General features: G+C 36.9%; 2 protein-coding genes across 2 annotated transcripts; one reads left to right on the forward strand and one right to left on the reverse strand.

Annotated features, from left to right (window-relative positions):
- Positions 1 to 16,256: 16,256 nt before the first annotated feature.
- LOC126721758 (uncharacterized) lies at positions 16,257 to 17,456 on the reverse strand. The gene is made up of 2 exons (XM_050424820.1): positions 16,800 to 17,456; positions 16,257 to 16,766 (listed from the first exon to the last, which is right to left on the reverse strand). The coding sequence occupies exons 1-2, from the start codon at positions 17,454 to 17,456 to the stop codon at positions 16,257 to 16,259; spliced, it is 1,167 nt and encodes a 388-aa protein (XP_050280777.1).
- A 16,241-nt stretch (positions 17,457 to 33,697) lies between these two features.
- LOC126721149 (disease resistance protein RPM1-like) lies at positions 33,698 to 40,960 on the forward strand. The gene is made up of 2 exons (XM_050424170.1): positions 33,698 to 36,525; positions 40,717 to 40,960. Exon 1 carries the CDS (start codon positions 33,891 to 33,893, stop codon positions 36,489 to 36,491), a length of 2,601 nt encoding a protein of 866 aa, XP_050280127.1. The 5' UTR covers positions 33,698 to 33,890; the 3' UTR covers positions 36,492 to 36,525; positions 40,717 to 40,960.
- Positions 40,961 to 72,089: the final 31,129 nt, after the last annotated feature.

Here is a 72,089-nt window from a genome sequence, read left to right on the forward strand (position 1 = left end):
ATCCTAAGTAGTAACAGCCAAGACATACCCTATACTTTATGCCAGATTAGTTAATTGCAACAGATTAGGCAAACTGATTAGAAAGCATAGTAAGAAGAAGAAAAAAAACAAAAACAAAATCAAAAACAAAACAAAAAAGAATCCTAACAATATATTTTGTTACTGTAAACTGATGGAAAAACCTAATAGAATTTTATAGGTTTGTCCTGTTCTGTTTAGTCCAAAACAAAAACTAATTGAATCCACATACTTTTAAAAAAAATGACAAAAATATGCAAAACAAAACCAATACAAACCCAAAAATGTAAATTAACCAAATCTAAACTAAAATATCAAATAAATACAAGGTAAGTCAGGCCATCCTAACCTGTTAATTTGATCTACCAACTCTTTTTACAAAACAGCCAAGTGTTTTTTATGGCAAAGATCGTTGTAGAGCTGTAACTAAAAACGAATTGAGACATACCCCATACTTTAGCCCAGATTAGTTAATTGCAAAGTGATCAAATGTATGGAAAAGAGTCTTCCCAAGAAGATTGTAAAGAGCCTTTCAAACTCTATGCGCTACTTGATAAAACTAGGAAATTTCTTAAAGCCAAAAAACTATGGTATTGAATTGCTTTAGTTAGTGTAGAAATTGACCAACAACCAAAAGCTCTTTTTGGCTTTATTCATGAACTAATCTATGATCCTCTTGAAACAAACCTTGCATATGACCTAACATGGTTTTTAGATTTCAGTCTACCCCAAAGATTAAGTTTTCTTGATTTTGAAGGATTTCAGTTGTGATTGGTGATGACTCTGTAAATGAGAGTTTCAATTTCAAATAGTGTTTTTATATATGGATTACTTTATGTTGTTAAATTTGAGTTTGGTATTGATTCAAAATTTGTAATGGTTCATTTATATAAAGCTGCCATGTTTTCTGAATTTTAGATAATTATAATTAATTACATGCCACACAATCATGTCTTATAGGATCTCAGTTTCTAGCGCCTCATTTATATTGGCTCTTATTAGGAATTTTGTATTTATAATGACACATTCCCCCATATGTTACTGCAGATCACTCATCCCTGACTTATAAGACTTTTGGCTACTATTCGATAAGAGCTACTAAATTAAATTGAAAGGATAGGAAAGCCTAATTTTCCCTTTGTAGCTATTATTTAATTTGTAACTCTTTGTCCTTTGTTGATGCTTGATTAAAAAAAATAGAACTAAAATAGTTTTAAAGATTATCAAATATGGACTCTTTGATTCCCAAAATAAATGCTAAAATTTATTTCTTTCCTTATACCATGATATGATAGCAGGAAAAAAAAAAAAAAAAAGAGGAAAATGCAAGAGAAGCACGCCTAAAAAGATGGCTGCATATTTTTGAGAAACGAACCAACATAAAATGGCATGAAAGAAAAATTAGTTTACAAAATAAACTTACCCAGGCTAGGAAATACAGGGGAATGGTCATTGCTAAAAAGACAAAAAAAGGAGGGATAGAATGGTGTTAATTCATGACTGCTCTTTATTGTATTCACCTGGTATAAGTACTAACGTTTATGCGTTAAGAGGTTCACTTCTCTTTCCGCCACTTTGTACTTATTAGTTCTTTATACATTCCTTTTTCTAAATTTGAAAATAAAACTTTCTATTCACATTTGATTATTAGATATTGATGTTGACATGGGCCATTCCTTTGGAGAAACTAGAATGAACATAAGTACAAATGATACTTTGGTAGAAGATGGGTCCAATTGTTGTGATGTTCTTCAAGGAATCCATGAATCAAAAAATGAGAGTGGTTGTGAAGAATTTCCAAGTAAATGACTTAAATTTACAAGGAAAAAAAAAAAAAAAAAAAACTTGACTTTCATTTTGTTCACATCATTAATTTTGTTCCCATATTTTAAAATTCATATAGGAAAATCTACTAAACCTTGGAATTTTGGTCCACCTTCTTATTTATGCATGTATTGTGGTTCAATTTTATGGTATCAAGAGAGAATAGTAAAATCTAGGAGGCCTAAGAATCCAAAATTCTCTCTCTGTTGTATGGAGGGTAAGGTTAAGTTGACTTTGCTTAAGAAAGTACCTCCTCTTATTGATGAGCAGTTACAACATTCATTTTGTTTGACAAAGGAGTTGAGAAAATTGTATCTAAGACTGCAAAAGAACTTGTAGAGATGCAAGCAAAGGAAATTTCAAATAGAAATGCCAATTATATTTCTTTATTGTTTGAGAGCTGAACTTTTATAAACCTTTACCAATGTTTTACACATACATATCATTATATACCATTTAAAAAAAAAAATTTACAAAGGTATGCTGCATGTTTTCCATAGCTTTTCCTCTTACATACTTTATCTTTATTAATATTTTCCTCTTATTGTCTCGGGCTTCATCATGTAAGAATTCTATAATTACTAATTACAATTTCAAAACAAAATTGTATATTTGGTTTGTGGTATTTAGCATTTTTTAGTTTTTCTTACGATTTTCATGAATGTTGTTACCTTGGGATGCTGTATTGTGAAATTTCTCCAACGTAGTCTTTCCTAACATAGTAATTTCATCCTATAAGATTTCAACCTCACAAACACTCGATAAAAAGGACTACCCATTATAATGTTGATATGATTGCTTGATTACCAATAGAATACAATTACAAAAGTGAATGGATAGAACTCAAAGTAAATTATTAATTAGAATGAAGACATGAATGTGAATGAGAATGTAGAAATTTACTTGAAATTCTGAGTTAAAGAAATTCTTATTGAATGCACGAAAATGTGTTAAAACACAAGAGCTGTTTAGACCCCCAAATTAAAAATTACGGCTCAATTGATTTTACTCTAACTTATATTAAGTGCAGAATAGAGTAAATAAGAGTGGATAAACAAATAAACTACTCTAAGCCACTATCAAAATAACACAACAGTAATATGACAACTAAAAGAGTAGGGAAGAATAATGCAAACACAAGATAACACACCGTTGTGTTATTGAAGAGGAAACCAAAGAACTCGGCGAAAAACCTCTCCGCCGCCCTCCAAGCGATAATCGATCCATTAGACAATCAGTTGGGATACATGGGTTAGAAAGAGACCCTCCAAGCCTAATCTACCTGATGCACCTATGCCCTCCAAGCTCCTACTCTAACAAGGCTTCTCGGAACCTTGTCTTGTCTAGCTCTCCGGATCCCGCAATATGACCGATTGCATCTGCCAAAACTTAGCTTCTTCCAATGCTTCCCAGCAGCACCAAAACCTCACTGAACACTCTGAAAGGGTGTGGTAAGTGTTTGGGCTATCACTCTCTCAATGGTATGGAAATGGAGAGGTAGGAGTTAAGGAAAATCCACAAGCAATTTGTGTAGAGAATTGTGGGTATAACAATCTCTAACTCTCAAGGTTTGCAGTTAGGGTTTTCTCTCTGAAGCACTCCTCAACATTTGTGGGTAATGTGGGTATAAATAGTGTAGGCACAGAAAGTGTGTATCAGAAATGACAATCTGGCAAAACAGAATGTTTCGCGGGTATCTCGCAGGTAGGCCTTACTTGCAAGACACTCACGAAACATAGCTGTCTTCATCCTGTCCTGACTCTTCACATTCCAATCATGTGTAGGGCACATGCATCACTTCGCGGGATGCTTACTCGCGAGCTACCCACGAAAACACTTCAGTCTTCAATTTGCCTTAAGTCTTCACACTCTCTCTCTCTCTCACACAACCCTTAAAAATAAAACCCACATAAAATACAGGGTACAAAAGATTGAATATAATTACAATCAAATTTGGCACAGAATAAAAGCCAGCAAAACATATAGTTGTAAATTACAACTTTACAACCTCCCCCTTTGGCTATTCCGTGACAAAACCCCTAAAATAGACTCTAGACTTAGACGTGAGTTTGGGAATAGTGGCAAAACTCACTCACACCTAATCTAGAAGCTGTGAAGCACTTGCACGTATATACCTGTAACCTGAAACACTCGCACACAAACAAAACTTTCATTAAGCTTATGACAAGTTGAGTACATGGTACGTACATAAGCAAGTAAAGTGCGATCAAGTTTGTAAACACTATAAAACATGTAAGCATATCTTGATCAAACAAGTTTTGTCATTAGAGAATGACTATAATGAACATTTAGCTAGTAAATGCTCATCCAAACATGCAATGCAATAAAGACCAATCACAATAATCAATTGCATGTCCAACACACAACCAATGCAAAATACACGAAGTATATGCATCTAGGATAGAAGATCCTACAAGGGTACAAGTGTGAGGTACTTCAAATATATTATCAACATCTAAAAGTACTAAAAAATTGCTACAAAGCATTGAGATAAGCATAAGTACTGAATATTAAACTGAAATTAAGAACAATGTACTTAAGCATTAAAAGAAAAGCAATAAAAACATTAACAAATAGTAGCTTCTAGCTTCTCCTCCCCCTATCACCACACCTCCCCTATCAACAACACCATCTCCCCCTTTTTGTCATGGAATAGCTTCTCTCCATGTTCTTCTAGCTTCCTTTGAATTTGATCCAACTGAGTCTGGAGAGATGTGAACTTTGTGTCGAAGCGAATGTGTTGGGAGTGTATAATGGTAGCTAGTCCGAATATTTTGGTATTAATCTCTTAGAGAGCAGTCATGATGTTGTCTAGCTGTTCATCATAGACATGGGAGGTAGAGCTTGAATTTCCCTAAGTAGAATGACTTTCTTGCTTAGTACTCTTCTTGGTGTGACTCATACTGCAATAGAGAGTGCGGATGTTAATTGGACTTGGTTTTGGGTATGGATGCTCATCTTCCGAGGGATGCACGCCTTTGAGCTTCAAAATCCTTCAGATAAGGCGGTAGAAAGGAAGACAGTTCCTTGAAGCAGTTTGTTCAACTGTTTTTGCCAAGATGTGAAAAATATGGGAACACACATCAATCTCCTCGTCAGTGATCAAATCATGCAAGAATAATGCTCGACCGAGATTCATGTACCCTGTGCTTGACAAAGGATAGAGGTTGCTAAACATGATCATTGTGAGAAGCTGTAATTCGGGAGATAGAGATGCCACATTGTCGAACTTCCAATTGGAAGAGAACTCCAAATTATCTCCCAAAGCTTCTCGAAGAACCTCTTCATCCAGATTTAGTTCATCATATACCGGTGGGTTAGTGAATATCGGCCGGTTGATGCGAAGGATTTCTGCCAGATAGACTGGTGTCACTGAGAAACTTTTTCCTCTAACCCAACATTTGAGCTCCTCTCCTTCTAAAATGGCATTAGCATATGAAAGTTCAAAAACGTGTACAAAACACCTTTGAACGTTTAGACCCCCAAAATACAACTTAACCAATACAAGCAATATGTCAAACAACTAGTGTGCGGAAACTTAACACATGCTATAATATGAAATTGGTTAAAAACTATCTAAGCCATAATAAAATAAAACCACAGCAGATAATATAAAGGCAAAGATAGAGAGGAAGGAAGATGCAAACACAAAGACAACACGCGATGTGTTATCGAAGAGGAAACCGAAGTCCTCGGCGAAAAACCTCTCCGCCGCCCTCCAAGCGGTAATCAATCCACTAGAAAATACAATTGGGATACAAGGACAGCAATAGACCCTCCAAGCCTAATCTACCCAGTGCACCTAAGCCCTCCAAGCTTCTTGCTCCAACGAGGTTGCACCGAACCTTTTTCTTTTCTAGCTTCCCGGATTCCGCTACTAGACCGTAGCATCAACCAATGAAGATTGGCTCCTTCCTAACTGCTTCCCAGAAATCCAAACAACTGTCTCACAGTGAAGATGATGGTGAGAACCAGGTTTGGTATAATGCCTCTCAAGGATTTGACAATGGAGAGAAAGAGAGTAGAGGAATTTGAAGAGACTCTAAGGTATAGATTGTGGGTGAAACAATCTGGTTTTTCTTTAGGGTTTCTCTCTCAAAATTCTCTCTGGATGCTCTCTTTCAATCGTGGGTAAAAGGGGTATTTATACTGGAGTGGGAGAGGAATGTGAAACGTCAGGTTTTACAAAACAGGGGTGGCTCGCGGCTTGACCTCGCGGCTTGACTAAGTCGCGAGATCCAGTCGCGAGTTAACCGTATGGCCAGTTGTCCTATTTTGTCCTGTAGTGCTCCAGCTAACATGACTGTTCATCTTCCAGCATGCTTGGCACGTGTGCAGCTTCTGGCGGCTTGCAGCCGCGAGTCACCCGCGAGTCCCAGCCGCGAGTCTCTGTTTTCTTGCACATTCTTGAGCAAACTTCACTCTATCTCACTCACTACCCTTACAACAAACCCACCTAAATACAGGGTTACTAAATGCTGAATTACAAGCAAATTTGACACGGAATAAAGCCAATTAGATGGTTGAATAAATTCAACCTTACAATCTCCCCTTTTGGCTATTCCGTGACAAAACCCTAAAACAGACTCTAGACTTAACATGTGAGTTGGGAACAGTTGAACAAAACTCACTCACACCTAACTCTAGAAGCTGTGAAGCACTTGAATCATATGAACATAATACTCCTGAAACACAATAATACACCATGATCATTGTAAGCAGAAAATTATAAATGCATATGAAACAGGCAATATGTGATCAAGCAAAGATGGAGTTAATAAACAAACCATGGCTTGATCAACCAAGTGAACACCACAAGGTAGTGATCACAGTGCTCATTCACACTTGGAATGAACACAAGGACATACAAGTTAACAAGCACAAGGCAAGACACTTGTATGCTCAACACTCAACCAATGCATAACACACAAGGCATATGCATCTAGGAACAATCCTACAAGGGCACAAGAGTGACAGTACATGAACCAAAATGCAGAACATTTAGATTAAAGTACTGATTTCAACATAGCATAAAGGCTGCACTAAGCAAGGTACATACCATAAAGCCTACAAACTATGCATAAAACAATAACCCTAAAAGCTTACAAAAGCACATGGGTACAAACACAAAAACATCCTGAATAACATCATCAAAATATATTAAAAATTAAACCAAGAGTATAAGTAAAGAGTTAGGAACAACTATACACCAAAACACAGTGTATCAAAACCATAAAAACACTAAAAGTACCCAACAAACATAAACCTAAAACCATAAGTTTAGAGGATAAGACTAAAAACAAAAGACAAAAGTATGTGTGTACTCCCCTTATCACTATGCACACTTCCCTTTGAACTTTTCTCCCCCTTACTGAATGCTCTCCCCCTTTTTGTCACGAATAGCTAAAGACTCTCGTCCAACTTTCGTTGAATCTCATCTAGCTGATTCTCCATAGTCTCGAGGCGCATTTTGACATGGTTGTTTGTGGAGTAGAGAAGTGCCACAAGCTCATCAACGCGTTTCTGAATATGCTCAAGTACACTGCCGACTCTATCAGTATGAGGAGCAGTCTGTGCTTGCGGAATACTAGCCGGTGAAGCTTCAGGAACAGCACGTGATGTAGATGTGGTATGTGCAGGTGTCTCTGAGTCAGGGGCAAATGGAGTAACCGGAGAGATGTGAGCACTTCTTGGTGATTTAGAGGAGTGACTTCTGCTAGCTTGAAGAGTGAACAAGGAAATGGGACGTTGACGAGTCAACATTTTTCCATCTGCAGGAGGAATAACGCCTGCACGAAGAATGAGCTTCATGATGAGACTACAAAATGGAATAATTCCTCGAGCTGCAGATCGACACGCAGTCTTCCTCAAGGTGTAGTAAATGTGAGCACATATATCAATGGGGGCTCCTGTAATAAGGTCACAAAGAAATAGAGCTCTCCCAAGATTGATGAATGTAGTGTTGGACAGTGGGTAGAGATTGGTGAACATGATCAACTTCAGTGTGGTCAGCTCAGGTGCAAACTTTGCGGTGCTGATGGATGTTCCTGCACTGGATACTTCATGATCATGTCCTAGGATTTGTAAAATTTCTCCAACTTCTGGATTTCGTTCATCATAAGGAGTTAAATTCACATTCTGAGGTCTGGTGATGCTGAGAAGATCTGCGATGGAGTCTGGGGTAACACTAAACTCTGTTCCTCTGACCCAGAAAATGAGTTGAGGTCCAAGATCAGTTGCATTGGAGAAGCATTATTTGACCAGCTCATCCATTGGATCATCAAAGTTCCCGAACAAGTTTGCCCAATCTCGTTTCTCAAAGATTCGAGGGATGAAAGTGGTCCCTAAAGTGTTGAACTCTACCACCCGTTCCACTATAGTGGTTGACTTGTCAAAAACATTTGAGTAGGCGTGTGAGTTAAGCGGAAGTCTGAACCTATCCTCATTGGGATCTTGAGATGCCTGAGATGATAGACGAGTCCTTTTAGCAACTGGTGTTGCTGGTTCGTTAGCAACAATGTCTTTACCCCTGGAAGATCGACGAGACATCTGCAAGAGAACAGGCCCACAGCAAAGAACCAAACAACAATACCACACAAGATAATTGTCAACAAGATTTAGTGTAAACAAAATTTCAATATATAAACACAAACTGAGGATAGTGCAGATCCAATCAAACTTCCAACAATACAAAGAAGCACAAAATAACAGGTGCAGCAAAATGGTGATAGTGCACCAAGACATAGATAGACAACACAACTGACAAAACTGTCAATGAGACAGGTTATCATGACCATGATATGCAAATAGATACAGCATTCGAACAATTAGAGCAGATAACATAAATCACTCCATCAGAGATATGAACAAGGGAAAAATTTTCAACATGAAGAAACCAATCAACCACACTAGAGCACATGGTTTAGAGACATACATTATGTTATCATAAAAACTCAGTAACCAATACCAAACACCAACATCAATACTTAAGCAAGTGAAATGAGTAAGTCAAATAGACACCAAACCCATTTAAGAAAAGATTTTCAGACTCAATAATAGGCAAAAATCAGAACAATGAAAAACACATTGTGACCGCTCAGCATGAAAACAGGAGAGAACAATATCAAACGCGACACTCCATACCCATTACACAAAGAGAGAAGTATTTCGAACATACTAACAGTCCAAACGGTAACAAAAATATGCAGGAAAAGGAAATGAGATTGAGAAAGCAAAACCCATACCTTTTCTTGATGATTTGGATAAGAAATGAAGCACCAATGAGGTTTGAAAATGGATTCACGAAGTGTATGGAAAGAAGATAGTTTAGAGAGAAGATGAACAGTTCCAAAAGTTCGAGGGAAAACTGAAAAGAGGTTTAAAAACTGCTCCTGTTTCTGCAAAACACGCGATTTTCGCGACTTGATTAAGTTGCCACACAGTCGCCAGCTTAAGCCGCCAAAGCACTCAAGAACAAAATTTGAAAAATTTTTCCAAGTGTTTTTCGCGACTGGAAAGTCTACCCGCGAGTGAGTCGCGAGCTGAGCCGCGAAAATCTCTGAGTGAACCTCGCGACTGGACCTTCCACTCGCGAACAAGTCGCCAAAAATGACTAGCGAAGATGCGACTGAGGCTCGCGACTTGACATACTCGCGACTGAGCCGCCAAAACAGGGCAAAACTGGATTTTTGAAGTTTTCAGATTTTTCAAACAAAATACTTTCCAAAAACACCTAAAACACTCAAAAATCTTTTTGTGCTTGAATTAACAAAGATTGAGCATGTGAAAACGCATTTCATCAAGTACAATCACACAAATGAATATGGCATTTATTGAACATAAACTTGTGTGTTGTGTGTAGATATCAACAATGAGATAGTCCTTCGTCTAATGTGAAGCTTCAATGATCGATTCAACCAAGGCATACACAATTAGCACTAGATCATGTGACCCGTCTCAATTATAGAAATATGTTTATATGACCTCCCACACAACTTGATAACATAACTTGGAGCTTTACATTTTACTCCACTTTTAGTCATAACATTTGATCTTTTTGATCTTTTTGAGGCAATCACCTCTCATTGTGAGAGTGATATTTGACATTTCACTTTAATGATCAAGCCTTTGGCTTTTTGAATAAACAATCACTTTAATATAAAGTCGCTTACCCTTTTTCCTAGTCAAATACTAGAATGTGCGACAGGCTTTTGCAGCTCAATATCTCTTTTCATTTGGAGATTTACATTTGGTGAGCTCTTTTTAGCAAAACAAAAATAAAAAGTGGGAAGATATATAGACACAAGTCTATGCATGTCTCAAGATCAGCATAACCATTCACTAATCATTCATGACAAGTTTGAAGATCTATTTACAACAATCACATAGATTTCAAGATTTTTCCCACAGTGATATAAGTGCATGAAAGCAAGCAATGCTCGAAAATGCACAAAGCCATTAGCACAAAGGTACAAGGCAAAACAAGTTTTGAGACAAAACTCAACAAAGTCAATCAAGCTTTTTGATTTTCTAACTTTTATGTGATTTTTGGATTTTTGACACAAGAAACAAAAAGATTGATAAAACAAAATTAAAAATATTTACAAGTAGACAAGCAAACAACTAACATAAAAAAAAAAAACAGCAAACAAATCAAACAAACATTGTCGCAAAGCATAGGAAGTATTAATGCATGGACATGTTGTAATGTTTATGCATGAGTACCCTTTTTCACCCACACGTCACTTGCATTTGGGGTGATTTCCTTATAGGATTGGGTACGGGAGTTAGGGCTTTCAAACCTTCGTGAGAAGCTTTCCAAGCAGTTGGTGAATGCACCAATCATCTTCATCACGTTCATCATTCCGGGATCTCCATTTTGATCTCTAGATTGATCACCTGCCCAAATTCTCCTATCATTTCTGGGTCCTCCTGACCTTTGAGGAGTTGCACTGTTCTTTGCTCTCAGCTTTTGGCAATTTGGTCGAGTATGCCCTTGAAGTCCGCAATAATGGCACACATAAGTTCCTCTAGGACCTCTTTGTGGTCATGGACGTGACTTGGCACGAGATTCAGACCTGCCCACAGACTGATTACGAGGATTCAGCATCCGTTGGTCCACCACATTCTTCTTCTCCTCCACCTCGAGCTTCACACCAGTAAGGTCAGCTACAACTGGATCTTTGGCCTTTACAAACTTCACCTCTTTAGTGACATTTCCAGATGAACTACTTCCTCCAGTATATCCCAATCCGGATTTGTCTGAAAAGCTCTTTTGAGATGATATAATATCATCTAGCTTCTTGGTGGTGACCCTCTCTATTTTAGCATTCGCTTGCACAACCTCATTCTCAAGAAATCTCACTTTTGTGTAAGCTTCGGACAACTCACCATTCAGTGTTTCTATCTCACATTTGGCCTCCCTATATCGAATTAGGAGACTTTTGTAGTCCTCCTCAGCCTTCTTCATTTTTCTCACAGCAGCCTTGGCCACCCTTGTGTACTCACCCGACTTCTCCAAGAGTGAGTTATAATTCTCTTGAAGATTTGCTGTGCTTTCATCTTCTTCAGCATCTGATTCTTCAACAATTCCTAGTGATTCATCATCACTATGTTCTCCAAGGTCTCGTACAAGCAGATTTAACTCATCCGAAGACTCAACATGAGCAATAGTCATAAAAGCTGAATAGTTCCCCTCTCCATCACAGCTCTCTTCAGATTCTGAGTCAGACGAATCCGAGTCACTCAAGGTCGTGGCATACACTTTGCCTTTCGATTTCAAATAATTCGGACATTCCTTCTTAAAGTGTCCATGCCCGTTACATTCGAAACAAGTGACACCTTGTGTGGGTTGGGATTCTTTTCCATCTTTCTTTTTGAAATCCCTCTTCTCCCTTCCAGAACTTTGGAATTTTCTTTTATCATCAAATTTACCATTATTTTTGAATTTCAAAAACTTTATGAAATTTTTGACAAGGTAGGCTACATCTTTGTCAACCACATCTTCTCCCGATGAGTCTTGATCTTCCACCTTCTCATTAATGGTCTTTAGAGCAAGAGATTTACTTTTCCGTTGATTGGGCAGCGACATCTCATAAGTCTGCAGAGACCCAACCAACTCCTGTACTTTGATGTCATCAAGATCCTTGCTCTCTTCAATTGCTGTCACTTTAGCACGAAAACTTTCCGACAATGATCGAAGGATCTTCCTTACAATCTTTGAGTCCTCCGTTTTCTCCCCCAAGTTGAACTTACTGACAACCACCTCATTTAGCTTCCCATAGAAAGAGTCAAAAGACTCATCCTCACTCATTTTAAGCTCCTCAAACCGAGTGGTCAGCATTTGTAACTTGGTGTCTTTCACTTTCTTCGTGCCTTCATAAGTTGTTTCCAGAATCTCCCATGCTTCTTTGGCAATGGTAATGTGAGAAATCCTGTGGAATTCATCTGGAGACACACCACAGAAAATAGCATTGAGTGTTTTACTGTTAGCATTAGATGCAGCAAGTGCTGCCTTATCCCATGTGGATTTGGCTGCCTCAGGTTTGGTCCAACCAATCTCAACAGCATCCCAAACGGACATCAATAGAACACAGAAAAGCTCTCATGCGAACCTTCCAAAAAGCATAATTACTACCATCAAAATATGGAGGTGCATTTAGGGATTGAGACCTATCCATCTCAAAAGGGGTCAAGGATCACACAATGGTAATGAAACCAATAGCAGTGTACCCGCTCTGATACCAATTGAAAGTTCAAAAACGTGTACAAAACACCTTTGAACGTTTAGACAACCAAAATACAACTTAACCAATACAAGCAATATGTCAAACAACTAGTGTGCGGAAACTTAACACATGCTATAATATGAAATTGATTAAAAACTATCTAAGCCATAATAAAATAAAACCACAACAGATAATATAAAGGCAAAGATAGAGAGGAAGGAAGATGCAAACACAAAGACAACACGCGATGTGTTATCGAAGAGGAAACCGAAGTCCTCGGCGAAAAACCTCTCCGCCGCCCTCCAAGCGGTAATCAATCCACTAGAAAATACAGTTGGGATACAAGGACAGCAATAGACCCTCCAAGCCTAATCTACCCAGTGCACCTAAGCCCTCCAAGCTTCTTGCTCCAACGAGGTTGCGTCGAGCCTTTTTCTTTTCTAGCTTCCCGGATTCCACTACTAGACCGTAGCATCAACCAATGAAGATTGGCTCCTTCCTAACTGCTTCCCAGAAATCCAAACAATTGTCTCACAGTGAAGATGATGGTGAGAACCAGGTTTGGTATAATGCCTCTCAAGGATTTGACAATGGAGAGGAAGAGAGTAGGGGAATTTGAAGAGACTCTAAGGTATAGATTGTGGGTGAAACAATCTGGTTTTTCTTTAGGGTTTCTCTCTCAAAATTCTCTCTGGAAGCTCTCTTTCAATCGTGGGTAAAAGGGGTATTTATACTGGAGTGGGAGAGGAATGTGAAACGTCAGGTTTTACAAAACAGGGGTGGCTCGCGGCTTGACCTCGCGGCTTGACTAAGTCGCGAGATCCAGTCGCGAGTTAACCGTATGGCCAGTTGTCCTGTTTTGTCCTGTAGTGCTCCAGCTAGCATGACTGTTCATCTTCCAGCATGCTTGGCACGTGTGCAGCTTCTGGCGGCTTGCAGCCGCGAGTCGCCCGCGAGTCCCAGCCGCGAGTCTCTGTTTTCTTGCACACTCTTGAGCAAACTTCACTCTATCTCACTCACTACCCTTACAACAGACCCACCTAAATACAGGGTTACTAAATGCTGAATTACAAACAAATTTGGCACGGAATAAAGCCAATTAGATGGTTGAATAAATTCAACCTTACAGCATAGAACTCTTTCACTATGTTCTCGTAAGCATCATCAAGGTTGGAGAAGGAAGTTCCAATCCTTGGTGGCAAACCATTTAGGGATTTTGGTTTCAAGTAGAGATTGCTGGTCAACAGCCCTTTCAACCAGCAACAGAGCGTTTTCAAAGTATCTCCTATAGTTCTGAAATGCAGCATAAGATCTGAATTTGTCAGGGTCATAAACTCCCATCGTTGATCGTGCTCTCTTTGGCCTTGGAAAAAGGTTATCAACATCAATCACAGGCTCTTTTCCTTTGTTGTTGCCTCCTTTCATAGCTGATGTTTTGAAAGGAGACATCTACACACATGATTACCAAGCAAGAGAGAAGCAAGTGCAAAACACAAAAAATTACAGAGCACAAACATGATTAGTTTCATGTTAGTCCAAAACAAAAGTAAAAATACTTAAAACAGAACACAAACAATGTTAAAACAACATACTTAAAGTGCTAAAACATGTAAACTTTAGCAAAATGCAAGAAAAATAACAATTGTGCATGTGTGTGCATGTGCTGTGCATGTGTCTGTAGGAGATGCATAATGTGTGCCTAGTGTTTGCCTAGGTGGTGCATGACATAGCATTGTGAGGCACAAAATGGGCACAGTGTGTAAAAGACACACCCAAAGATCAAAACATGGTAACCAAGTTCAAACAAGGGTATTCCCAAGAATTGGAACTCATTTGAGTCTAAAACAATATAAAAATGTCACTTGAACATTTAGACAAGCACTTGGCATGCAACACTGCAAAACACCAATGGCCAATGCATGAACACATGTAAAAATGCCTTAATACATGATTAAAATGCCACAAGAGGCCAACACAGATACACACAAGTGAAATGGGACACAGCCTAATCAAAATTTTGAAAAAATTTTGGTTAAAATCAAGAACCCAACCCTTGTTTCGAAAATCCCCAAATTTTTAAAACCTAAGTTAATTTCTGCAAAATCTAAGACATAAATGAAAATAATGTTTAAGAAAACATACCTTGAAATGATTTTGTAGAGATTGTGCTTGAAAATGATGGGGTTTGAGTAAAAATCAGTTTTGGGCTGAGAGGGGTTCGAGAGAGGTAAGGTGAGGGAAATAGAGAGTGTTTGAAAAACTGTCACATCAGCCTAATAAAACTGAAAACACGCGTGTTTCACAGGTTAGGCAGTCGCGAAATTAGTCGCGAAAAACACCGCTAAAGCATAGAAGCTTTCGCAAGAAGTTTTTAGTCGCGAAACAGTCATGAGACAATTGCGATAACCTTTGTATGAAACATGTGTTTTTCTAGTTTTTGCCTAAAAAACATTTCACGGGAAGAGCTTGGTCACAAAATGTTGCAAGGCAGTCGCGATACTCTCTGTATGAAAATGAAATTTTTTAGAATTCCCTTAAACACTTTTCGCGGGAAGCTCTAAGTCGCGAGCTTTTCGCGAAATTGCCTCTGAACCAGTTTTTGAAGAAAAAACACAAAAAGGCATTTTGAACAAAAACTAAAAGCACGAAAGTATAAAATCACTTTAAAAAACAAATAAAATACTCAAAAATCTTTTTGAGTTTGATCGGAAAGCAATTGAGCATACACATCACATTTGATCATGTACAATTACACAAATGAGATAAGCATTCTTTGAACAAAGTCTTGTGTGTTGTGGGTGAGTATCAAATGTGGAATAGTCCTTATACCATAGTGAAGCTTCAATGATCAATTTAATCAAGTCATACACAACTGGTACTAAATCAAGTGGTCTATCTCAATTATAGAAATGAACATGTATGACCTCCCATAAGAAAATGATTACAAATCTTAGAAGTTTTTCATTTGGCTTCTGCACAAATCATAACATTTGATACTTTTTGGACAATACATCTCTTTTTGAGATCGGTGCTTGAAATTTTTGATATTTCAATATTGAGAGTTAGCCTTTGGCTTTTTGAGCACCATACAATTTAATTTAAAATGTTGCTTTCCCTTTTTCCTAGTCAAATACTAGTATGTGCGACGGCTTTTGCAGCTCATAATCTCTTTTTCATTTTGAGATTTACATTTGGTGAGCTCTTTAAGCAAAAACATAAAAATAAAGTGGGAAGAGATATAGGCACAAGTCTATGCAAGTATCAAGACCATCAAGACTATTGACCAATCATTCATGACAAGCTTAAAGATCTATTTACAATAATCACACATAGTTTTCGAGATTTCTCCCACAAAGATATATGTGCATACATAACAAGCTAAACTCGTAAATGCACTACGCCATTGGTACGAAGGTACTAGGCCAAACTCACATGTGATATACACACCACAAACGATCAAACTTTTTGAAGATTTTTTAATTTTTATGGGTTTTTGAATTTTTGAACACACTCAAAAACAAGAGAAGTAAAGTAAGATCAACAAAAACAAGTACAAAACAGAACTTGTAAAAGAAACATGCTATAAATTGGAAGCAATGCATGATATGATGCATGAACCTATGACCCTAAACATCAGAAGTATTAATGCAAGGACATAGGAAGTTATCATGCATAAGTACCCTTCTTCACCCACTCTTTACGAGTATTTTGGGTGAGAGCCTTAAATGGCGGGGTATGACCAACATAACTTTCAAACCTTGGAGTGAAGTTAGCAAAGCACAGTGATATGTTCTTCAATATCTCCATAACGTCTCCAATGAGATGTCCCTCACTATCTCCCTTAGCTTGTGCTCCATTTGGTCTCCTTTTTGAAGTTTCTTGACCACGCATAGAATCAACCTTTTTGAGTGCATGAAGCTTGAAACCATTCGGCCTTGTGTGTTCTTGTGCGCCACAATGATGACACAAGTGCTTTACTCGGAGCCCCCTTTGATTTTTGGGTAATGACTTCCCTTTTTCCTTTGGCTTTGCACCAATGGTTCTCTTTACTACAGCAAGGGTCTCAATCTCAAGCTTCACTTCTTTAAGTTTCTCTTCATTCTTGGCTGATACAAACTTCACTTCCTTCTTAGGTTCGCTGCTCAAACTTCCTTCTCCAGTATAGCCCAAACCGATCTTATCATGTGAAGATTTTTGAGAGGATCATACATTGTCAAGTTTCTTGGTGGAGATGTGCTCGACCTTGACATTAGCTTGGATAATTTCAAGTTCAAGGAACTTGATCTTAGAGTATGCTTTAACCAACTCTCCCTTGAGTCCTTTTACTTCACACTTTGCTTCCTTGAGTTGCACAAGTATTCCCTTATGCTCTTCTTCAACCTTTTTCATCTTTTTCATAGCAAGGTTGGCAACTTTGGCATATTTGCCACAATCTTCCAACAGAGAATTATATGCTTCTGGAAGGTTGTTCTCGCCTTTATTTTGGTACATGTCTTCGTCTTCCAATTCTTCAACTTCCTCATCCTCGGAAAGATCACCAAGTTCATCAACCAATTTGCTCAAATCATTCTTTGAATCGACTGAGGCAATTGTCATGAAGGCTTGGTAGTTCCCTTCACTGTCACATTCTCCTTCCGTGTCTGAATTTGAGCTGTCAGAATCACTCAAAGTAGTGGCAAACACTTTGCCCTTCCCTCTCAAGTAGTTAGGACACTCCTTCTTGAGATGTCCATGGCCATTGCATTCGTAACACACAATTCCTTGAGGGGATTGAAACTCCTTCCCATCTTTCTTCTTAAACTCCTTCCTATCACCCTTGGAGGATGAGAACTTTCCTTTGCTGAATGGCTTCCCACTGTTTTTCATCTTCAGAAATTTTTAGAAGTTCTTTGCAAGGAATGCTACCTCCTTCTCCACATCATCTTCTTTGAAGGAATCATCCATTCTCTCGGTGATGGTTTTAAGAGCAAGAGATTTGCTCGATTTATGAGAAGGCAGTCCCAGCTTATATGTTTGGAGAGATCCAATGAGCTCTTGGATTTTGATCTTATCCAAATCTTTACTTTCCTCTATAGCTGTGATTTTTGCTTGGAAACTCTCTGGTAGTGACCTCAAAATCTTTCTCACCACCTTAGCATCCTTAATCTTCTCTCCGAGATTGAGCTTAGCAATTACAATTTCATTGAGCTTTCCATAGAATGAATCGAAAGACTCATTGTCACCTATCTTGAGCTCTTCAAATTTGGTGGTAAGCATTTGGAGCTTCGTGTCCTTGACTTTCTTAGTACCCTCATAGGTAGTCTCAAGAATCGTCCAAGTTTCCTTAGCTGTATCTACATGCGATATCTTGTGAAATTCATCAGTAGACATACCACAGAATATAGCGTTAGTAGCTTTACTGTTTGCATTAGCCAAAGCAAGAGCTGCCTTGTCCCACTCGGACTTGGCTGTCGTGGGTTTAACATACTCATTCTCGACGGAGTCCCATACTGACTCATCTATAGCACACAAGAAAGCCCTCATATGGACCTTCCAAAAGGCATAATTGCTCCCATCAAAAAATGGTGGGACATTGAGAGATTGTGACAGGTCCATCACAAAAGGGTCAAGGATCACACTCAGGTAATAAAATCACAGCGAGTGTACCTGCTCTGATACCAATTGAATGCACGAAAATGTGTTAAAACACAAGAGCTGTTTAGACCCCTAAATTAAAAAATACGGCTCGATAGATTTTACTCTAACTTATATTAAGTGTGGAATAGAGTAAATGCGAGTAGATAAACAAATAAACTACTCTAAGCCATTATCAAAATAACACAGCAGTAATATGACAGCTAAAAGAGTAGGGAAGAAGAATGCAAACATAAGATAACACGCCGATGTGTTATTGAAAAGGAAACTGAAGCACTCGGCGAAAAACCTCTTTGCTGCCCTCCAAGCGGTAATCGATTCACTAGACAATCAGTTGGGATACATGGGTTAGCAAGAGACCCTCCAAGCCTAATATACATGATGCACCTGAGCCCTCCAAGCTTCTACTCTAACAAGGCTTCTCGAAACCGTGTCTTGTCTAACTCTCCGAATCCCGCAATACGCCCGATTGCATCCGCCAAAGCCTGGCTTCTTCTAATGCTACCCAGCAGCACCTAAACCTCACTAAACACTCTAAAAGGGTGTGGTAAGTGTTTAGGCTATCGACCTCTCAATGGTATGGAAATGAAGAGGTAGGAGTTGAGGAAAATCCACAAGCAATTTGTGTAGAAAATTGTGGGTATAACAATCTCTAATTCTCAAGGTTTATGGCTAGGGTTTTCTCTCTGAAGCACTCCTCAACATTTGTGGGTAATGTGGGTATAAATAGTGTAGGCACAAAAAGTGTGTATCAGAAATGACAGTCTGACAAAACAGAATGTTTTGCAGATATCTCGCGGGAAGGCCTTACCCGCGAGACACTCGCGAAACACAGCTGTCTCCATCCTGTCCTGACTCTTCGCATTCCAATCATGTGCAGGGCACATGCATCACATCGCAGGATGCTTACTCGCGAGCAACCCGCAAAAACACTTCAGTCTTCAATTTGCCTTGAGTCTTCGCACTCACTCTCTCTCACACACAACCCTTACAAATAAAACCCACATAAAATATATGGCACAAAAGATTGAACACAATTACCATAAAATTTGGCATGGAATAAAAGCCAAGAAAACACATAGTTGTAAATTACAACTTTACACTTATTTTTCATTAAGGACAATAATATATCCTATATGGTTTATATGTTGTATCTTAAAATTGAGGTTTACAAGGTTTGATTGATTCGACACATTACTATCTATTGTTGAAGAGAAATTTCAATTTTGAACATTTCTTAAAATTAGATAAATTTTCATTAGAATACTCATGATATTTGACAATTTCTAGCTTGCAAGGTCAGTATAGTACTATGAATGCAATAAACTTATTAAAAAAAAAAAAAACTAATGGTACAGGTCATGATGTATGTATGTATACTTAGCTAAATTTGTGACTATGTGTATACAAAAATTGAAGTTGGATGTAAATGTCCTACCAAGGGAGATTCAGAATATAGTTAGCAACGAATATTACTTCCAAACATGTTCTAGGGATTCACAAAATTAGAATGTTTTCAGTCAAAATTATTTGTGCCACACTCAATTTTTTGCAGCATTTCTGTTTGGAATTCCTAATCTGCACATTATTTACTATGCACACCTGCTTGGTACATAAGAAGTTCTCATCAAATTAAAAATTATATATTAGAACTTCTCATGATACCTTCGAAGCCAATGTAGTACAATGAAAACAATCTAAATTTTGCTTATGAGAGAATTGTAACTTATTGTTTAAGGATTTATTAGAAGTTTGTGAATTCTTGAAGCGTGAAAATTATTGCAGGACACAAAAGATAAATTTGTAAGAAAAACAAAGGAGGAAAGCAGTTCTTTATTTACAATTGCCATATCTACTGAAGAGGAAGATCAGATGATGATAGCATGTCAATTCAAATGCTTCACAAACGAAGCAAGGCTACCAAACAAAATGCACTGAAGAAGAAGAAAATTTGAAAATGAAAAAATAACAACTTATTAATAAGTTTTTCTATTTTAGAATTGTTATGATAGAATGTTATAATATTTAAAGTTTACCGTATCCCAATGTATTTTATAAATATCATAGTTACAAGTAAAACAAACCAATAGATGTACTACATTACTCGAATGAAATTTAATGTATTTTATTATATTCTTATGTTAAGTTCATAGTATTTTAAATATGTAAATTGGTCCCGTGTATTGCACTTGTTAAATGATTTTTATTGAATATTTTTTGGAAATTCATTTTTTTTTCTGTGTATTTAGGATTTAAATCTGTCAATGCCTTACTCTACAAAGTTCTATTTAATTTTTGGTTTTTGTTTTCCCTCTCACTTGTTTTGTTATTTTTAAAGAGGGGTTGAAATTGTGGGACTCCGAAATTTGAAAGTATATAATGTTCTTTTTACAAAGTTTATTATTTCATAGATTTTAGTCCATATTTCATAGATTTTGCATGTTTTGATTGTGAAATCTGAAAGTATAATGTTCTTTGTAAAAAATTAATAACTTTTTAGGTTGTGGCATAAATTAATTTCCTAAGAGATTCCTATGTGTTGGTTTCGGTGTTTATTAAGGTATTCTAGAGACACATAAGCTGCAGCAAAAAAACCATTCAAGAGACCCATAACCTGTATCAACAAATAATAGTTAGCACATATATCTTTAACTAACATTACCTCCAGAAAATAATGAGAACCAATCTCTGCTAATCATGATACATTTATCCCTAACAAGGGTGTGAATGAAATGATTCATCAAACTATTATATAAGTAAAGAAGGATAAGCAAATGGACAAATACATTTTAAGTACATAGTAGAGGATCAAATGCAAATATGGAATTAAGACTTAAAAAATATTAAACCCGTAATGATAAATTGATTTTAATCTACATAAACATTAAGAGATATCTCTTTTATTTCAAATTTTTATATGTTCCTTCAAACCGTCACACAAATTATGATACATAACTCAAGGGCTCTAACTAATATTTTTTTGACTTTCTATTCCATAAACCTGTAACCATTTTTTTCTTTTGAACTTTTTGGTTGTAAAATTTTCTCCAATCTAATGGTTTGATTCATTGTGGTTCCTAGGAATGGTAGATTTAGTATTTGAAATTGTCATGCAAGTTTTAGTTCGATGTGATTCATTGTGGTTCCTAGGAATAGCAGATTTCTTATTTGAAATTATCATGTAAGTTTTAAATTGGTGTGTTTCAACCTTATATGTGGTTTTTAATTCTTTTTTTTTTTTTACTTAGGTTAATTTATTTCTATGTATTATTTTTTGTAGATTCTTGCTTGAAGCAAATTAGTAAATGCTTCAAAAATAAAACGACCTTAGCAAATTGTTAGCAAATTAGTAAAGGGCGGAGTATTGAAAACCAAAATCGTAGAGCACTCCACTACAGTGCAGAGTGCGCTACGCAAGCCATAATCCAAGTATAAATTTTATAAAAGTGTTTTTTATACAATAGAAGCTTGACAAGATGCTCAAAATAAGTCAAGCTTTAATTGCTTAAAGTCAAATTATTTTTTTAGACACTATATGCTTAAATATATTACATTATTTAAGTTTAAATGTATGCAGTGGAAGTATGATAACTAAGTTTATGTTGGATGCAAAGTTCATTAATATGTAAAATGATCCTGCGCATTGCGCGGGTTAAACACTAGTGTATATTAATAGGCAAAACTTAGAGAAAGTTCAATTAGAATTTCAAACTAGAGTCTAATTTTGCGCCACGTTTCCTAAATTATTTATTTTTAGAGTGAATTTTATTTCCTAATTTTAGAATCAAATGTGGGACCAAATTATAAATATCTATCTAAGTGAATTATTGAGTACAAAAATCAAATAGTCTACAATAAATGATTCGTTAAAAAAAATGTGCTTCACAATAACAAAAATTAAGAAGTAATAAAAAAATAAAAATAAATAAACAAGGACAGTTTTCATTTTATACCTAATAATATTCTAACAAGACTTTTTAAAGAGTTAATAGAATATAAGAATAACTATCAATAGTATTCAAGTGTATCCATGCATATGCATGAGGTTACAAGCTAATATGAATATTAATAGCCAATAAAAACCTGTTACTAAGAATTTGTCATGAAAATATTGTTTACATTAACATTTCTTTTTATATTCCCGTTACTCTTTTTGTGAAAATACATGATCCATGCAATTCATCCAACATGTCATCTATCCTAGGGGTGGGATGTCTATACTTTACCGTAATGTTGTTAATAGCCCTGCAATCAACAAAAATTCTCCAAGTTCCATCCTTCTTAGGCATAAGTAGCACCGACACCGCGCACGGACTCATGCTCTCTCTCACGTGTCCTTTGGTCAGCAACTCTTCAACTTGCTTTTGAAGTTTCTTTGTCTCCTCCGGATTACTCCTATAGGTTGGTCAATTAGGAATTATCACACTTGGCACAAAATTAATTTGATGCTTTATTCCTTTAATAGGTGGCAATCCGCTAGACACATCATTAGGAAACACATCCTCATATTCCTGCAACAAAGAGACAACAACACTAGGCAAAGATTCATCAAGTTCGTTAGTAGTAAAACATGCCTCTTTGTACAAGAGTACAAATATAGGCTGGTTTGTATAAAAAACACTCTTGACATCACTCGCCTTAGCAGAAAAACTCGCTTGTTTTTTTTTTTTTCACTCTATTTTCTGTTCATTCTCTTTTTTCCTTTCACTCACTTCCTCTTCATCTTTTTTTGAACTCTCAGTCTCAAATTTTTTTTTTCAAGTCATTCTCTCTTTTCAATTTCATTTGATCTTCATACACTTGTCTTGGAGTCAACGGTACAAGAGTAATGGTTTTATTGTCTTTTACAAAAGAATGTCTATTCTTGAACCCGTCATGATTGACCTTCCTGTCAAACTACCATGGCTTGCCTAATAATATGTGACCCGCATGCATTGGAATAACATTACAAAGTACTTCATCCTTGTACCTTCCAATTGAAAAAGAAACCAATACTTGCTTATTTATCTTAACCTCTCCACAATCATTCAACCACTACAACTTATATGGTTGTAAAAACTTGATTTTGCACCCATGATTTAATCAAGGAAGATTACTAGAGTGACCATCCATGTATCCCAAAAATCATGATTGCATTACATGCATTAATTCATTCATTGCATATTATAAAAATGATCTTGAGATTCTAATGGTCACAACAGTGTGTCCGGTTTCTAAATCGGGCCATCGAATTGAAAGATATCACATGATCAAGTTTGCACGGTCAGCATGCATTGTGTCTAGTTAAAGTCAACCATACATGATTGATTTAAATTAATTCTAATTGGTTAAACAATTAAAATTAATTAAATAATTTTGTGATTGGTTGACATCTAAAATAGGATTGCTTACATAGGAATAAAATGGATAATTGGATAACAATAAAATTGTGGATAATCTGAACTTTATCAAGATTTATTTTAGGGTATTCATCAACAAGATAATTGTTCCTGAAAAGACCTGAATTATCCAAGAAAGAGATAAAAATCTTAGAATATGGATTGGAAACACGTCTAAGTTCAAGGCCTGGCTCAAGAAAACCTAAAAAAAGAGTCCAAAACGCACCTGAACACGAAAGTGCGATCAACACCCAAGAGTACCATTCGGCACTTTTGGAGTGCCGAACGACACTTTAAAAGTGCCGAATTGCACTCTTTTGGGCTTTGGCCCAATTCTCTTCGGGTGCCGATAAGGCACATCCTTTTCGAATTTTTCGTACAAAGACGTATCCCAATTCACATTCTACCTGTGGTTGCTTATTTTTTAAGCATTCCAGTCTCTATAAATAGGGACTGGATCTCAAAATTCAGCACATTCTTTTACGCTCAAAGAGAGACACCCTTTCACACTCTCAAATTTCTCACTCCCCTTTTTTGGTATTCTCTCTTAAACTAGGATTTTTAGGTTTCAAAGATAATTGCATAAATTTCTTTGAACCCTAAAATATCCTCTCAAGAAGAAGAAGTGCTCCATGCAAGAGGTTGTTTCTGATAACCCTTTTTCTTTATGCTTCTCTTTTGTGATGATGCATATATATATTTTTTTTAGTTTAGTTGTTTCGAATATCCATAACATGAATTGTTAATTATTGTTTTGTTTAAAGCATGATCTTGAATCTTTTATAATTGTTATGATCTCTTTCTTAATTTCAAAGATCTGCATGTAATCAATTCTTTTTCTTAAAACTAAAAACAGATCTGCATCTTCATTAGATGTAGATTTGAATTTTTCTCAAATCAAAAACCGGTTTTTGCATCTTCATTAGATGCAAATCTGAATTTTTTTCATAAAAAAAAAAACTGATTTGCATCTTCCTTAGATGCAATCTGAATTTTTTTTTTTTTAAAAAAAAAAAATGATTTGTATCTTCCTTAGATACAGATCTGATTTTTTTTTTTTTTTAAACATATGCGGATTTTGAAATAAAGAAAAAAATCATGATTGTGTTTTTTGTGTTTGTTTTGTTCAATATATGTAGCATAAATTTATTTCACGAATGAAACCCTCTTCTCAAAAATCTTTTTCATATTTTTCTAGAACATATAAAAACAGATCTGATCTTTTGTAAACAAAAACCATTTTTTTTAATGTTCTTAAAAATAGATTTTTTTTTTTTTAAACAAAAGACTTTGTTTTATTTAATAAACACAGACCTGGATTTTCTCTCAAAGAACCACTTTTTTTTACACAACAAATGCAGATCTGATTTTTTTTTTTTATATAAACTGAAATCAAATTCTTTTACTCACAACAATAGATTTGATTTTTTTTAAACAAAGAAGAGGATGCATTTATAAATAAATTTGTGTGATTTAGTTTTGTTCACATGTACAACATATCATACATAGCATGCATAAAGGGGTACATTGGTCACAAGAGTTTAGAAGACCAGACTCTGTTTGAGCGGAATGGGTGCCTAACATCATCTCATTTTATAACCTAGCCTCCAAATTTAAGTCTTTGGATAAGTAGATCTAAGCCTTGTCTTTATTTTTATTTTGGGTAGTTTGTAACTAGGACAAAAAGCCATGTAATTATTTGGTAGTTTGTAACTAGGACCCAAAGCCATGTAATTTTTCAAATTTTCAAATATGTATATTTTTTTATTCAATCAATGATAAAGGAACAATTCAGTCATGTATTTATATTTAGTTTTTCTTTTTTTTTTTTTATATAAAAAAAATAAGTGGCGACTCCACACCACTTACCCAAAAAGAGAAATGCCCTTAAAAGTAGCCAAATCTCTCTTTTTTGAAAGGCACTTTTGCGGTCTCTCACAACGGTCTAGGGTGTTTTAAGGTAGGTAAATTCAAATTTTCAACTAAAGTAGTGCTAGCCACATTAGTACAACTCCCCCCGTCAATGATCATACTACATGCCTTATTGTTGATGTGGCATCTAGTATGAAAAATGTTCTCCTTTTGTTGTTCAATGTCATCCTCTTTGACTTAGGCACTTAAAGCACGCCTAGCCACAAGTGACTTACCCTCCACTGGATACTCCACATCATCGTCATAAGCATCGTTAAGTGATGGAATCTAGTCATCATTGCCCTCGCTTTCAATTTCCACCTCTCCATCAATACGTGCGATCATGGTCCTCTTATTTGGGCATTGTGAACCTATATGACCTACTTCCAAACAACGAAAACACTTAATATCACGATTATGAGTTTGGGATTCTTTTTTACCTTTGTTGACATGGGAACTTCATCTCTCCTTTTTGATGGTTCGGTTTTGGACTTAAAAACAACCCCTTCGTCTTTCCTCCCATTCAACCTCCATGAAGTAGAGGAGCCCGGTTTTTAAAATGACCGAGTTCCTTTCTTTTTAAGCTGTCATTCCACCTTTATTGCCATGTGCACCATGTCCTCCAACTCCACATAGTGTTGCAACTCCACCACGTTGGCAATGTCCCGATTCAGCCCATTCAAAAACCTCGACATGGTAGCTTCTCTGTCCTCCTCTACATTAGCCCAAATCATGGCAATCTCCATCTCCTTATGGTAGTCATCCATAATCCTATAGCCTTGAGTAAGACTCTGTAATTTCTGATATAAGTCCCTATAGTAGTGACTAGGGACAAACCGCCTCCTCATGCTAGCTTTCATTTCCTCCCAAGTCTCAATAGGCCTCTCATGGTTTCTCCTTCTGTTCATCACAAGTTGATCCCACCATATAATAGCATAGTCAGTAAACTCAATGACAACGAGTTTTACCTTTTTCTCCTCGAAGTAGTTATGGCACTTAAAGATCAACTCCACCTTCTTCTCCCATTCCAAGTACGCTTCAGGATCGTTTTTCCCTTAAAACGATGGTATCTTCATTTTTTATGTTTCCTTGGTTTCTGTTAGTCCCATCTTGCCATCTCGGATCTCTTCGAAAATCTCTACCACACATTTCTCCCCTTGGCACGAACCTGCCCTGATGGTTCAATGAAGCTTGATCCTTTTCATCTTCGAACTCATCCTCATGGTCATCATCTCATTAGAATCATCCATGCATGCATGCCTTTCTTGCCATCTAGCATTAGGGGCTCTTTGGGGGCGCTCCTTACGCAAAGTAGGAATAACAGTGTCTTGCCTATCCATCCGATCCCGAATCTCATTAAATGCCACATTCATGTGCTCAAATTGTTGTTGCATAGCCTGCAACATGAAGGACGACTCCTCCCCTCCTTCCCTATTTGATGTTTCGCTCTTGGAAGACATACTTTTGAAACTATAGAAAAATGTTAGAAATAATTCCTCACAACACTCCCTCACATGGTTGCACTCAAATTATGTCACTCACACTTGTGTTTCACTCTTAAATTGGCTTTTTCCCAATATTAGTCTCACACTCTCTTGCCTTTTTCTACTTGTAGCTTCCACTTTTCAGTTCTTCATTAAACTAAAAAACTTGATCAAGAAATTCAACTTGTAGTATTTAAACTAATACCGATGGCAAGAAAATATTACAAAAACAATAAATCAAAGGAAGAGGACAAAAGAAAACAATATTTTGGTCTGAGAGAACTGAAACTACAAACAATATTTTTTTTTTCTGCTTTCTATTTCTTTTTTGAAATTTCTTTTTTTTCACTTTTTTTTTTTTACCTTTTTTTTTTGGGAGCTTGGTGTACAATTTTAACCTAGTGCACGTCACAAAATAAGAACAAGAAACAAAGAACACAAAAGGATCAAGATAGGATGATAACAGGAAACAAAAGATAAAGGGATAGTAAAACTGATTTTAGAACTTGTGCTCTGATACCAAATGATGCGAACCTCAACTGACACGCTTTAAAACCCAAAAAATAATATTGGAATACTTGCCCAAGAAAGCTAAAATTCAAATTTTGATAGAAACCCTGACCTAACGTTTAAAAATGAAACACGAACCAAAGGTATAAGTAATAGACCTCAACCCAATGATTATAATTGAATCACGAACTGAAGATATAAAATTTGAACGCCATAAGGAAGAATCCCTGATAAGTTCACAGTTCTTGAAGAACCAAAAGAAGAGCAAAGCCTCACCTTTTTTTTTTTTTTATTCAATAAATTCGCTATTACAATGAGTGCATGCTGTTTATAAGACATGACTGAAAATAAGAAAATATAAAAAACATACTAAATAATAAAAGCCTAAATTATAAAGTTGATTTGGTCTGAAATTAGTAGCTCCAAAATTGGAAAATAGCTAAAATACATTCTAAATAAAAGAAGCCTAAAATTAAGGTAGATTTGGCCTGAAATTAGCAGCTCTAGAATAGGAAAATTATCTATTAATTGATATAGAGTTGGAAAGTCAATTAGCCATTAATTCACACCATAAATCATGCCCAATTAAGTCAGATCAGCCTTTAGTAGTTTGGATTAAATTTATTACGCCTTCATTTTCTTTTAGACCAAGCTTGGATTTTCCTATGTTAGGATTAGCTCAAATCTCTTGAATCAGCCCATTAAGTGCTTCTTTGATCTTCTTGGATCTTGCTCTAGTTATAATAGGCTCAACCAGAACATGCAATGGATCCTTTAATGCTTGTTGATTCTCATTAGGTCGTTATTATAGCATTGCATTACCACCAAATGCTTATCAAAGCTCCATGGTTCATTCAAGAGGACCCTATTAGCTCCACCCTTGTTGTAAAAAACGAACAAAACTTTGAGATTACCCATGTTGTGATCCTAAAAGCCATTACGTGATCGCCAAAGAGGGGTGAAGGTTTTTGCAATGAAATCGATGTTTAAGGCACGCTTAGTAAGGAAATGTGAAGCAATTAAGTGTTCTTCCGAGCTAAACTCCTCATCTAGGCAGGACCCGAGCCCTTCTTTGTCAGATAGTGTAAGATAATCCCATATTTTTGTAAGATCATCCATTAGGAAAAAAGAGTTTGTGGAGGTAGAGGACAAAAGAGAAGAAAAATTTGATAGAAGGATAGGACAAACAAACTATTTCCCAACACCTGTGGAAAAAAACCCAACAAGCCAGAAAAATAACCTTGTTATTTCCTGGAAGAAAAAAACTACGTTCAAAGGAAGGGATTGCAATTCTATTGCCTAAGAGAAGCTAGAGAGAACTTTTTCAGCGACAAAGAAACATTACCCTCTATAGCTTTGCTGCACTTATTATGCTTTAAAAAAAAAATCAAAAACATGTTTTCATAACTATAATTTGACACACCTAATTTGCATTACTATATATATTTTTATATTCCTTAGATATTATCATTCAATTATATCAAACCATACAATAAACATCATAATATACATATATTTACCGTGCAAATCTAGACAATACTTAATGTGGTATGTGACAAGTTGTTATTAGTGGGTAAAAAAGTAATAATAATGTTGGGTCTAAATTAAAATTAGTAACAGCTTACCACATGGGATTTATTATGAAAATATTATAGATGTAACATTACTCTTACTTTTATTAAACCCAAATTTTTGTGATTATCAAGTCATAGCGTTTAGCATTTTTATTAAGGTGATTAAAATGAGATAGTTTAGTATATAAATCTTCTTTTGCAAATATATATAGTGATGTACGTGTGATAATGTTGCAAATATTTGCACCATTTTATATTCGAGAAGTGTTACTTCTAAAATATTTTCACAACAAATTATAGGTAAAAAGTTGTTATTAGTACTAATATATATATATATATATATATATATATATTAATAGGCAAAACTTAGAGAAGGTTCAATTAGAATTTCAAACTAGAGTCTAATTTTGCGCTATGTGTCCTAAATTATTTATTTTTAGAGAGAATTTTATTTCCTAATTTTATAATCAAATGTGGGATCACATTATAAATATCTATCTAAATGAATTATTGAGTACAAAAATCAAATAGTCTACAATAAATGATTTGTAAAAAAAAAAAAAAAAAGTGCTTCACAATAACAAAAATTAAGAAGTAATAAAAAAATAAAATAAAAATAAATAAATAAGGGCTGTTTACATTTTATACCTAATAATACAAGATTTTTTAAAGAGTTAATAGAATATAAGAATGACTATCAATTATCTATATATATATATATATATATATATATATATATATATATATATATATATAACCGAAGCCTCTGCTAGCTCCACAATTTTCCATGTCACCTTTTTTTTTTTTAATTCTTTTTGATGTTTTATTATATTAGAATTTATCCATTTATTCCCCCCCCCCCTCAATCAGCTTTCACGTCACCATTTTTTTTTTTTTAATTCTTCTTAACGTTTTTGATGTTTTATTATATTAGAATTTATCCATTTAATCCCCCCCGCCCCCTCAGCTTTCACGTCACCCTTTTTTTATTTTATTTTTTATTTTAATTCTTCTTAACGTTTTTGATGTTTTATTATATTATAAGTTATCCATTTAATCACCCCCCTCAGCTTTCACGTCAACTCTTTTCTTTTCTTTTCTTTTTTTTTTTTTTTTTTTTAATTCTTCTTAATGTTTTATTAGTATTATATTATATTAGAATTATCAATTTAGAACCCTAATCCAAGTTACAACTCTTTCTTTAGCCTTCATGTCTAAACCCTACAACCTCTCTGTTTTCTAATATACATTGGCACGCCAAAACTCGATCCTCCCACCGCCACCGCCACCATGGATCACTGCCACTGCATTGATTTCTCTTTGCCTCTCCATCGTCGCTCAATCTAGCCCATCATGTTTTATTTTGAGGTAATTAAAACATTTTTTTTACTCTCCTTAATTTCTATATATTGCTCTCTCTTTATCCGCTTCAATTGTTCATGGAATTTTGTTAGTTTGTGGTTGTGGGTTGCTATGGATTTAAGTTTTTTTGTTTTTGTTTTCATGGAATTTTGTTGGTTTGTGGTTGGGGGTTGCTCTGGATTTAATTTTTTTTTTTTTTTTTTTTTTTTTTTTTCTTTGCAGATTTCCACACTTTCTTCTTCTTACTTTGTTGTCAAATCTATGGCAAAGAAGAATCATGAAATTTTTGTAATTAGATTTTCTTTTTCCCTTTTTTTTGTATGCAATTTTTATTGGATTTTTGGTTTCTTGGGATTCTTTTATTTGGTTTTAATTCTGGGTTTGTTTTAGTTAATATATAGTATTTTTCTCATCTTCATTTTACATTGGTTTGGATTTTCTTTTTCCCTTTTTTTAATTATGCAATTTTTATTGGATTTTTGTTTCCTAGGATTCTTCTATTTGATTTCAATTTTGGGTTTGTTTTGGTTTGATATATAGTGTTACTGTCGTCTTCATTTACATTGGTTTTCCCTTTTTATAAATTATTATAATCGCTGGGTTGTCTTATATGATAGCCTACGGAATGTTATGTTAGGGCTACCGCTATTTTGGATTCTTTGGGATTTTTTTTTTGAAGGTTGGGGTTGGTTAGTATAGTTGTTTGAGAGTTATATAACTCATTTATATATGATTATGCAAGATGGGCATGGTATTAGATATTATAAATTTGAGGTAGAGATTCAGAGAGAGGGTTAAGAGAGACTTAACAAATAGCAAGCTTTAACAAATACCTCTATCCTTATGCAAAATCAAAAGGCATATTACATATTTTTAATCTGTTGACTTCATAACCGAAAAATACATAGGTACCTACAAAAACCTCATTTTATGTTTTCAATTTTTAGGCACAAAGGAGCTTGCACAGGCCTTGAGAGAAAAAACAATCCTTGGTTATATTGATGCTGGTGTTGCTGTAACATGGTACTCTCTTTTCTTTTTAAAATTCTCTCTTTTCATTAAGTTTTTTTTTTCTTACCCGTACACAAACCGTTTGATAAAATTTGTAAGTGATTTTTTGTTGTTGTTCTAGAAGTCATAATACATGGAGAGTGGTAAGGAGGAAGATAAGTAGGGAATGTGATGCTATGTTGTTGATTTAATCAAGGTGAGATGTATTTGTTGGCCTTATTTTCTCAATGTCATTTTTTGTGTGATGTAAAAACATGACTGTCATTTTTTTATGCTTTTTCAATTGAACCAGAATGAATTTTTTTCTCCAACTTAAATGAATGACTGACTTTTATGTACTGCACCTATTCTTTGAACTTGCTTTCAAGTTTCATATGATTATATTCTTTAAGAAAACATGTACATACTCCAAATTAAAAGGTAGACTCTAACTATTTGTATTAAAAATTTGTTGTTTTTTTCCTCTTGGAATATACTTTTAAATCCTTTATGAGATTTTGTGTTACCAATATTTGCTATAGCTCAATTTGTTGTATAATTTATAGTGGTGGAACTACTGAGTGTGTATTTTGGTTTCTACAATGAAAATGGTTGGTTTGAGATCTCTAAATGTGACAAGACTTATTTGCAAAGTTTTGTTTAATGGTGGGGAGCAGAATTTTGTGTTGGGTAGGAAACATAGGCAACCACAAAATTTCAGAGGGTGGTTAGAGATGATCACCCGGAATGGAAGTGGTGGCTGGATGGTATGGATGATATAATATATTAAGTAAATGTTTTGAGTTGTTGTGAGAGTGAATATTATTTTTTCACTTTAACATTAGAGAAATCGATGCATCAATAATAAAATTTATATATTTATTTTATTAATATATTTCATTCTATTTTTCTCCTCAAAATTTTGATAGAGATGGTAGTAGCTTCAAAGCATACACAAGTAATTTATTCATATTATTTTTTTCCTATACACAAGTAATTGTTTTAACCAATTCAGTTGATTGTACTAGTTGCGGTGGAGGTTGGCTATTATGGTCAAATCGAAACCAAAGGCATGTGGATGAAACTTTGAAGTTAGTAGTGGATTTGGTGCAAACAACCTGTACACTTGCTGTGGAATATATGGAAGTTTAGAGAAATAATCAGTCTAGATAGCCTGTTGAAGGGTGTACATGGCCTCTATGGATTTGGGGCTTCAAGTAGTAGAGATAGAGTGTGAATTTAATAGTCTAGTAGATGAAGTAAAGTCAGCTGGACCTACCAATTTGAGCATTGGCCACATCCTTAATGATGTTAGACTACTTGGTAGTTGGTTCTTCTATTAGGAATATATTTTTCTCTTATGGCTTTCCTTGAACAAATGGACCAACAGAAAAGATAGCATTTGAAGCAAAGAACTGGCTGGGTTTGCTAGACAATGATGTATTGGATGGGGGAGCATCCCCCATGTATTAAGACTCTACTAAACAGTAATGTACCTGCTCATTGAAAAAAAAAAACCCAAATGTATTTGTAGCATTTTTCAGTGGAATTTCTTGCTTCCTTTCGGCATTTTTAATATAGTGATACTCCATAAAATTTTAAATCAATTTTTTTTTTCTATTAAAAGTTGTGCTATTACCCCGATCCATTAAAAATCACTACTCATGTTTTAGTTTTAAAGTTGTAATATCTATTGGACAATATAGTATTTTGTGTTTAAATGCATTAATATTGTTCTTTTTTTAGAATAAAAAAATTGTCATATTTGAATGATATCTTGAATAATCACTAACTATATATAGTATATTATTAATGTCATCTCTTATTTATAAGCATTTCATTTAATTATATAAGTTATTCCAACTAAAATAAAATGAAATGAAGATTTGAAATAATATTTTAAACTACCATAAATAAATATTCGAAATAAACTAAAATTAATAAAATTTTCTTTTTAAAATCTTATTTTTAATAGTTTTTCCGTGCATCGCACGGATTAACGACTAGTATTTAAGTATACCCAAGCATATGCATAAGTTTACAAGTTAATATGAATATTAATAGCAAATAAAAACCTGATAGTATTTTTTTTTTTTGATAACCATAAAAACCTGTTAGTAAGAATTTGCGGTGAATATATTGTTTACATTAGCATCTTTTTATATTCCCGTTACTGTTTTTGTATCTTTTGGACAATGTAATATATATATATATATATATATATATATATATTTATTAATCCGAAGGAACCCTATATCTGAGGATCTTCGTTCGCTTTACTCTTTATTTTCTCCCTTTTCCCAAAAAAATTTTATTTTGTTCGAATCTAATTCTAAAGAGCTTCCAAAAAAAAAAATCTAAAGATCTATAGATCCAAATCCAGTGAATCAATATCTGCTTCTCTTCGATCGTCTTTGTCACCTTGAATCTTAGAATTCAAGAAAGAGAAGCTACAGAATGGCAGCCTCTGCAGTAGCTGCAGTCACCGCAGTTATAACTCTACTTGATAAGGTGCTACAGTTCGTCAAGAATAGGTCTGATGGCTATAGTGCTAACATTGAAGATGTAAAGCGTTTGTTTTGTACGTTGATAGCTTACCTGACCGACACAGAAGGAGTAGAAGCTACGGAAGGTTTGATGGATCGAGTGGATCAAGTGAGGGATGTAGCAAATGAGACTAAAGATGCAATTACAGAGTTCATGTATCATGTTCCTGAGCACTGCCATGATTATTGGTTCACCAAAACCTGTCATGATGTTGCTCACTTTTTTAAGGACTTTGTTCCATTACATCAATTTTCCTCACGGATGAAAGCTATCAAAAGAAAACTTAAGGCCATCGATGAGTTGGATCGACTTCGCGTTGGTACCTTTGGAGCTACTTCAAGTTCAAGTGCTGGAAAGGTCCCTTTAAGGACTTATTCTTTTTCCAGAAATGATCACCTTCTTGTGGGTATTGAGGAGAATAAAAAGGCACTTCTGAGTCTTGTTTGCCGTGAAGAATCAAAGGACATGGTAATTTCAGTAATCGGAGATGCTGGCTCAGGTAAAACCGCTCTTATTCGTGAAGTCTATCAAATGATTAAAGGAAATTTTAATTGCAATGCTTGGGTTTCCGTCCTATCCTCTTGTGAGGGCTTGATAGAGAATCTTTGTGAGGAATTGTGTTTATCTGTTGGACCCGCAAATAAAATGAAGAGGTTGCACTCTTATTTACAGCCACAAAGTTACCTCCTTGTTTTTGATGGTATTTGGACCGAAGATGAGTTGGGTTGCATTAAAAATGTAGTTCCTGATAACAATCTAGGTGGTAGAATACTTATCTCCACCCGTAATCGCAATTTAGCTTCTTATCGTGCAAGATCTAGGGATTGTTCCTATGATCTTAAACTCTTAACAGAGTTTGGGTCTTGGCAGCTCTTTTGTAACAAGACCTTCGGGGCTACTGGCTGCCCAAATTTCTTGGTTGATTGTTCTGAGAAAATTGTGAAAAGATGTGAAGGGTCGCCGCATGTAATTGTTGCAGTTTCCGACTTCTTGTCAAATAAGCCACATACTCTGATGGAGTTCATGAATGTCCATGATAGCCTTAAGTATGAACCAGGAGATCATGTCGGTCATTCCTGCTATTCAATTTTATCTACGAGTTATTACCGTTTGTCATCCATTCTTAAGTATTGTTTCTTGTCCTTTCGTTTTTTCCCTGAGGATTACTCTATCCCAAGTGAAGAACTGGTTTGGCTGTGGATAGGTGATGAGAAAATCGAGCAAAAACGAGGTAAAACTCTGATGCAGGTGGGGTATGAGTACTTAGAGAAGCTAGTTCAGATGAGCTTGGTTCAAGTAATCACAAGGGATTTTGATGGGCGTGTAAAAAGTTGTCGAGTTTCTAATCTTGCAAGAGGTTTCATCATTTCCAAGTCTGAGAAGGATGACTCCTTTACTGTTCTCAGACCTCCACACACTAGTTTGGATGGTGGGAAGCCTCGCCAATTATCTCTCCAGAATTGCTCCCTCTCTATGTTACAAAACAAAGATTTATCTTATGTTCGTACATTATCTGTGTTTGGGGGAGGCGATTCATCTGAATCTATACCCAAAAGCCTTTTTTACAACTTCAGGTATTTGTCGGCTCTATTTTTGGAAAATGTAGCTTTGCATTGTTTTCCTAAAAAAGTTTTCCAACTCACCCTTCTAACGCACCTAAGGCTGAGGAATACCAGGATAAAGTCAGTTCCAAAATCTATTAAGAAGCTTCAGAATTTAAGGATTTTCACACTTGAAGAATCTCTTGTCACCAGTTTGCCCAGGGAGATCATTCAACTTCGCAGCTTGCTCCGTTTGTCTGTTGGTTGCCAAGGCATAAATGATGTTGCTGTAGGAGTGGAAGTGTTTCTAAGAAGTGGGTGTTTTACATCATTACAAATCCTGTCACTTATCAAGGCAAACTACAAAAACAAGAGCATTGTAAAAGAGTTGGGGAACTTGACTAATCTGACTGAACTTAGGATCACAGAACTCAAGAAAGAAGATGGAAAAGATTTTTGTGCATCCATTGAGATGATGGAACATCTTTCTTCTTTGGATGTGAACTCGGCAAGCAATGAGGAGTATCTTGATTTGGGCTATGTAATGAAGCTTCCTAAGCTGCTTAAAAATCTATATCTCGGAGGGAGGTTGGAGGAAATTCCAGCATGGATTTGCAGACTTGATAGTTTGTTAAAACTAATTTTGAAAGGATCAAAACTGCAAACGAATCCACTTGAGGCCCTTCAGGTTTTGCCTTCTTTGGAAGTGCTCCATCTACATGATGCTTACAATGGTCAGGTGCTGAAATTTAGTGCTAAATCATTTTTGGAATTGAGGGTGTTAGAAATTGAAAATTGCAGTCAATTAGACATTGTTGTGATTCCAGGAAGAGCAATGCCTAAACTTCAGAAGCTGATTGTAAAAAACTGTGGCCTTACCAGGGTTCACATAACGAAGAAAATGCACAGCCAGCTGGAGGAAGTGCTTGTTCCACCAGGCCTTCTATGTTTCCCTGTTGCAATTAACTGAAAATAAGAAACATTGTGGTTGAAGCACATCTGTGGTAAGGTTTCAAATTTCAATGTACAAAATTATTATTGTTATTTATCCCTGTAGCATGCTGCCATAATTGCACATCCATTTTTTTGGATTTTTTAATCAGATACACATACACATACATGCGTGTATATATATATATATATATATATATATATAGAGTTGGCGTTCAAACAAGATGGATTGAAGAAATTTGTCAAATATTTTAGTGAAGCTATAGCCTACAATTATCAATATCATATATTTGAAGCAAAGATCAAGCTCCAGTCACATTACCAAAAAATGACTCTTATATTAGAATGTGGGATAACTGTGAATAGACTTTAAAATCACAATCTCCACTACACACAATTCTCCATTTAAGTTGAATTTGACTTTATTTGGATTTGATCAACTAGGAAGTGCATTTCATGCAATCTTCTAGATTAGCATTTTCAACTATTCCTGAATCTTACTGCTTCATAATTTCTTCTATTCAATATAGAATAGAAGTTTAGTATATGTAGGATGGTGTTATTATTTGAATCTGTAAGCTAATTTAGAAGTGAAATTCCCCAATGTGTGTAGGGTCGAAATTATCTTATTTGGTTTTGATTTTTTGACAAGTGGATTTTGAGGATATTTGATGCTAATAAATCAGCCCAAATAAGTTCTTGATTCCACTGGATTGTTAGTAGTGATGAAGTTCAAAACCTAGTTGATCTGGACAGGATTGGGCGATGCTTTGTTTGTAGTTTGGGATAGGAAGGATTGGTACACATGGGTCTTCCCACACTATACAGTCAATTCCATCACCAATTTTCAAGCATGCTCCTTTTTGTAGTAGGTATTTAACTACCAGAATTACTTTCCACTACCATGAGCTCCTTGAGGTACTTTAGTCGCCCTGAAGGATGTGCCTCTCAAGTATTTAAATTTGAGCATTTTCACCCATGGTTTGTCTTTCCCAAGTTGCTCACCTTTGCTATTAGTGCTTTGTTTATATCTTCCATTAGGCAAAACCCCAAGCCTCCCACTACTTTAGATTTACACAAGGAATTCCTAAGATTTGAGGTATACATGCTTTTTGTCCCCTGCCCACCTGCACAAAAAGTCTCAAAGCAATCCATTCATTTTAGAGCTAACAGAATTTTGAAAATAGAGAGAAGATGTAATATAAATTGTTGAGGCTACTGCCATTGTCCTTAAAAGACAATTTCCTGCTCGTTGGGATAGCACTTGTCCCTTTGATCCTTGGATTTAACTTTAAATCTTTTCCACAACTTCATTGAGAGTGTGGTTCCTTGACTTGTTATGACATTAGGGAAGGCCAAGCAAATTGATTAAAATGGTGCTTTTCTGGGGTTAAGATGGGAAGCAAATCTCTGTGGCTTTCGAGGAATTGACATTTTTGCTAAAAATCATATGCCTTTGCCATTAACAGAATGACTCGATGATTATTGAAATTCCTCTATGGATTATGGTTTCTGTCCGCCTTAGCAAAGATTAGAAGATCGTTAGGGAATTTTAATGATTACACTATTGGAAGGCTCATTCCAGAAAGAAAGAAAAGGACTAGCTTTGAAAGCTAGGGTGTAGGGAACTACGGATTTTATAATGTTAATTGAATAGAAAGAGAGAGAGACAATGGGGGCTTGATGCATCCAACTGATGACCAAGCTTGATTCTCAATCAGGTATTGACTTGATTTATCTCGGTGTGTTCTTTATCTAAATAACCTTTCGGAGCTAATAATGGGTTATAACCACAAAATCTATTGCAAGTGATTAAAATTTTAAGTGATAGTGGCTTAGGATTTAGATTGGCAAAATACTAGGCGTTGATAAAATGTTAAGCTTTTTGTGAAGCTATGTCAATCTTGTGAGATAAGCTTGGTGAAAACCAAAGTGACAACATTGTATGTTTTGGATGTCATATAAACAACTTTGGTTTGACAGTGGAGAGTACTAAACATGGTGGTGTTGACTTGTCATATGAATTCATAAATCTTGCTTGAATTTGACTTTTATTTGGATTTGATCTGTTGGTAAAGACTATTCTGTGTACATTAGAATTTGATAGAGAACCTTAATGTGTCACCCTGTAATTATACTCTTTTGATGACATCATTAGGTGGTGAAATTAATTCTGTTAGTATTATACCTATGATGTTTCTATTATTCATATTTGAATCAAAACTTGATCGATTGTGGAGTCCAGCCTTGTCCATAGGGTAATAATAATATATGTCAGTCTGTTAGTCACTGGTGTCATCTGACCTTTACAGATCACAGATCACCACAACAGTCACCCATTGACCCAAAAAATTCCTGCTACCATCAGCTAAAAAAAACCCGGGTTTGGAACACCCGCAACCACACATGCAGATCAGACCCACAAGAAGTCAGTCCCACCGTCAGCCTCCATCACCAACCTGCAAATCCAATCACTGATCCTATACTGAGTTGTCTTCAAGTACCTGAAATATTGGTATAGTCTCACGGGTTTCATACCAAAGGCTGTACAGAGGTATTAAAGAAGACCTGATTCATTGATCCGTGTCCCACAACTTGGAGTTTTCTTAAAAATATATACATACAGCCCAATGCGTATCATTCCCAGAAGCCAACTTGTAAAGCCACTACATTAGTTTGAAGATGTGGAAGACAGAGCAAGTCTGTGGCCAGTCCCAGTGACACCTCCACTCTGCATGTTCAGGTTCAATTATCAATTTTTTGCTGAGATTTTTCCTTTTAGCGCACAATGGTGGCAGTCCAACCACCTATTTTTGTTATGGATTTTCAAATGTTGGATATTTGAGGTGGAACAGTTCTTTGCACAAATGCATTTATCAAATGACAAACAAAAGATGTGGTTTGCCAAAACAAGAGTTGTTGGGAGAGCTTTAGAGTACTGGAATCATCATGAGAGCCTTCACTTTAGATGCCATTGGTCTCAAATTACTTGGGAAAGAATGAAAGAAGATCTTTGTATTGAATATTTCCCACAGTATTTTCACAAGGATCTGCAGCAACCTTCTCATGGAAATTTACAGGATCAAAAAACAAGTATGAGGCAGTGCAACAATGCTCAGCTCACTCATGAAGTATCTACCATACGTCATGATTTAGAAGATCTAATGCAAAAGGTTCAAGAATTGTCTTTTCAAATGAACCAAGAGGAGACTCAACGTGATTCAATTGGGGTATCAAAAATGACAAGTCACAATGAAATTACAGATTCCCACATAGAAGACAATGTTTGTAATGGAATCATGGTAATGAAGGGAGATCAATTACCACAAGACCCTGATGTTGACAAAGAAGTAGAAGCTTCTATACTTGGAAGAATCATCCATGGTGCATGCAGATCTTCAGTTTGATAAAGTCGAAAAGGTTGATGTTCCAATTCCACTAATTGAGTTTGTGATTCCAGAAAAGTTTAGTGAGGTGGAATACAAGGTTTATCTATTTTCAATGCTTCCAAAGAAGACTCAGCAAGTTTTATGTGTAAGAGTTTTCATACTTAAACGCTTTAAAACTTGAGGTCGAGTTTTCTCCAACCGAGGGAGTATGATGCAGGGGCAAAAAATAACTTATTTTAGAATTTGCATTTTCAGATTTTTGTATTTATCTCATAGGAAATTGGATAACTGAAGACTTTTATTTGTATAGAAATTAGATTTGCGATTAGATAGTGATTAGTATTTGAGTTCAATTAAGATTAGTTTTGGTATGTTGTTATCTTTATCTCTTTGATTTCTAGTTCTAGCTCTATATAAGAGACTGGTTTATTTGTACTGGAAGATAGACCTGATTAATGAAATTCAGATTGGATATTATTGCTAGAAACAGAGTAGGATTGGCAAATTTATTATAGCCGGATTCGAGGCCAGCTGGCTCTCCTGTGATTGGAAATTTATTGTAGCAAATGTTTGACCATGAATTGTTTGAATACGTCTCTCTCTCTCTCTATATATATCACTTTAGTTGACAATTGGACTTCGACATTTGAAAGATAATTATTTTGTTTGCAAGTATTCATGTATTCGCTATTTGAAAGAAGTTCTTCTATTTGTCCTTATTACACATTAACTTATTTTACTCAATGTTATAAAAAGAAGGAAAAATACTTACTGTTAGCTTGGTTTGTCCTGTTGGGTGTTATGTATTTTGTTACTAAGTTGTTGAGCTCACCTCTTCCTATTTTAATAATGCAGATTGAGATTTAAAGCTCTGGGGGGAGAATTGACATAACCTTATATTCATGGAGTCCAGGCTGGATTATTAGTTATTTATGCAATGCTTGGAACTTTTCATATTTGGAGACCTTTTGTCATTAGAGATTTCTATTTTGTTATTATGTTCTTTTCTATACGGAATTGCTAAGATTACTTGTATTTTTGAGATTTTATTGTGGAGATACTTTGAACTTGATTCTTAACAAGGTTTGGCTTTGCCTAATATATTTGTGTTGGAATAATTTTTATAGGTACTACAGGTAGCTTCAGAGCCTTGTCTTTACAAGAGGCTTTCAGTTTGAATCGCTAGATTGTCAATCTCCTTCAATTGTTTATCCATTGATTCCATTCTACGATGGACTTTTAGTTTTCTGTTGAGAATGAGAGAATGAAAGGTAGGTGTGATGGGTGGGGAGTGGCAATGTTGGAATAATATAGATTGGTCAATTTTGTGGTGGTGGAGAAAGATTGGGAAAGGTGAAAAGGATTTGGACCCAAATCGTGAAGGGATATGGGGTTCTCAAGGAGTGCAACCTCTATAGCTTATGGAACTTCTGCCTCTATGTCAGTGACTTCAGAAATTTTTGCAATAAACACATTCAGTAATAACTCCTATTCCAGTATTAGATAAACTTAATTCATTTAAACATCATTTTGAAACAAACATGCAGTAGTCAAGTGGGCTGAGAAACCCTTGCCCACCTATAAATTATTTGAACAAGCTTAGTAAAACACCATATCATCTCTACCTTTTCCCTCCCCCGTTTCTGGTCGCCTGACTTTGTCATTCTAAATAGGAAGAAATTAAAAAGAAAAGAAAAAAAGAGTGATGGTCCAATTGGGTTCAACTCCGCTGGTCAATAATGGATATAGATGGCAGTGTGGCACAGAACCATTATCCTTCTACTGCGTGTAGCGGGTGGTAGTTATTCTAATAAGCTGCCTAAGTCTTTCTTCTTCTTCATCATTTTTTTTTTCCTTTTGCTAACTGCTGCCTGAGTCAATTGGTCAGGAATATATTAGCCCCTATATCCCAAGAAAACAGAGGCACCCAGGTCAATGCCCTACAATTGAATGATAAAAATTAAAAGCTATAGTCTTTACATAAGTTATGCATGTACTCTTTTCAGCTGAGCCAACCAAGAACGGTCTATGCAATGTGCTTGCAGTGCCAACAAAACCTAGACTATTGAAATATACTAGTCAATGTCTCGCACGATGCGGATATTTTATATTTTTATTTTGAAATAATTTCTAAGTATTCTTTATTGCCCTATAGCACTCATTTTATGTTCAATTATATTATTCATATCGAGGAAACAAAAAAAAAAACCAAAAATTATTACGAATATACATAATAAAGAATACGCCAATACCAAATTCTTTCATAGAATGGCTAATTCTAACAGAAAAAAATAATGGTATTGAAAGCCTAATGGTCAATGGTACCTTGTCTTGTAACCAGGGTATGATTGTAGACTGCATTACCCATTTCTTCATGAATTTGTATTCTGAGCACCAGGTTGTTTAGCCTTTTCCAGATGTGTTAGTTTTTCTAATGATATCCAGTGTTAATGCGGACTGGTTAGAGAGACCTTTTGAAGAGGCTGAAATCTTTGATGTTGTTCAGAGTTTTCATGGTGATAAATCTCCTGGTCCAGATGGATTCCCTATGGCTTTTTTCCAAACTTGCTAGGGGATTGTCAAGCCTGATCTTATGGCTGTATTTCACCACTTTTTTTGCTAAAGGTCAGTTTGAGAAAAGCTTAAATGCTACTTTTATTACTCTCATCCCTAAAAAACAAGCAGCAAATGAGATTAGGGATTTTCGGCCCATTAGTCTTGTTGGGGGGGTCTATAAAATTATTACTATAAAGTCTTGGCAAACCGTCTTCGCATGATTATGGGGGATATAATCTTAGCATCTCAGAATGCTTTTGTGAGGGATAGACAAATCCTTGACCCTGTTCTTATTGCTAATGAATGTCTTGATAGTAGATTGAAGTCTGGGGTGCTGGGGCTGATTTATAAACTGGATGTTGAGAAGGCTTTTGACCATGTAGTACTTTCTTTCAATATGCTTTCATTTCTTGTGATTTCTTGGATTGTGCAATCACTCAACTATTGTCGCAAAACAATGTGATAGGACTTGCTTCATTCTCACAACACCAAAATTAGAAAGGAATTTCTTGAGCCAAACAGCTTCTTTTGCTGTTTCACAAGTAGCAACATATTCAACTTTCATGCTGGAGTCGGCAATACAAGATTGCTTAAAACTCCTCCAATTCATCTTTAACACCATGATTGATGTGACTCTAATGGATTTAGACATTACCAAACAAGGCGTAGGGGAGACGTTTTCTGAATACAAGACCAGATGGAAGAACAAGGCATCTAGAATGCTCAATAGGCCAAATGAGAAAGACCAAATCAACATGATCATCAAGAACTTGCTTCTGGTTTATAATAGTAGGCTTTTGTCATCACCTATAAGTTCATGTGGAGAATTATGTGATTGTGGGACAAGAATTGAAGATGCTCTCAATAATAAACAATTGGAAAAAGGGGAAAGCAAGCCTCCAACCAAGAAGACATAAGGAGGGAAAACCACCACTAAAGCACCCAATCCTGTTAATGTAAGAACTATCATACCCCAACCAACATTGGCCTAACCAAAGAAAGCTCATCGAGAATTCTCCGACCTAGGAATGACCCTCACCCAAGCATATGAAAAACTATCCTCCAAAGGATTCATTAAGCCTTTAGGCCCTACACCCATGCCTAATCCCTTACCTCCCTTTTGGAACCTCAATGAATATTGCCACTATCACCAAAAGTCTGGCCATAAAATTGACAATTGCTTCTGCCTAAAACACGAGATACAAGACCTCATAGACAATGGAACCCTCCCAAATCCCAACATCATCACTAAACCCAACATTAGAAAAAACCCTTTGCCCGATTACCATAGGGCTCCCCCTCCATATCAAAATTGGGTGCAAATAGATGAAGTTGAATGGGATTGCTTGAAGTTGATAGAGACCACAAATGTCAATGTCAATGCCGAAGAAGTTCAAGGGATATGGTACGGAGAAGATGAGGCCTTGAAGGAGGAGGTAGCGGGGAATACTTTCCAAAAGAGTGACGGAATTGAAGAAAAGGGTTTTTGAGGACAATGTAGCAAATATCACTAGGAGTGGGAAGCACTACAAGCCATCCTTTTTGAAAAAAGGATCATCTTGGTAGGGATCTAGGGGAAGGGTCCAAGCCTATAGAACCTAGGGGAAAAGAAGATAAAGAAGAAGGGGATAGGGTCTTGATGCAATTGAAGAAGATCCAAGCTCATGTGTTTGTATGAGGCTTGCTCATGGCCTTTCAAAAGCATTGTAAGGCTCTCTTGGACGCATTGAATGGAAAAAAAAGTACTTATAGAAACTACAGCACAAGAAGTTTTTTCTCTTATGGGGGAAGGTCTCTCAAGCCCTCTTCTTGCTTTTTCCGATGAAGATCTCCCTCCTGAAGGAGCTACTCACACTAGGCCGTTGCAAATCACCATTGAATGCATGGGTGCCAAAGTCCCAATGGTTTTTATTGACAATGGATCAGCCTTGAATGTTTGTCCTTTTAGGACCGCCTTTATTGTTAGCCTAGACATGGAGACCATCATTCCTTTTCCCTTGACTATAAGGGCATATGACAACACTTCAAGAAAGGTCATGGGTACTTTCAAGGCTCTTTATAAGATTGGGCCGATGGAAACCATTATGGATTTTTATGTCATGGACATCACTCCAAATTACAACCTTCTCTTGGGAAGGGCTTGGCTTCACCCTAATAGGGCAATCCCTTCCTCACTACACCAAAAGATGAAAATCCCATAGAAAGGAGGGATTGCTATAGTGTTTGGAGATGGTGAGATCCTAGCACTAGTCTGTGGAGTTGAGGAAGGAGGGAGTGAACTTCAAATGAGTGGTTTTGAGTTCGTGAATATGGCTGACTATGGATTGAAGGATGAAAAGTATGCTATAGATTTTTCCTATATTGTAGCCATGAGGTGATTGCAATGATTTACATGCCTGGTATGGGCCTTGGAAAGGAAGGAAAAGGGGTAGTTAAGTTCACCAATATCAAGACTTAAGTGACCAAGAAGGGTCTAGGATTCCTTGAAGGCTACGACAGAATCAAGAAAAACCATGGCACTTTCAAAGGGAATATCATGAAAGAAGGAGGAGACTTCCTTTATTGTGGCTTCCCCGAACCTTGGGTAGGTAAAGATGGAAGTGTGTATCTAGGTTGGGAAATGTTCTTTAATGAAAAACTCACTTTTAAGGAGAAGCCTACCATAGTGATCAAAGAAGTGCAAGACGAGGTTGATTGGGTGAACTACATGGATGTTGAAGCAATGAAGACCATGATGAAGATGAGTGGGGATGTGTTCACCATCACCGATGAAGAGCCAAGTGATCCTTCCAAGCTCATCATGCCTATCATAGGGCTCATTAATAATTGGACTTGTGTTGGGTTTTCTAAAAACATGGGGAAAAAGTTTTGTAATGCAAGTCCCAATGTACTTTTCAATATTTTCAATAAGATGGATTCTGATTTGGCTTACTTTGATGTGTCCCATAATATTGAAATTCTACACTTAAATAATTCAAATGAATTTGAAAATGAAATTAATAAACAATTGGAAAAGAAAATTGAACCTATGGAACTAACTTTTGAAATTATTAATTTGGACAATGATGAAAATCCACACTTAATTAAAATTGGCTCAACTTTAAATGAAAAAGAAAAGAAGGATCTTCAAGAACTCCTCATGGAATTTCAAGAGGTGTTTGCATGGTCCTATGAAGATATGCCTGGAATTGATCTTCAGATAGCCCAACATCACATTGATACTCATGACCATATGGGGCCTGTCAAGTAAAAATTGAGAAGAATGAGGGCCGAATGGCTTTTAAGATCAAAGAGGAAGTCACTAAGCAACTAAAGGTAGGGTTCATTAAACCCGTAAGCCAAGCCGAATGGATAGCCAATGTCGTGCTTGTGCCTAAGAAGAATGGAAAGGTAAGAATGTGTGTGGATTTTAGAGACTTTGGTTTTTTGGGATACATCCAAATCAAGATGGCTCCTAAAGATATGACCAAAGCCACTTTCACTACTGAATGAGGAATCTATTGTTACACAGTAATGCTATTTGACCTCAAGAATGCTAGGACAATTTATCAAAGGATGGCTACGGCCTTGCTACATGATATGATGCATAATAAGGTAGAAGTGTATGTCGACAAAATGATAGTGAAATCCAAAGATAGAGAAAGCCACACCACGAACTTGAGGAAGTTCTTGAGAGGATTAAAAGATATAGATTGAGATTAAACCAACAAAAATGCACCTTTGGAGTAACCGCGGGAGAGTTGTTAAGGTTCCTAATAAGTGATAGAGGGATAGAAGTTGACTCATCCAAGATCAAAGCCATATTGGAGATGCCTCCACCCAAGAGTGAGAAAGAGATTAGGGGTTTCTTAGGTCAACTAAAATACATTAGTCGATTCATTGCCAAGCTCACTTCCCCTTGTGAGCCCATCTTCAAACTCCTAAGGAAGAATGAACCACACATATGGAACGATGAGTGCCAAAAAGCATTTGAAGTTATCAAGAAATATCTCCTCCACCCACCTATGCTAGTGCCTCCACAGCATGGAAAACCCTTACTTCTATACCCCTCCATCATAGGGGATGTGGTTGGAAGTTTGCTTGCACAAGAAGATGATGAGAATAATGAAAGAGCCATATATTACTTGAGCAAAATATTCCATGATTACGAGACTAGGTACACTCCCATAGAAAAGTCATGCTTTGCAATTGTTTGAGCTGTACAGAAGTTGGGACACATTGTTTTACTATTCCAAATATGGGTGGTGACAAGAATGGACCCATTGAAGTACCTCTTTGAGAAGCCCGTTTTGTGTGGAAGATTGTCAAGATGGTTGATTTTATTGGCAGAATTTGATTCGAAGTAGGTGGCTAGAAAAACTATCAAGGGAAGCATCATTGGGGTTTCAGAAGCATAAGAAAGGAAAGTTTTTTGCAATAATGGCTGAGGTTTGGAATGAATCTCACATTGCCTGGGAGCCGTTCTATACCCCATTTTTTCCACTATATAAAGCCTTACATGGTACATTTTCAAAACACAAAAAAATTCCACGAGAAAAACCTAAGATTCACTAGAAAATAGAGAATCAAAAGGGATTTTTTCACAAACATCCTCAAGTCATCAGAATAGGTCAAGACTAGTACCATTATGAAGATTATCAAATTACCTTTCCAACAACTATTCATGGGTCAAAATCGGAGTTAAAACGGTTAAGATATCTAGAAAATCATGAAAAACACGTAGATGCGCTTCCCGAGATCATAAATTTTGATCTAACCGTTGGATTTTCAATGTCTTTAGTATTCTGGAAACTAGACATCCAGATCTTTTTAGGGACACAAAGATTAGCTCAATATGAGTCTAGGAAGAACTTCAAATACACATTAGAAATTGGACCAAGAAAAGGCCGAAATTGCTAATGTCAGCAAGGTGGCCGGTGGCCATTCAAGGTGTGCCAGCTGCCGGAGAGTCACTTTTATAGTATAAATATCCCTAAAACCCTCATTTTGTAAAAAAAAAAAAAAAAGAAGAAGAGTTTTGGGTAGTTTTCCTAGGCAGATTCTCTCTTCTCTCTCTAATTTCTCTCCCAAACACCTTAGATTCTCCTCTTTTTTCTACAATCATCAAGGTAGTTGTTGACATCTACCAGTTGTCTATGTCGACCACCCATCGCGTCGATGCTCACGGGCTTCTTTACGTAAGTGAAGTCACCACCAATCATTGGGTTTTTTCTAAGGTGTGATTGGTCACCTAACTCTGTTTGATTTTATTATCGATCCTAGGTTATGAAAAATGACATTTTTCCTATTCTAATTTGGATGGGCAAAAAATCTTGATTCTTGAGTTTAGAAGTCTAGTTACATATGGGGAAGGTGTTAGGCACCCCACAACGCCTATCCAAAGATAGTCCTTTGTTTTTGTAAAATTGCAATTTAAGGATATTGGCAATTGAAAACAAGTTATTGGCATTAGCTTTTGGGGCTTTGAATGTGTTAGCCTTTGAGGTTTGGTTTTGGAATAGGTGTGGTCCTAATCGATGCTTTAATTTACACAACGAAAATCCGGCAGTATTTTGCCTTAATTTTGTGGCGAAAATTTAACAGCGCTTTGCCTCAGATGTGTCATAGCATGCCAAATGCTATTCTCACCAAGCTTTTAACGTGAGAATACAACAGTGGGGATGCCCCATTTTCTTGGAAAAAATTCGGCAAAGTTTCGTGTTTAGTGCGTTATGGCACATTGGCAGGGTTTTGCATCTGTGTATATGGCGCGTATCAATATGCTCGCACCGTGACTAGCCAAAGCCCTCCAAAGTGTTAAATGTGTTGATACGTGTCGCATACATAGGGAAACCAATATCACCTGGTGACATGGATCAAGACAATCACACCTCAATGATCGTGTTAGAATTAATGCCCTAAATCCTATTGTATGCCATGTATGACATTATGTTCTATGTGATAAACTTGTTTTATTATTATCTAAAATAATGGTAGCATGAATGTTTGGACATTATCATATAGCTCTTGAGATGCATAGTATGTGATTTATGTGATTTAGTCACAGAAGATATAAATCACAAGTTCGTTGTAAACTCAAAATCTTAGTTCGTAGTCGGTGATGAAATTGGGCATTTCATTTGCGAAGACTATAACATGTCAATTAAGATGATTTGTCTTGATTATGGAAGTTGAGACTTCTAGTTGATATGTTGATATATTTTAAGTATATAAAATATATTGAACTGGACCACTGTGAGATATATTATTCTATTGACGATTATCAAATGAATAATAAATCTCACGACTTCTCATTTACATAAACTCTTAATCCTGAGGGAATAGTGAACCCAATCATGAAATGTAGGTTGTTTTAATATATCAGGAGTGAGATCTAGACAAATGGTCAAAACCTCACTATGTTGGGCAACCACGCGTAATGTTAAATGAACACATATTCTCAAGATAGAATTTGTAGTCTCTTTATAAAGATATAAAATATTCCCTTGAGATAAGTTTAATGAGTTTGGTTATTCAGAGTGTTAGGCCTAACCACTTTAATAAAGAGTTACTAAAGTTTATATTTATGAAATTAGATTTCATAAAATATATATGAATTACTTAAAGGATTAAACTGGGTACTCAAGGATCAAGATGTAGTAATCTTCAAAGTGACTGTTATACATTATGACTTTGTATTACTATGAGTATTTTCATGAAGGGGTTAAATGTTTAATAAAGTCTTGGGATATAATTTATTAATAAGGCCTAGAGTGCAATTATATTTATATAGTGGTATTAAATATAATTAATAGTAACTTTGGGCTTGTCAAGAGTTGATAGATAAGTCCAAAGCCCATTGGAGCTAGAGCTTTATTTATCCCTTTTGGTCCTACTCCAAGTCACACTCTAAAACCCAATTGGGCTGGCCCAAAAGGCTAACCCAATTAGATAATCAGTTATTTATTTAATAAGAGTTATTAAATAAAGTAACTGCCAAGTGCAGTAAATATATGTAATTAAAAAAGAGAGAGAATCAGAATTCTTCTCAAGGGAGACACTTGGGTATTCTCTTGAAAGATCACATATAGAACTGATTGAGAGACCACATATCTTGGGCACATTGTGGAATTGGAGTGAAGATTGAAAGGCATCTCAAGTCCAATCTTCATGTGTTTTGAGTTTCACTACATCAAGGTACACTCTCTCATTCTTTGTTTCCAAAACTCAGATATTACATGCTATCTCACATGAATGAAGTAGATCTGTTCATATTCCGCTTCACGTTTTTGTTTGAGATACAAAAAATATTATTCCATGTGTTTTCCCAACAGATCGTGCACACAATATAGCACGAATATGCACCTACGACAATTGCCTTGAGCATATACCCATACTACAAGGTCAAGAGCTCTCATAACTGGAGAGGGTCGCTTACATAGCCATGAGAGTCCATCATACAAAGTGCACAATCACCCATACACATGCAGGCAGATATATATATATATATACATGAGTCATACACAATGCTATCACGCAGAGTGAGAAAGTAAACCAGACATTGCCAACATTCCAAGGGTATGACCCAGCAAGGTACAGGAAATATAAAACATACATTGCCATACCCAGTAAACCCAACCCAAGCAAGGAGTAGGAAAAGTAAAAGGGGGTACATGGAGGGGGACCCTAATACATGCTTTAGAGAAGAGGCTTAGAGAGAGGGAAAGAAAAGACTACTTTAGAAGGGCTAGGCCCCCTAATCTACTGAATATTGCCCTTTGTGGGCTTGCATCCTCTTGCTTACATCCTTGCCATTTTTGCTTGCACCTAGGAGGTCATGCCCTTACTCTAAGCATCCTCGCTCCATTTGTGTACGTGCAAAGACAAAAGAAACAAGCTAGTAGACAAGCAAAGAAACAAACAAAAGAGATAGGGAGAGCATGCAAAGAGCATACTACCAAAGAAAGGCAAACGGGGGTAAACAAAGTATGCTAAGCATAAAAGAGCAAATAAACATATTATCAAAGAAAATGGGGTGTCCTAGGAGGACAAATGTAGGTTTGGATTGAGTGTTTATAGCTCCATTGGCTTGGAGTATGGATGACACACATACTAATGCATGAACAAGTAGGGAAGCATGCAAAGATGCAAAGTAGCAAAGAAAGCCAAACGGGTGGCGCAAAGCAAGCAAGGCAAGCATATCAACTTCACCCAGAGCAGAGAAAGGTGTATATCAAGCACACTAACACCACAGAGGTATATCTCACAAGTAGTCACACCCAAACAAACCCTAGGAGGGACAGATGTGACCACACAAGCAGAAGCTCATGAAAGGCACAAAGCATTGAAATGCAAAGGAAATGATTCAAATCCTTTGATATAGGCCTAAGTATGCAGATGTAAGCCTAGACCATAGGATCTAGATCTACATCCCACTGGAAGGGCCAAAAAGCAGGAAAGAGAGATATCAAGGGAGAAAAGGGCTAAAGTAGCACATGGCATAGCAACCAACATAGATTTGAGCACACAAGCATGGCACGGAGCACATAAACGCATAGATCTAAGCATGAAGACTTAGATCCAACCACAAACATGTAGATCTAAGCAAAAACATAGCAAAGAACACATAAGCATGTAGATCTAAGCATAAGCATGGCAAGGAGCCTAAAAACATATGGATCTAATCACAAACATGAAATTTAGACATATCCTAGCCCAAGAAGGCTAGGCCAACAACATCAAAGCGATAAATCATGAGAAAAAGCAAGTAGACATGCTAGAAAAAGCAATAAAGAAAAAGGGGTGTGGATTGTTGCTAAAAAACTACATCCACACCCCTAAACCTCAAATCCAAGATATGGAACTAAGAAGAGGAAGATTAGGTGCAAGAACACTACCTTGAAGATTGTAGAGAAAAGATATGATCTAAGGTATTTGGAGGTGTTTTGATGTGTTTGAGGGAGAAATTAGTGAGAGAAGAGAGAGAATATGCCCAAAAACTACCCAGAATTCGTTTGGTTTTGTTTTGTGTTTTTTGGGCAAAATGAGGGTTCAGGGGTCATTTATAGTGAAAAAATGACCCTTCAGCTTCCAGCATACATTGTAGGGCTGCCCGCCATGTTGCTAACATCAGTAATTCTAGCCTTTTCCTGGTTCAACTTCAGGTGCGTATTTGAAGGCCTTCCTGGACTCGGATTGAGCTGATCTTGGTGTCTAGTTTTTAGAAAACAAAAAAAAAAAAAGAAAAAAAAAATTGAAAATCCAATAGTTAGATCAAAAGTTATGGCCTCAAGAAGCGTGCTATTTAGCTTTTCATGATTTTCAAGATATCTCAACCATTTTAACTTCAATTTTGACTCATGAATAGTCGTTGGAAAGGAAATTTGATAATATTCGCAATGAAACTCATCCCAACCCGTTTTGATGGTCAGATCAAAATTAAGATTTTTGGTGCCCTTAGGAGTCAATCTCGAGTCAAACATGGTCAAAGTCGACAAAAATCACTTCGTAGCTCGGGTTTGATGTATAAACATGAAAAAGGTTGTTTTGGGATGCTTTTGACCCAACTTTGACTTTTGGTCAACCCAAGGTTGACCAGGGGCATTTTGGTCAATTTGACTTGAAATGGCACTTCGAGTGCTCCGATACCCGAGTAGGTTGCGCCACGTCAATCTAGATGTTTCCGTGGCCCTATGGAGAAAAGTTAATATTTTTGAAATTTTTGGGGTCCAGCATGCAAATTGAGGGCAGACAAAATACGGTGTCTACAGCTGCTCCTTCTTTATTTGACATCTCGAGTGCAATGAGAGGTGTCAGATAAAGAAAGTGATTCCGCATTTTGTTGCCCCAAAATTGCATGTAGAAACTATGTTGTTCATGGATCGAGATTGGTTTTACCTGACACGGTTGAGCTACTACAGTTGATTTGAAAAAAAATTCTTTGACTTGGTCCTTGGAATTGGGCAAGAAACTTTGTCTTTTTGTTTTGTTTTGTTTTGTTTTTTTTTGTTTTTTTTTTTTTGGGTCTGTATGTTAGTAGCAAAGCAGGTAGGAAAGCATGCTTGCACTTATTTTATTTTTGGTATTTTAGCATATATATATTTTTTGTTTTTTTCATTTATGCCATGATGATGTTGGAAAATATATCTGTTCACATGTTTAAGTAGCATAGGAAAACTTGCATATGTTGGATGCTATGAATACACATGAAACACTAACAAAACTAGTAGAAAAGCAAGGTAGATATGAGAAACTATGCATGATGAGGATGAAATTTTTTTGAAAGGATTGAAAATGTGAAAACAAAGTAATTTTAAAATGAAAGTAGGATTAAATGGGCATGGCCTAATTAAATCCTGAAGGAGAGATATTTTGGAAATCTTGACATTTTGAAATAAAAAGAGATAGGATTAAACGAGCATGGTCGAATTAAACCCTGAAGGAAAGGTATTTTGAAAATCTTGACATTTTCAGATAAAAAGAGATAGGATTAAACGAGCATGGTCGAATTAAATCCTGAAGGGGAGGTATTTTAAAAATCTTGACATTTTGAAATAAAAGGAGATAGGATTAAACACACATGGCCGAATCGAATCCGCGTGAGATTAGACGAGCATGGCTGAATTGAATCTCGAAAAGATGGATAGGATTAAACGAGCATGGCCGAATTAAATCCGCATGAGATTAAACGAGCGTGGTTGAATTGAATCTGCGTGAGATTAAACTAGCATGGCCGAAATGAACCTTGAAAAGATAGATAGGATTAAACAAGCATGGCCGAATTGAATCCACATGAAATTAAATGAGCATGGCCAAATTGAATCAGCGTGAGATTAAGTGAGCATGGTTGAATTGAACCTCGAAAAGATGGATAGGATTTAATGAGCATGGCCGAATCAAATCTTGAGAGAAAGGTACTTTGAAAACCTTGACATTTTGAGATAAAAAGAGCTAGGATTAAATAAGCATGGTCGAGTCAAACCCTGAGAGAGGTGTATTTTGAAAATCTTGATATTTAATATTTTGTATGTTTCTCCCTTTATATTTAACTAATTATCTAATTAGGCTGGCCTATCGGGCCTTTCCAATTGGGCTTTAGTGTGTGGCTTGGAGTGGGACCAAAAGGGACTAATAAGACACTAGCTCCAATGAGCCTTGAGTTTTTCTGTCAATTCCTGACAAGTCCAGAGTTACCATTAATTATATTTAATACCACTATATAAATATAATTGCACTCTAGGCCTTATTAATAAATTATATCCCAAGACTTTATTATACATGCAACCCCTTCATAAAATATTCGTAGTAATACAAAGTCATGAATGAAGACTGCCACTTTGTGAATTACTACATCTTAATCCTTGAGTACCTAGTTTAATCCTTTAAGTTATTCATCATATATTTATGAAATCCAATTTCATAAATATATACTTTAGTAACTATTTACTAAAGTAGTTAGGCCTAACATTCTGAATAACAAACCCATTAAACTTATCTCAAGGGAATATTTTATATCTCTGTTAAGAGACTATGAATTCTATCTTGAGAATATATGTTCCATCAACACTAAATGTGGCTGCCCAACATACTGAGATTTTGACCGTTACTTTAGATCTCACTCCAGATATATCAAAGCAACCTACACTTCATGATCAGGTCCATTATTCTCTCAAGATTAAGAGTTCATGTAAATATATAAGTCGTGAGATTTATTATTCAATTGACAGTCATTAAGAGAATAATAAATCTCACAGCGGTCCAGTTCAATATGCTTTAACTCTTAAAGCATATCAACATATCAACTAGAAGTCACCACTTCCATGATCAAGACAAATCATCTTAGTTAATATGTTATAGTCTTCGCAGATGAAACGCCAAATTTCGTCACTGACTACAAACTAAATTCTGAGTTTACAAAGAACTTATGATTTATATCTTTTGTGACTTTTCATATAAATTGCATACTATGCATCTTATGGACTCTATGATAATGTCTGAATATTCATGTTACCATTATTTCAAATAATAATAAAACAACTTTATTAATTACAGTATTAAGTCATACATCATATCATACATAATGTCATACATAATATCATACATAGCATTATACAGTAGGATTTAAGGGCATTAATCCTAACATCCATGCAGAGACTGGCACCTTTCATTTGAGTTATGGGGAGTATGCAGTCCTTTCTCTCGATTGGATGGCTATTCTAGGCCTTAGATTTGGCAGGTATCTCATTCCGTCTAATCCTGTAGATTTTGCTACTGTGAGCTCACTCTTAGGCATTCGCTATCCCTTTATTCCAGCGAGGTAAAAGTATTTTGGGCCTATCGATGAGGCTTAGATCCGTATGGAGTGGCTGAGAGATATCATACCTTAAGAGGTGGAGCTTGACGACATTGCTCTCAGGCAATTTTGGCAACAACTGGTCGGTGCTGACCTGCATGCTGCTGGGAGCCATGAGAGTAGTGTCAGACACTGGGGCCTATGATTGGGGGACCCTTTCTTATGGATTCTTTATTGCATTCTTGAGGTAGGCTTCGCTATGTGGCTTTAGGAGCCTTAAGGGTTGCTGCCAGGTTTTGACATGGTAGGCATACGAGTATGTCCCCGCCTTACGCCCACAGTATTCCGACCTTTCTTTAGAGATTTATCCTAGGGCATATGCTTGGTCCCTCTATGATATTACCAAAGTTGTTTTGACATAGCCATCCACTACCAACACTAAATTGGATTGTGTCACCTAGGGTGAGATACTCAACTGTCGCTATGATGGCTGGTTGCTAGCTAGGCATGAGGTTACCCATGGTATAGCTGAGTCACAGGCGCGGTGTTGGTTCTAGGCTTTGTCGAGCTGGGAGTTGTTTTTAGTTGAGAGGACCTATCATCAGGAGTAGAAACCGCATTTTGTACCCCTTATGACTTGGGCCCCCGTTCCCTAATGATGCTCAAACTCTAAAGCCTAAGGCTAGTTTAGAGTCTAATCAGATATTTAAACTGACTTGAGGAGTATTAAAATGGAATATATAACCTTTTTAATGAGCAAAAATCTAATTTTGAAAATAAATTGACCAAAGTAACCCTCGGCTTGTGTACGTGGGTTACGGCTTGCGTACGTGAGCCACCACATGCATACATAGGCACGATCCTACGCACGCAGCTATGGTTTCAGAAGCATAAGAAATGCAAGTTTTTTGCAATAATGGCTGAGGTTTGGAACGAATCCCATATCATCTGGGAGCCACTCCAAACCCCATTTTTTTCCATTATATAAAACGTTATATGGTATATTTTCAAAACACAAAAATCCTATAAGAAAACCTAAGATTCACTAGAAAATAGTGAATCAAAAGGGAATTTTTCTCAAAACACCCTTAAGTCATTTTTATTTGATTGGGAACTTTTCTGGCCCTAATATTTTGAGTTTAAGCTTATTAATCACTTTTTCATTGAATTGTGATAGATTTGACTGAAAGGAACGATAAAAAATCAAGTTTAGGAGCTTTTGCTTTAAGGTACTTTTTAAACTTTTCTTTTTCTTTTCCTTCTTTAATTCTTGTTTTAATCTTTTTCTTTTGTTTAGTTTACATTTATTTATATTTGTTTAGGTTAGTTTTAGGTTTTCCTTATGTTTTTAAGCATGCTAGATTGTTAGATTTTATGTTTCTGGTTGTTGCTTTGTTCCTATGTTGATTAGGGTTTTTGGGTAAGGATTTGCGTACGTATGATCTAGGCTGTGTATGCAAGCTAAACTCATGCGTATGCAGACCCGTTCTAGCATGCATGATGCCATTACCCAAAAAACCCTAACTTTTGTTTGTTTTGGTTCTGTTTTCACATGTTTGTCGACATAGCCTCCTTTCCACATGTTTTAAGCCTCATAAAATGTCTTCTCACCTTGTTAACATGCTTGTTTGTTATCACATGTTAGAATTAGGGTTTGTTTAGTTTTTTCGTTGTTTTGATGACATGCCATTCAATGATGCAAAAAACCAATAGTTGAGCTCCTCGTTGTAGCAGATGGACGATGTTGTGAATGGTGTTGTCTCAGTAGATAGAGAACCTGCAAAATGAACTAGGTGGAAGAGTAACACGCCGGTTTGGCATTAGCCAAACCGCCTCCAATGCTTAACTTAGTAAGGGAGAAAGATTTTTAGAGAAATATACTGAAGAATGATTTCTATAGAGTATTTGTGTGTAATTGATCATACCTTGGGTTTCTGGTGCTTTCTCTTTTATAGTTGAAAGCCTAATCAATGGGCAATGAATCACAGTATTTATGCTCAACGGCTAGTGCGTTACAAAATCTTTGTCTGAAGTTCACACCTCATTCTGTGACCATTGCTCCATCCGTTACGTTTCGTCGTCAATGATCGTAATAATGCGTAACATATTTCCTGGGTAAATGATGATCTTCGCGTAGTGATGACCATAAATTTCTGACTCATTAGTTGCCCCCTTGTTTGAATTGTCGTTTTTTAGACGAGATAAGAACAAATTCGTTTGTTGCTTCGTATTCCATGTACTACGCATTTATGACAGTTTTGATGTTTGAGCAGTTGAATGCCACATGTATAGCCAGGATGCATTCGTTGTGTGGACATGTCTTAGTTTTCCCACAGATGTTTTGGCCACTTGTTTTGCATTTTTCTCTCTTCTTTCCTTTCTTCTGTATTTTTTCCTTATTCAGTTTTTGTTCTAGGGTTTGTTTCTTCTTCGAGCTTCCTTTCTTTGTCTTGCGTTTCCTGGTAAGTCCTTCGTGCTATTTCTTCTTTTCTGATTCTTCCATGGTAGATTATTTTGCTGTTAGAGTAAGTTGTCCTTCGATAGCTTTCTTTTTCGCTCATTTAGGTAGTTTACTTGAGTTCATAGAGGGGAGTGCCTTGACAGGATTAGTTTCTTTGTAGGAGAGGACTGCCCATATACCTCTGTCCTTTCTTGGTTATTTTCCTCTAGTTTCCCATTTTTCTAGGGTAGCTAGGTCGTTCAAAATGTCTTAGGTGAGGTCTAGTGATCTGGAGATGGGGCTATCCTTGTCTGATGTTCGTGTAGTCTTGAAGGCCATTTCTGTGTTCACCCCTTATAAAGCCTAGAACATCTCGTGTAAAGGACGAGCAGCGAATCAGGGATAGGTTTCAATTCCTTGATTCTGTGAAAATTAGGATCCTAAGTGATGAAGAGAGGGCTTGTTACTCTTATGCTGATGAGGTTTGTTTTTACGAGGCTGATTTTGCTAGTGGCCTTCGTTTCCCTGTTCATCCCTTTGTTAGGGAACTTTTTTCCTATTTGCATCTTGCTTTGGCATAGTTAGTGCCTAAGTCTTGCGGATTCTCATTTCTTGCATGGTGGTATGGATGTCCATTAATGATGGTGATGTCATCAGGAGGGACGAATTCCACCATTTTTATCGTTTGAGGAAATCTAAGGACACCTTCTATTATGAGTTTAGGTCGTGGGATAAGGCTTCTAGGTTAATCCTTGATTACCCTTATCTCTCTAAAATCAAAAGCCAAATTTCTTTTTTATCTCCAAAAGTGGTTGGGAGTTCATCCCTAGTGAGGACTTGGATGAAGCCCCCAATTTTTTCTTAGTTGGGGAGTTCCCGTGTTTGGTGCATCTTTCTCGTCTTTTCAGTTGCTTTTCCCTTCTTTTATGAGTGACGATGATAGGTGACTTACTTGTATTCTTGTTTTGCAATCACCTAGCGTCCTCGTCTAAAGAAGAGGTACTAGTGTCGCACTAAGAAAGTAAAGGAGTATCTTGAGTTTGTCAAGGATTTTGACGAACTCGTTTCTCCTCAGTCTTTGTTTTTACATTTACATTTTTTGGGCCCAGAACTGTCTACTAAGGTTCCGGAGAATTTGGAAGTTGTGAAAAAGGGTACGTGTATATGCCTTCTTCTTTCTTTTCTTCTTCTTCTTTTTAAAAAAAAAAAAAAAACTTTTGCCTCGTCCTTTCAGGAACGACGACTAGGTTTAGCAAGCAGAAGTTAGTTGAGGCCAAAGAGAAGAAGGCCAAGGGTGGCATTGTCAGTGGTATTCTATCCAAGAAAAAGGCTAGTGACATTGTTAAGAAAGATCTAGTGATAACGCCTTCTCCTACCCACTTGCCTGCCAAGTGCCTTGCCTCTTCCATTTCATCATTGGAGATGACTGTCTCTGGTGGAGAGGAGACCAGGAAGAAGAAAAAGGCTGGCGGTAAATCTTTCCTTCCTACCTTCTGGGATGACGCTGACAAAGCAGCTTTGAAGGCCCATGAGGCACTTTCTGTGGATGATCTGGGTCCTCTGATGGCGAAGTCATCTAGCGAGGTGATGTCGTCCTATATCCACAAACTTGTGCAGGTAGGCTATTTTTAGCTTCTTCTTTTTCTTTGTTTTGCTTTTGTTAAGGGAGAATTTCTTTATAGGCTTTGGGGGAGTCTCTGTTCGTCTTTGGGAAGCTCTTGGACTTAGAAAAGAAGGTGGCCATGTCTGAGCCCTTGGTCAAGTCTTTATCCGCTAAGAATGAGACGCTAAAGAACAAGGTTGCTATTCTTACTACCGAGGCTGAAAATGACAAGGAGCGTGTGGCAACCTTGGAGAAAAGCCTGCAAGTGGAAAAGGACTTCTGCAAGCTGAAGGACAAGCAGATCGGTGACATAGAGTTGAAACTGCAGAACGTTGGGGCCACGGCGATACAAGACTTCAAGGACTCTGACGAGTATTCTAACGACTTGTGCAGGTACTACGAGGAGGGCTTCGATCTCCTGTTAAAGTGGATGGCAAAGCATCACCCTGGCTTGGACCTCTCTAGCTTGGCTGTGGACAACGTTGAGAAAGAACTTATGTCTAATCATTCCTTTGAGGCTATAGCAGAGAATGTGACGGAGGAAGCCATAGACGCTGCGAAAGTAATGAAGGAGGCCCATGCAGACCCTATCCTTAATAAGCAGTAATCTTTTATTTTTTTTCTTTTCAGTTTTTATTTCTTTGCAAGGCAAGAACAATATTTCTCTTTGGTGTTTTGGGCAACTGAACAATTCCTTTGACGATGATAGATAGGTTCATGGATTTCTTTCTTTTAGCTGTAGTAAACAACTTTTTTATGCTTGGACAACCTTTTATGACAATGTTAGTTGTGTTGAGACAACTTTGATGTTCAGCTCACATTTTGAACAGTTTTTTTCGTACTTAGCTTGTATACAAAAAACTTTTTACCTTCAATCGTGTTGGAATGATTTTTCATTGAGTCATATTTGGCTGATGATTCCTAGCTGTATTTGAACAGCTTAGCATTGAGTCATGTTTGTATGACGAGTTTAGTTGTGTTTGAACAACTTAACATTTTTTAGCTGTGTTTGAACAGCTTTTTATTGAGTCATGTTTGAATGACGATTTTAGTTGTGTTTGAACAACTTAACATTTTTTAGCTGTGTTTGAACAATTTTTTTTTTTTTTTGAATTCATGTTGGAATGATGATTTTAGTTGTGTTTGAACAACTTAGCATTTTTTAGCTGTGTTAGAATAGCTTTTTATTGAGTCATGTTTGAATGACGATTTTAGTTGTGTTTGAACAACTTACCATTTTTTAGCTGTGTTTGAACGGCTTTTTATTGAGTCATGTTTGAATGAAAATTTTAGTTGTGTTTGAACAACTTAGCATTTTTTAGTTGTGTTTGAACGGCTTTTTATTAAGTTATGTTTGAATGATGATTTTTGTTGTGTTTGAACAACTTAGCATTTTTTAGCTGTGTTTGAACAACTTTTTATTGAGTTATGTTTGAATGACGACGTTGCACTATACTCGCGACTTAGAGTTGTGGTATTGGAGTGTCTTTTAGGTTAACCATTTTTTGTTTTGAATGACGATTATATTGGTTTGTTTGAACAACTCCGATTTAGTCGACTTTGGTAGTTGTGTATCAACAACTTTGATGGCTATGACGCTGTTGTCTGTGATCGAATAGCTTTTGATTTGAAATTTTAATGACGGAGTTCTTAAGACATCTCCCAAGGATGACTCCTAAGCATGGCACATGTTTTGATAGTGACAGATCATGGATAATCATTGATCAATATGCGTGGATAATACTTCCATTTGTTATTGATCTTATGAATGATGAAAGTAATGACTGTCATATATACTGATATGGAGATTAAGCAAAATGTAAAGCACTCCTTATTGGTAGTATCTCTTCAAGTGTTCTACATTCCATGGTCAAGGAAGTTCCTAGTCATCTAAAGACTTCAGGTAGTAGGAGCCTTCACTGGAATGACGGATTACTTCATAGGGGCCTTCCCAGGCTGGTCCCAGTTTTCCTTAGGATGGGTCCTTTGTTGCTTGTGATACCTTTCTAAGGACAAGGTCTCCCATGTTGAACCGTCTTACCTTAACCTTTCTGTTATAGTATCTGGCCATTGCTTCCTTGTGTTTAGCCATTCACTTCATAGCTTTTTCTCTGACTTCACCAATTAGGTCCAGATTGTTATTAAGCTCCTGCTGGTTCTTCTGGTCTTTATAAGTTTTGACTTGGAAGCTCATCAGTCTGACTTCTATTGGTATGATAGCCTTAGTGCCAAATGTCAATCTGAATAGTGTTTCTCCTATTGGAACTCTTGTGGTCATCCTATAAGCCCAAAGGACATTTTGTAGTTCTTCAGGCCATGCCCCCTCAAGCCTAGTTTTGATAATTTTCAGCAAGCTTCTGTTCGTCACTTCTATTTGGCCATTGGCTTGAGGGTGTCTTAGAGAAGAGTAGTGATTCTTGACTTCTAAGTCTTGGCAAAATTTTCGAAACTTGTGATTGTCAAACCGCTTTCCATTGTCTGATATTATGACATGTAGGACTCCAAACCTGCAGATGATGTTTTTCCAAATAAAGGTTGTGACTTTAGCCTCTGTTATCGTCGTCACGGGCTCTACTTCTACCCATTTTGTGAAGTAATCGATTGCAATAAGAAATCTGAGTTGCTTCTTCCCCAGAGGGAATGGACCCATAATGTCAATTCCCTAATGGGCAAAGGACTATGGTGAGGATATGGATGTCATCGTCTCTCCTGGTCTCGTCTAGACATTTGTGAAGTGTTGACACTTGTCGCATGCTCTAACGATGTCGTATGCGTCTTTCTGTAGGGTTGGCCAGTAATATCCTGCTCTGAGCACCTTTCCTACTAAAGATCTTGCCCCAGTGTGGTTTCCATAGACTCCTTCGTGTATCTCGCAAAGTTTTGATAATTTTCAACAAGCTTCTGTTCGTCACTTCTGTTTGGCCATTGGCTTGAGGGTGTCTTAGAGAAGAGTAGTGATTCTTGACTCCTAAGTCTTGGCAAAATTTTTGAAACTTGTGATTGTCAAACCGCTTTCCATTGTCTGATATTATGACATGTAGGACTCCAAACCTGCAGATGATGTTTTTCCAAATAAAGCTTGTGACTTTAGCCTCTGTTATCGTCGTCACAGGCTCTACTTCTATCCATTTTGTGAAGTAATCGATTGCAATAAGAAATCTGAGTTGCTTCTTCCCTAGAGGGAATGGACCCATAATGTCAATTCCCCAATGGGCAAAGGACTATGGTGAGGATATGGGTGTCATCGTCTCTCCTGGTCTCGTCTAGACATTTGTGAAGTGTTGACACTTGTCGCATGCTCTGACGATGTCGTATGCGTCTTTCTGTAGGGTTGGCCAGTAATATCCTGCTCTGAGCACCTTTTCTACTAAAGATCTTGCCCCAGTGTGGTTTCCATAGACTCCTTCGTGTATCTCGCAAAGCACATAGTTTGCTTCTTTTGAGTCGGCGCATCTTAGATAGGGGAGTGGCTATCCTTGTCTGTACAGCACGTCATCAATAATGACGAAGCGAGCTGCTCTGATCTGTATCTTCCTTGCTTTCGCCTTATCTTCTAGGAGCCATCCTTCTTTCAAGTAATGGACAATGGGAGTCATCCACTCGTCTTGTTCTTTTATCTTGAGAACTTGCTCACCTTCTGTGCTTGGCTACCCCCTTATCTCTATACATAGTTCGAGGGTTGCATTGTAGTTGTCTAACGAGGCCAATCTTGCTAGGAAGTCAACTTCTGTGTTTTTGGTTCTTGGGATTTGTATAAAGTCTAGGCTATCAAAGTGCTGTGAGAGTCGTTGGACGATCTTTAAGTACTTCTGCATCCTTTCTTCTTTGGCTTCATAATCTCCCTTCACTTGTCCGATTATTAGCTGAGAATCAGCTTGGACATTTCCTCCTAGAGACTTCGCTAGACTTAGCCTTGTTAGCAATGCTTCGTATTCTACCTCGTTATTTGTTGCTGAAAACTGCAATCTGACTGCATACTTCAATGTTTCTTTTTTTAGAGATATGAGCACTACTCCTTCTCCTCCTAGTTTCTTCGTGGCAGACCCATCTATTTGAACTGCCCATGTTTCCATAGGAGATTCTTCTTCCTTATAGGAGCAGTGAATTCCGCAATAAAATCTGTTAGTATTTGGGATTTGATTGCTACTTAGGGCTAATATTCGATGTCGAATTGGTCCAATTCAATCGCCCATGGAATAAGTCGTCCTCCTACATCTATCTTGTTCATCGTCTTTCTTATGGGTTGGCCTGTCATGACGACGATGAGGTGTGCTTGGAAATAAGGACGGAGCTTTCTGGAAACGACCAACAATGCAAAAGCTATCTTTTCCATCCTTGGATAACTTGCCTCTGCTCCTTCGAATGCCTAGCTGGTATAATTAACTGGCTTTTGAATGTTCCCTTCTTCTTTGATCAGTGCAGAACTGACTGCAGTATTGGATATTGCTAAATAAAGGAACAACTTCTCCCCCATCACTGAGGGGCTTAATAGAGGTGGGTTTGTCAAGTACTCCTTTAACTTGGCAAGGGCTTCCTCATGCTTGTCATTCCACTGAAAGGCTTTTTTCAATACCTTGAAGAATGGCATGCATTTGTTTGTTGCCCTAGAGACGAGTTTGTTTAGGGCTGCAACTTTTCCTGTCAAGCTCTACACCTCCTTCACTGTTTTTGGTGATTTGGCCTTGATTATTGCTTTTACTTTGCCTGGATTTACCTCTATTCCTCATTGGGACACCATGAATCCCAAGAATTTTCCTAAAGCAACAGCAAAAACACACTTGGTAGGGTTTAATTTCATATTATACTTACGTGGTTTCTTTGAGATCGTCCAAGTGGTTGGCTTTGTCCTTGATTTTCACCAGCATATCGTCTACGTACACCTCTAAATTCCTTCTAATCTGGTGATAGAACATGCAGTTCACCAATCTTTGGTAGGTGGCTCCTACATTCTTCAGTCCAAAGGGCATAACTTTGTAGTAGTACAACCCTTGGCTAGTAATAAACGAGGTCTTCTCTTGATCGTCTTCGTCCATAAGAATCTGGTTGTATCCAGAAAATGCGTCCATGAAACTCAAGAGCTTGTGTCCAGCAGTGGAGTCTACCAGCTGATCAATCCTTGCAAGGGGAAGTTATCTTTTGGGCAGGCTTTGTTCAAGTATGTGAAATCAATGCACATTCTCCACTTTCCATTACTCTTCTTTACCATGACCACGTTTGCTAGCCAATCTGGATAGAAGACCTCCCTAATGAAATCGGCTTCTAATAGCTTCTCTTCTTCTTCAATTACAGCTTTATTGTGCTTTGGTGCAAATATTCTCCGCTTCCGCTACACGGGCTTGCATTCTGTGTTGACGTTGAGACAATGCTGTATGATCTTCCTATCAATCCCGTGCATTTCCTCGTGTTTCCAGGTGAAAACATCTTGGTTTGCCCTTAAGAAGAAGATCATCTTCTTTTTCTCTGAAGTTGGGAGTGTAATTCCTATGTTCAATACCTTCATCGAATCTCCTGGGATGATCTCAACTTCTTGTGGTGTTTCTGATGGTTTGAGGATGGGTTCTGGTTCATTGATCACCCACGTGTGGTTCTCTCCCGATGCTAAGACAGCTTGATAACATTCCCTTGCTAGAACTTGGTTTCTTTTGATTTCTCCTACTCCATGGGTTATTGGAAACTTCATCTTCAAGTAATATGTTGATGTTACTGCTTTTAATCTGTTAAGTGTAGGTCTTCCCAAGATGATGTTGCATGTTGAAGGGCAATTAACTATGAGGAAATCAATTTCCTTTGTAACCTGTGCTGAGTAAGTTCCTGCAATCATAGTTAGGCTTCGCTTGGGAGGAGGGAATGGAATGGAATGAAAAGAATATTTTTTGAATATTCTTCCTTCCCTCTTGTTTGGGAGTTTTAATGGAGGGAATAGAAAGTTCATTCCTTTGTTTGCGAGTTTAGGTGGGAGGGAATGGAATGGTTAAGAGGGAATACGCATTCCCTCCTAAGCCCTCAAAATCTCAAATTTTTGTTCCCCCTAAATTGGGAGGAATAGGAGGGAATGGATTTAGGTTTAATGAAAATTTTATTGAAATTCCTAAATTACCCCTTGAATCTTAGCCCTCTTTATTCTCAACCAACCATACCAATATTTTTTTTTTGATAGATGCCGTACCAATATTTTTTCTCTCTCTTTGCCGCTCCTTTCTCTTGCTGCTGCAGCCATACCCAACTGTGAGTTTTTCAATTGTTATGGCCAACCTTAGTTTTGGAATGGATTATGTTATTTTGTTTTGTTTTTGTAAGACTCATTATTGGAGGTTTTTTATTTTATTTTTATTTTATTTTTATTTTTTATATAGATATTTGTTTGCATTTTTAGACAATATTTATTTTGTTGAGAATAAATATGTGATGCTTGAATTGCTTTACAACATAGAAATATACATAACTTGCTTTTTAGCTACAATAAAATTTTCTTTTTTCCTTAAACTAGAATTATTTTAATTTTATATCAGGAAATTGATATGTTAATAGTTCTATCACCTTTGGTCTTAGCGTGATGCAATCTATTCACCTTGAAAACCTATATTGTAATTCAATAATCTAACACAGACCCAATTGTGGCTAACTAGTTTCACATCATCCACTAAATACTAAACATTTCAAAGCAATTATAAGTTCTCATTGATTATTTTTTATGTTCTTTAAAATGAGGGGTATAATAGTAATGTTATTATAAAATGATTCTATTCCATTCCTTCCAATGTTATTTCCAAACGGTGTTACTTTCCATTCCATTTCATTCCTTTCCATTCCTTTATTTTATAACATCCAAACAAGATTTTTAAATTCCATTCCATTCCTTTCCCTACTAAATCCATTCCATTCCTTTAATGATCATTCCATTCCATTCAATTCCTTTATAAACTTCCAAGTAGAGCCTTAGAGTGATAATTCCTCTAGGGACGATTCTATCCCCTGTGAAGCTTACCAGAGGTAAGGTAAAAGGCCTTATCCTTTTCTTATCCAGCTTCATCTGTTGAAATGCGGGCAAGTAGATGATATTTGTTGAGCTTCTGTTATCAATGAGCACCCAGTGGATGTTGAAATCTTCCACTCTGAGCATGATTACTAGTGGATCGTCATGGGGTTACCTGATGCAACGACCGTTTCTTTCTGAGAAGACAATGCCAGGCTCGTCATTCTTTGGCATCTTCATTGGAGGGAGCCACGAATGGACGCTATTTATTTCTCTCCACTGTGCTTTTCTTAGGGACTTCAATGTTCCGCTTGCCGTTAGTCCTCCCAATATCGTATCTATCTCTCCTGCAGGGGGTTTGCTATCGCCTGCCTCCAGAGTTCTGTCTTGGTCATCCTTTCATTGGTATATGTGGGGCTCTGTTTTTCTGACATACTTTTGTATCTTCCCTTGTCGGATCAAAGTCTTTACCTAGTCTTTCAAATGTCTGAACTTGTCAGTACGATGCCCGTTGTCCTAGTGGAAACTATAGTACTTGCTTTTTTCTCTTCTTTCTACTGGAGTGCTAAATGGCTTTGGCCATCGTAGGGAGGGATCATCTCTTATCTACATAAGGACCTGCTCAATTGGAATTATTAGAGGAGTAAAGTTAGTGAACTTAGGTTTCCTCTTTGGAAGTTCCTTCTTTTTCCCTATGGTTTGCCCATACTTTGTGTCTCCTTCTTCTTATCACGATTGCTGCTTATTCCTTCGTCTCTCTTCCTTTTTCCTTTCATTTCTTTTGCGAGCACTGCATCTTCTGCATTCATGTACTTCTGAGCTTTACGAAGCAACTCTATGACTATTTTCGGTGGACTTTTAGTGATTAAGAAGAAGAAATCTCCTGGCATCAGCCTCGCTTGGAAGGTTGTTAGGATAACTTGATCTTCAACTTCATATACTTATAGCTGCTCTTTGTTGAATTGAGTGACGTATTGTCTTAGTGATTCTCCTTCTGTTTGTTGAATGTTGAGAAGATGGCCAGTTGGCTTTTTATGTCTTTGCCTCCCAATAAAATGATGAACAAAACCCTTGATGAGTTGTTCAAAATCTGCAATAGTTCTTGGAGGGATCTTGCTAAACCATACTCTGGCTGTTCATTTTAGTGTTGATGGGAATGCCCTACACATCACCTTGTCTGGGGTTATTTGCAATAGCATCAGTGGCTTGAATGATTTGATGTGATCTAAGGGATCGTTGGAACCGTCATACGACTCCAACTGCGGGAGATGGAATTTTGGTGGGAGGGGACGGTTCAGTACTTTAGTAGTGAATTGTGAGTCCATCCTTCGAATCATCCCATCCAAATTCTCTTCGCCTTTGTCCTTCATAGCACTTTTCAGTTCATCCATCTCCTTCCTCATATTGCGAAGTTTGTTCTCCATCTTGGTGGAATCTTCTCCTAAGGTCCTGTCTCATCTGTTGGCTTAAGAGTTTGACTCTTCTTCATTTTGGTTTTCACCTATTCCCCGACATTCTGCGTTTTGGGATTCCATTGTCTTTCACAGTTTTTCATTCTGGCGATTTAGTTCTTCCACATTGGCCAAAAGGGCTTGGATTTGTTATTGTTGCACAGCATCTGGCTGAGGTGTGTTCTCTGCTTCCATCTTGTACTCCAAGGAACTCTTTTGTGACTGGGAAAGATGGATTGAATGATTAGCGTTCCCACAGACGATGCCAAACTGATGATACAAAAAACCAACAGTTGAGCTCCTCGTCGTAAAAGATGGACAATGCTGTGAATGGTGTTGTCAATGTAGATAGAGAACCTACAAAATGAACTAGGTGGAAGAGTAACACGCTGGTGTGGTGTCAGCCAAACCGCCTCCGATGCTTAAGTTAGTAAGGGAGAAAGATTTTTAGAGAAATAGACTGAAGAATGATTTTTGTAGAGTATTTGTGTGTAATTGATCGTACCTTGGATTTCTGGTGCGTTTTCATTTATAGTTGAATTCCTAATCAATAGGCAATGAATCATAGTATTTATGCTCAACGGCTAGTGCATTACAAAATCTTTGTCTGAAGTTCACAGCTCATCCTATGATCGTTGCTCTGTCTGTTACATTTCGTCATCAATGATCGTAATAAAGGCGTAACATCTTCTCTGGGTAAATGATGATCTTCGTGTAGTAACGACCATAAATTTCTGACTCATCACCATTCATTCACATGCTCAATAGGCAATGAATTCCTAATCAATAGGCAATGAATCATAGTATTTATGCTCAACGGCTAGTGCGTTACAAAATCTTTGTCTGAAGTTCACAGCTCATCCTATGATCGTTGCTCTGTCTGTTACATTTCGTCATCAATGATCGTAATAAATGCGTAACATCTTCTCTGGGTAAATGATGATCTTCGTGTAGTAACGACCATAAATTTCTGACTCATCACCATTCATTCACATGCTCAATAGGCAATGAATTCCTAATCAATAGGCAATGAATCATAGTATTTATGCTTAACGGCTAGTGCGTTACAAAATCTTTGTCTGAAGTTCACAGCTCATCCTATGATCGTTGCTCTGTCTGTTACATTTCGTCATCAATGATCGTAATAAATGCGTAACATCTTCTCTGGGTAAATGACGATCTTCGTGTAGTAACGACCATAAATTTCTGACTCATCACCATTCATTCACATGCTCATGCATTGATGCCATAGGTGTTGTGTCGCTAAGAGGTGAGTGAAGGGTAAGTCAAGCATTAACAATGATCATGCATTTATGTCGGGTTTTTCTTAGGTGTTTGATTAGGGTTTCTAATATGTTTATGTTTCTCTTTGTTTTAATATGTTTTGTATGATGATATGTTGCTGCCATGTTTGGGGCAGCTGCCTTGTTTAGATGCATGCTAGGGTTTTGTGTTAGATAAATGCTAGGGTTTTCTTTTGTGTATTTGGCTCTCTTTTGTTTGGATAGATGGACAAATATGTTTTGTTTGGGATGAAAGATGTCATGTTGTTTGTTAGATGCATGTTAGTGTGTGTGTGAGTCTAGAATAAGTGTTTAGATAGTTTTTAATAAGGTCAAGACATAGGACCCAACGATGGGAGGCCAACCTTAGGGTTGGGCAATTTCGGGTGCCTAACACCTTCCTAAGAGCGTACTTAAACTCCTAACCCAAACTTCTAGTTGGTTTTATTACCAATCCTACGCTAAGAAAATGGGCATTTTTCCTAATCTAATGTGGATGGCAAAAAATCTTGATTTTTGGGTCCGGAAGTTTGGTTACATGTGGGGAAGGTGTTTGGCACCTCACAACGCTTGTCCAAGGACAGTCCTTTGTTTTAATAAAACCATAATTTTCGGAGATTGACAGTAAAAACATAATTTTGGCATTAGCTTTCGGGGCTTTGCATGCATGGGGGCTTTGAGGTTTGGCTTTTGAATGGGTGTGGTCCCAATCTATGCTTTCCTAAGGCATTCAAGCAAAGTACTAGATTTCAATGGCGAAAATCCAGAAATTAGGCATCGCTTTGCCTTAGGTGACATGGACGGTGACAATCACACCGGAAGGGGGGAGTAGGTATATATATACATACATCATGCATAGTGCAAGCACACAGAGCAGGAAAGTAAATGCCTACACCTCTAGAGCATGGCCCAAAATATAGGTGCAGGAAAGTAAACAGGGGTCGCCATACTCTAGAGATGAGGACAAACGGTACATGGCATGATATACCTAATACAACCCATCTAAGAGAGAAATGATTGAGGAAGGAAGGGGGTTTAAAAGAGTACATAACCAAATGGGTGAGGCTAGACCCCTAAATCTACTGCACATAGCTACTTGGTTTATATCCACATGTTCACATCCCCGCCCTTTTTGCTTGCGCCTGGGAGACTGTGCCTTAGCTCTATGCATTCTCGCTCCATGTTTGTACATGCAAAGGCAAAGACAAGAAACTAGCAGACAAGCAATGGAAGGAAAAGCTGCAAAGAGCATATGAAAGAGGCATAAAGCAGATAAGCATGATAGACATGGCAAGCAAAGAAACAAGAAAGCAAGCAAACAAGTGAGAAGGCAAACAAGGAAGAAAGCAAACAAAAGGTGGTGTCTGCAAGGGACAAATGTAGGTTTGGATTGAATGTCCATAACTTTGTTATGTTGAAGCATGAATGACACACTGGCAAGCAAGACTCATGCATGACATGAGCAAGCGTGTAAAGATACGTAGAAAGCCAACGAGTGGCATGAACAAGCATAACAAGCATATCATTGCACTAAGTGGAAAAGGGAATGGTATGCACGAAGCAACTCAGCATCTGGAGACGCATCCCAAATGGTTACACCCAAACAAGGCCTTATGGGCATCGGATGTAACCACATAACCACAAACCTGCTAAGGGCGTCAAGCATGGCAAAGCCTAGAACTAGAGAGGCTAACACAAGCATAAAGCATAGAAGCAAGCAAGAATAGACATACAAATAGGATGATCCAAACCCTTTGATATGGGCCAAGGTGTACGGATAATGGTCAAGACCATTAAGGGGCCAAGATCTAAATCCTACCAAATGGCCAAAACACAAGAAAATGCGGTAAAAGGAACAAAAGGGACTACAATAGCACATGGCATGACAAACAAGGTCTAGGCCTAAGCACATAAATAAGGCATGAAGCATGCAAGCACATAGATGATGGCATAAGGCATGTAGAGAACAACAATTTAAGCATGTAAACACAACAATCTACACATATAAGCATGGAAATATGCATGTAGGCATGTAAATGTACATCTAAGCATGTGGATGTAAGCATAAAAGCATGGAAGAACAAAAATCCTAGCATACAAGCATGTGAAGGCATAGATATAGGCATATAGGCATAGAAACATGCATGTAAACATGTAGATCTAAGCCAGGCATGGCCGGAGACATAATATCAAGCATGTGAGCATGTAGACCTAAACATCAACACATGGGAAAGAGAAGATCTAAGCATCTAAAGCATGGAATAAAGCATAAAACATGTAGGAAGGACAAATAAACATGTAAACAAGCATGGAAGAACATGGATCTAAACCTAGAACATGCTAGGAGCAAGATAAAGCAAGAAACATGCTAAGGAAAGCAATAAATCATGTTATTAAGGCATAAAAGAGCAAGATAAATGCTAGGAAAAGATTTAGAAAGTTAGGGGTGTGGATAGTAGCTAAAATGCTACATCCACACCCTTAAACCCCAAATCCAAAGTGTAGAACCAAAGAGAAGAAGGATTGGGTATAAGAACAATACCTTGTATTTTTGGTAAAGAAGAAAGAATCAAAAGGCTTTGATGTTTTTTTGTGTGTTTTTTCTGTATGAGAGAGAGGAAAAATGTGTAGAAAACACCCAGGCAGAGAGCAAAACCCAGAAAAGTCTCTTTTTTGTTGGTCTAAAGGTGCTTGGGTCCTTTTATAGCCCCGGAACACTTTTCAAATGGCCTCGAATTGAATTGATCTTGGCACCCCTGGCAAGATCTTGACTTCCTGTTTCTAAAAAGGTATGGAACTTGAAAATCCAACGGTTGGATCAAAAGTTATGGCTCCTGGAATTTAGTGGTGCATCGATTGGTGCGTTATCCCAATTTTCATGATATCTTGGCCGTTCTAACTCCGATTTCAACCCATGAATAGTCATTGGAATGAGAATTTGATAATCTTCATAATGAAATTGGTTTCAACCCATTCTGATGGCTAGATCAAAATTTGGGTTTCTAGGGCTCACTAGGAGTCAACTCTGAGTCAACCTCGTCAAACTCGGTCAAATTTGCCAAAAATATTTGAAAAACTCGAGTTTGATATAAAACCATGAATTTTTTTTTTTTTGTGAGGATTTTGACTTTGTTTGACTTTCGGTTAACCTAGGGTTGACTAGGGGTGTTTTGCGTCATTTTGGCTGAAAGAGGTACTTTAAGTGCTCCGGTTTTCAAACGAGTTGTGCCACGTCATTCTGGATGTTCTCGCATGTTAGGACATATGTGATTCAATGTTAGTAACATATGTCACCATTTTATGTAATTGACATATCCTTTGACAAAATACACTTCACTTGTAATTGGGTAGATCTAGGATGTGTTTAATGCTTCAAGGATCAAGATTTCAAGTTCAAGTGTTAAAGTGCTGGATTTTAAAACTCGACATCTAGCATCTTTCGAGGTTTAAAAGCTGCTTCAGCCCGTGGCCCAATAGCTAGCTTGATAGATGGCTATCTATTGAGGTTTATGAAATTCAATTTTTCATAGCTGATTTCAATCCAATCTAGGGGTATATGTTTGGGCTTTCTTTTCTCACAACCCTAAACATATAGAAAGATTATTTTAAGGGCCGTCTAGGGTTGCGCAAGCGTGAAGAAAATTTTTGTTC

This window comes from Quercus robur, chromosome 4, assembly GCF_932294415.1.
Source record: "Quercus robur chromosome 4, dhQueRobu3.1, whole genome shotgun sequence".
Lineage (NCBI taxonomy): Eukaryota > Viridiplantae > Streptophyta > Magnoliopsida > Fagales > Fagaceae > Quercus > Quercus robur.

What these genes read in the sequence shown, in the direction of transcription:
- LOC126721758 (XM_050424820.1), bottom strand. Translation starts at nt 17,456, where the DNA reads ATGAAAAACAGTGGGAAGCCATTCAGCAAAGGAAAGTTCTCATCCTCC. An exon ending in CCACCAAGAAACTTGACAAT is followed by an intron (nt 16,767 to 16,799) that starts GTATGATCCTCT and finishes TCACATGATAAG; the next exon opens with ATCGGTTTGGGCTATACTGG.
- LOC126721149 (XM_050424170.1), top strand. Translation starts at nt 33,891, where the DNA reads ATGGCAGCCTCTGCAGTAGCTGCAGTCACCGCAGTTATAACTCTACTT.